We start from the raw sequence: 72089 nt of genomic DNA on the forward strand, positions 1-72089 counted from the left end.
ACCTCCTGCTGGACACCTTAGAGATAAATGTTGTATTCACATTGTCACGTGCATCGCGATTACATCAAGCTCTCTATCTGTTGCAGGATAATCGGATTTGCATGATGTCATGTGTGAAAAGATAATGTCAAGTTTATAAGGATGATGTCACGTGAGTGATTCCAACCCTGCATTGTGTCTTTGTGAAGACAATCGTATTAGCATGATGTCACGTACACAACGATAATGTCACGTGCAACCCGATCAACCTGTTTGTCAAGATTAACAATTTATCAAGTGTAGATAACGTGATGTGAATAAACAGGAAATGTTTACATCGATCACGTCACGTGTTTGATGCTTTTTCCACACGTAAACCGTCTCATTATATCTGTCAGAGTCAATATCAGAGATATCTGTCAATATCAGAGAATACAATTAAAACACCTGATTTTATCTGTCACAGAGAATACATGTGACCATGTATTCACACCGGTTTCAGCAGATACATGGCTTTTATATGTATGTATGTATGTATGTATGTATGTGTGTGTGTGTGTGTGTGTGTGTGTGTGTGTGTGTGTGTAGGTAGGTAGGTAGGTAGGTAGGTAGGTAGGTAGGTAGGCAGGTAGGTATGTGTGTGTGTGTTTGTGTGTGCGTTCGTGTGTGTGAGCGATAGAATGAGACAGAGATGTTCCTAGACAGACAGACAGACAGACAGATACTAGCAGAGAGATAGAGCGAGCTATATGTAGATTTACAAAATCAACCAAGCAACTGCCTTCGGTTATAGAGGGTTCATTGCATAAAAGCCTCACCTTTTGTAAATTCATGCATTGGGATGTACCTCGACGCCACCTGTCTCTCAGGCACAAAACTTCAAAATAAACTGCATCCAAATCCAAGAATACGGAATGTCAACACTTCTTTACATCCAAAAACAGTGTTTTGTTCATGAACATTTCTACTGTACCATATCAACACCTACTCAGTACCCGCTCTGCAGAAGGTGTGTCGCTTGACGCAGGACACGGCCAAGGTGTAGAACACGTGTGGTTGGCACTGATGTGAACTGGTCTGTCGCTTCCTCTTCCAATAGCACCCAGGTGCTGCCGCCTGCAACACGACGCTCAGGACCTTCTGGACGCTGGCTGATTGAACGCCATTGGTTAAGCATTGAGGAGTGTCGGGTTGCATTTTGTAAAGGTCTACGATTTTCTGTAGCTATTCCATCTGCTGAAAAGGATGTTCTGAAAAGCTGGAATTGCACTTAATGACTTTCGTGTTCCTTTGTAAATAGGGTAAATACTAAACGATATGCTTTCGTTGGTACTATAATTTCATTTGTTTGTCATACAGTATTAATATTTAGACGTGAGAGATGCAGTTGTAACAGTGTTGAAATTTGTAACATTACTACTAAAGTTTTGCTAAGGACAGAAGAATGTGGATACATTTCTGGATAAATGACTTTAGCCTTCAGCACGTTTGATGCACCATAGGAATATCCTTACCAAAGGTATGCATAAATAGTATATTAGTAAAGAAGACAGTGTCATCTCAAAAGCGGTGTTTTCTCATACGTGGATCTTGAACCCGCATGGTAATGAATATACGGCATATTACTAAATATGAAACTAAGTGAGTTTACGCCTCTATCAGCAATTTTAGCTTTGGTACGTTTTGTTTAAAAATATCCTACCTTGGCATAAAAGTCTTCGCAGACGGATGAAACACTTACATATGCATGTTCAAAATAATGTTCACGTTTCATTGAAATAAAAGAAAAGGAAATTGTAAAACTGTGATAGTTTTCTCGCTTTCTTTATAATAAAATTGACTGTTTTAATGAAGTTTACTGTCTCAATGTAATTTCACTAAATACAGTAATTCAATATTTCAATATTCACTAGGAATATTTGATAAAAGCAGAATTAATTGCGTGATTCTGACCATATCATATGCATGTAATTGTGAACGATTATCAAATAGTGGTACAGACACATGCAAAGACTCTTTACCTGGGACAGGGCATTTGAACAAAAACAAAGAACTGCGCCGCACATCATTTTTGTCAGTGAGGCGTCGAATTTGAAAATGTCCTGCACGTCTACCATACAGGTATTATATTTTAAACAGAAGTCTTGGAATATATCGAAACAAAAAGACCATAAAGAATCATATAAAACCATTGTCGGTTGTCTTTCAAAGTGCAGTATCTACTACTGTGATGCGAAATACAAATGATCAAATCAGGTAAGGTTGCCCCACAACGTTATCATGTGTTATGCACGATGTCTTGGTGAGATCACGTTTCCCGTTACACAGTCCTCATCTTCCCATGACACAACCAGATTCCCTGTTGCAGCGAGGTAGTGAGATGATCGACAGTTACTGTCCTTGTTAATCCGAGAATGCTATGGTGTTGTGATGCAGGGATGTAGGTTGTGCAACAATGTTTCACTTCAACATGTGTTATTACTTGGGGTTAATCCGAATGCCATTAAAACTGGATTATTTACTCAGAGTTAATCCTGATCATGTTTCACCGCAACTGCATCTATTAATACATTTATTCAGTAAGATCAAATGTTACAAAATCGGCGCCATTAATAAATACGAATGGGTAATGGTTTGACCATTTACAGATCACGTTGACAAAGATGGTCACTTCTTTCAACCAGATGTTAAAGAATGTTCCGATAGGTGTGGTCGAACAGTATTTACGTAGTATATCGGGTCGCGGTCGATTCCTCATCAGAGTCTATCACGGCTGTGTATTGGAGACTATAACATTTACACTGGGGCGGTGTGGTAGCCTAGTGGTTAAAGCGTTCGCTCTTCACAGCTAAGACCTGGGTTCGATTTCCCACAGGGGTACAATGTGTGAAGCCAATTTCTCCCCCGCCATGACACTGCTGGAATATTGTTAAAAGCGGTGTAAAACTAAATCCACTTTCTTACTCATTTACACCGGTGGTACCAAAACCCTGACAATGCATTTATTGAATATGATACAAATTTGTTCTTTGCCCCGTGGTTGTTTTAAAAATTCCATTTTAAGTCCACCAAATATTGTAATTAACATATATTACCTACCTTGCCCGTGACGAAAATTATCACAACACACATCTATTTCAAAATATCGACATGTTACCATTAACCATACCAGACGAACTTTGACCTAACCTTTCCAGGAATAATAACATAGCAAAGCTAAAAGGAAAATGTACGAAAAACCTAGTTACATGTACTTTATTCAGAGAGGACGACATGGAATCAGTGCTAGTAACTGTGTTCATATGACAAAGTGTGATCATTTTCAAGATTCATGCTCCAGAAATCACATATGAATCAGTATCAGCTCATATTCAGGAACCGTAAACGTCCTGAACATTCTCTATGGGATCGGCGGAGTCGACTTAGTTTCTCTCGGTGGATTTATCCCTTTTGTGAATACTAACTTAAGTTTGTTTTTCTCGACTAAGTCAGTTTTAGGAAACTTAATTGATAAAGAATGCTCTCTCGTCAGGCCAAAGAGGAGTTCCTACCAACCTTCCAGCCCCTTCATATCGTCCCATCATCCGTCTTTATCCTGACGACACACAGCTATACCTGTATTTCAAGCCCAAGACAATAACTCAACCAATGGTGCATTTTCTAGAATATCTGCCTGTATCGTAGAAATGAATTCTTGGATGACATGAAACCTTCTAAAACTGAACGAGGAAAAAACCGAATTTGCTGGTAATACCATCAAACTTCAACTGTCACTTCCTGGGCTAAAGGACCAGTGTCATCGACCCAAGCCAGAAAGCCAGGAATCTCGGTGTCACATTTGACTCTAACTCTGCGCGGAGTCTCATGTCGGCTAAGTCTGCCAGCGAGCCTTTAAGAACACCAGAAACATCAGTCGCATCCGTCAATTGATCAACTTTCAGACTACTTCTATGTTCGTGCAAGCTTGTGTTATGTCCCACCTTGACTATTGCAACTTACTTCTTTATGGTCTCCCAAATCGTCTCATCAACAAACTCCAAAACGATTAATCAAGAGAACTAGAAAATCAGACCACATCACCCCTGAACTGAAGAATCTACATTGGTTTAAGATCGAAGGCAGAATCAAGTTCAAAATACTCACTCTAACTTTCCGCGGATACCACTCTCAAGCACCTCCCTATCTCAACGAACTTACACATAGATACCAACCTGCAAAATCTTTGCGATCGGACAGCCAACTCCTTTCTGACAGTTCCCCCCTCCCGAACATCGTTTTGAAATAGAAGCTTCCAAACTGTTGCTCCACGGCTCTGGAAATGGCTCCCTTTCGAAATACGATCTTCTCAGAACACAGAAACATTCAAATCACACTTGAAAACCCACCTCTTCACCTCATGTTACGTCTAACTGCAAACTCTACGTGCACATAGGCTCTTTGTTACATGTATTCCCAGGACAATTCACTGGCCAAAAGAGCTTTATAACCTAACTGGAAATAAGCGCTATATAAATACATATTTATTTATATAATATTTATTTATTGTCGTTCAGGGAGAATCGAAATAATTTTACAAGTAAACATATGAATATAAACTGTCTATATGAGGTTTAAAATCATAGAGATTAAAACCTTCGGTACCACGTCTATATATAGAAAGATGCGAACACGCATGAACAAATGATGAGTACATTTCTAACAGAAATTCAAATGCTTTCAACATCATTACGTAATTTATACTGCTTCACTATCGACCATGTTTAAAGAAGTGATATCATATTTAAAGCGGCGAATTATTACGACAGGATCAGCCTGAGAACATCGAATAAGCTGAACAAATACACCGCGTCACGTGGCCCCGACCACGATGTAAACACGACCTGGTTCCGTGTATTATGATAAAGTCCCCTTTGTCATAAACCTGTGCAATTAGGGCGGTAAACGTAACAGCAATATGGAGCGGAGTGCCGCCATAACGGTATCAATGTAATCAAACCTGGCAGCACTTGACTTCAAGTAGCCAACCCGAGATAGGCCGGACCAAGTCAACCAGCCAAGTCTGGGCCTTATCTTATAAACTAACATCTATTGCAATACTGTGGGGCAGTGTTAATTAATTGGTCGGGATAGTGGGGCACTGAGATATAGCCTTGAGAAAGAGCACTGCAAACACTGAAAAGCTTTTAAGAGCACTTGTCATGCATCATAGTGAATATTTCAAGTGTCTTTAATTCTGGTCTTCCGACGGTGATTTAGATGAAGGAGACTTTGCAAGCTGGCAATCTTGCCATATTCATTTCATTGTGACTGTGCGGAAATGATGAGTACCCTTGCGTTTGTGTTAAGAGATGATATGGAATCAGCACTCATGTGCATATTTCTGAGTCTCTGATGGGTGAGTGAGTCAGGGTTAATTTCATTAACTGCGGGATACCCTCAGAATTGGAGGTCTACACATTAGTGGGAAAAGGATAACAACAGCATTTGTAATAAACATTGAAGTTCTTAGAATACTGACAGTAGTTCGACCAGTAGTGCTAGTAGTGGCGGTGGTGGTGGTGGTGGTGGTGGTAGTAGTAGCGGCGGCGGCAGCAGCAGTGGTAGTAGCAGTAGTAGTAGCGGTGAAGTATTAGTAGTACAAGCTACAGTTGTTATGGCAGCAGCAGCAAGAACAGATGTAAAAGCTGTATTTTAGAACAGTAGTAGAGCTGAAGACAGTAGTAGCGCTAAACATGTACATGACCAGTAACCACAGGTCGTCAACGGCCTCTGTAAGCAAATCATGTCCCAAACTGGAACTTGAGTTGGTGAGGGAAGTTTCTGAGCAAAGTACAACTAGAGTTTACGTATTGGTTTGGGATAGAATTCATGAATTTATTAGAATAAATTCTGCTCTGGATCATCCAGTTTGTGGCGTGCTAAAACACGTTGACGAAAGTATGAGTAAATAATTCAGGTCCACAAAGACACGCATATTCTAACATTGAGATAGACATGCCTTGTGCCATCAAATCATTCCACTGACCGGTTCCAGTGTACCCACAAGAACCTACAGGGTAGTCCAGTTCATTAAATCTGCCAACAGCAGACAACGGTGTCACCAGCAAGGACGCCAAACACAGATGCTGCTCTGTGGTATGAGCTTCCATTTGCAGTGCTTAACATGTCGCGGATGTCAGAAGCTTCCGGGCAATCCTCAAGACCATCCTCTTCAAACGCTCACTGATGGCTCTTGAGCTGGATAAGAGGCGTGATGCAGATTTTAACTGACGACCATAAGAGACTTTACTTTAAATGAAATTGTAACAGTTACTGTTTAATAACACAAACTGTAAATAAAATACACAACATATCTTCTAAGCACAGCGATGTTAGCTGAGACTGATAGACGTCGATGTCAATGAAGCAATGGAAACAAGACTTGCAATCAGTGTATTTATGAATGATCCGATATGTGAGACATTTTAAAAAGATTACTAAAATACCAAGACTTTCACACGAACAACACGATCGCGACTTGGGCATGATACCGATTGGAGCCACTCATGTCCCCACTGCATGCCCCCGTGTTGTTGGAACAGATCACCCGGAAGACACCAGAGAGTCCACGTTTGACTGACTGATTGATTGTTGTTTACGCCGATCTCAGCATGTTCCAGCTATACGGCGACAGTCTGTAAATCATCGAGTCTGGACCAGACAATCCAGTCACAAACTGCATCGATCTAAGCAGTTAGGATACGATGACACGAGTTACCATGTCAGTGAGTCTGACCACCCGATCCCGTTAGTCGCCTGTTACGACAAGCATGCGTTGAAGTAGATCAGTTCCAACCCGGATCTTCACGGATTCGAAACACTGTAGCGTAATCACGTCTCTGAAGACTGGTCCAAGCCACTTTGGGAATCGATACCTGACAGTGACGTCATAGACGACGATGATATACTTTATGGCATATGTCAAGCTGACTCAGGAATTAGAGCTTAAACTCCTCCCCGAGGATCTTTACTGACAGCGAAATTTTGTTGCCTGAGACTGGCCGTGACTGTATGTCACTGGTGGCCACGTGACTGACATAGGGTCGTCTGACCGATGACATCTGATGGAAGACAGCCTGTTTAATACAGAACGGGAAAACAAACGCCGGCACGTTATACACGGTCCATGCCGTGTGGTGGAATGGTGTGGGGAGACATTTGTGTACAGGAGAGAACACCATTGGTCATTGTCAACGGAAATGTGACAGCTTACCCTTGCTTGGGTGGCATTATTCGCCATACTGCCTTTCCATTCTGCACGTGTGGTTGTACACGCTATTATTGTGTCGTTCAATTTCATCGCAACGATATATATCCCTGTTTTCTACCGATTCATACCGCTTGACACCGTTATTAGAATACGTATCGAAACGTCTCTGCACCTTAATAAAGAAGTTGTTCATCCATTACACTGTAAACATACTCCTCTCAGATTCCTCAGTGCACACATGTTGTACCCCGACATAACAATGTCGCACGTTATACGCTGATAGAACATCCTTCAGACGAGCTTTTTGTTGACATAAGTCGAATAAAGTAGAACTTCGAAGGTGGTCTCGATGTTGATGTCTTCTTCTTTTGAAGAGACTCTACAACCACGTAATATATCGACAGGAGGCGGCATTTTGTTTATTTACGAATGTCATCTTAAAGTATTAATTAGAAAATAATGTTAATGATTCAGATCGGCTCAACCCCAGCAGGGAGCATAATAAAGTAAGTCGGTACCTTTGATCGTTTAGCGAAGTATCTTGGAATAATAAACATATTTATTGCACCGGAGAGGCGACCATCTGTTATGTCACAACTGACTTGTCAATTTGTGACGTTGTCGTGCATGACGTTGCTGAGATGGAATAGTTGGTAGCTTCAGATTTGAACTCATATTCTATTACTTTCTATAGATTCGATGTCGTGACGTTTATTTAGTTGTATTGTGTGAATATACTTTTTAAAAACTTAAGATCAGAGTTGGACCTCTTCAGCCCCGTGAAGATCAAAGTTAGACCATTTCAACAACCCATGGCTAAGCTTATCGTAAGAGACGAATAAAGGGATCGGGTGGTCAGGCTTGCTGACTTGCTTGACCAGGTCATTGTTGATCAATGCTAATTGTATTGAGAAATGGACTGTCTGGTCCAGACTTAACTATTTACAGGCAATAGTCATATAGCTTGAATATTGCTGAATGTGGCGTTTAACAACAAACAAACAAATCACCTTATTTACAACATCCTTATGCAAAATTATTCATAATATTCCAAACAATTTGTGAAATGTCTGCGATGAAAAGCACTTGTTGATAACTAAGCCATGAAGATCCGGGTTAGAACTGATCTTCAGCAACCCAAACTTGTCATAAGAGGCGACATACGGAATCGGGTGGTTTGGGTGTTGAGTTGATCGGCACATGTCATCGGTTCCCAAATGCGCAATTATCAAAAGACTACTGTCATCACAAACTGACCTGACAACTAATGATTATTTAGGAAAAAAAATATGTAACCATGCCAACTAGGAACATGTATAAGCATGACAGTACTTGATGATGAATAGTTTTAGGCATATCGAACTTCTCGGCGGCATCACATTCATTATACAAGACAGCAGCGGTTCCCAAGTGGTCCTGAAGTAAGGCGGCGTGGCACTCCAGGCCAGCTGTGTCAATGTCGTGCTGGATGAAGACGTCAAATCTGGTTGATAACTTTCCCCAGCTGGTGGCGCTATCATCACACGCGACCGCCATGCTGCCGTACCGTGACTATCAGCGTCGATAAACAACAAAATTGCCTTTTCGAGAAAAAAATAAATGTTCATGTTTGGTCACAACGGTGCCGCAATGCCAACATGTCTCTGGATATCCTCGAGGATGATGTCTGAAAAAGTACTTGAGCTCATGCCTGGTGTTGTTTTTGTGATAATATTTCTTGCATTGGAACGACATAAGCCATATAAAATATTTTTATGTGATATGATTTTTCAATTTATTGTAAGGTGATACCAGCAAACAGTATTAGTGATCCCTTGGGTGCAAATATTTTGATAATCATATAGGCTAGTGATGCATGGATCAAGGTAAAACCTGCTGGGCAGAGGAAAGAATGCAAGATAGTTTGATATGGAGACAAACGGTTAGTCTCTTAGTAGGAATTATTTTGATTGAGCCAAATAGACCCATATAAACTGAAACGGATATCACAGGTTCTTACCCACAAACGTAGGTTAGCATCTTGCAGATGTCGATAGGCGATGAACCTGGTGAAATCTAAACTTGATTCATTAAGGCTTTAGCATTGTACGGGGGGCTTGACTGTTGGGAAAATAAACTGAGAGGAGCAAACAAAGGATAACAGGAAAATTCAAACGTTCTTTTAATATTGTTCAGTTTTCATCACCGGATTTGATTTGCACTGTAGTGGTGAAAACTGGAATGATGAAGTGAGGCTTGAATTTTCCTGTGATCCTTAGTGTTGAATGGTGTCTGAAACAGAAAAAACGGAAGAGTTTTCGCAACATTGATGAATGTTTTGATACGGTTATTGCAGTCGTGTCTTGCACCTTTTGTTTGCAGTGAATAGGGGAGCTTTCCAGCACAGCAACGTGTTATAACGTTTCAACTTGTTTGGTCATATCCATCTTTCACTTTAATTTCTTCTACCAAGCGATTACTATATAACGTTTTTAAAGATTAACCATCAGTATTTACTTGCATGTGTCTGTATGTTTAACGGTTAGAATTGAATGGAATGTCCCCCAGAATGAGAGGCATGCTACCCATAAGGGTTTAGCAGATTGACTGTATATTAAACTATGTATGTTTGTGTGTGCATGAGTGTGTATGAGTATGCATACGTGACTGTGTGTGTGCATGTGCATGAGTGTGTGTGCGAACGACAAAGGGAACTTTCACATGTAGGTTGATCATAAATACGCAACTCGCAACAAGACCAGAAACTCTCCGTTGTGGCACCGAGAGCGCACCTGTCATGCTCAGGTGGAAGAAGAAGACGGTCTATACTCATAAATCAAACGATGACACAGGGAAAGGCACACATGATTAATATGCTAATGCTCATTCATGACATTCAACACCGTTTTCCAGTTTACGTAATGCAGCATACGCTTCAAATAACGTGACATTAAATATGATATGTGATATTTAATAACGATGGGTTAATCACATTACATTAGTAAACCGGTAGCAACTGATTTCCGTCACATCCCAACACACATGCCAATCCAAACGCACATATTCTCATCCCATCCCCTGGCTATATCAGTACAAAGATTAAAAGACATGGTTTGGAAACACAACTGGACTGAAGCGTGCTTTTTCAGACTGCGGTGGAGATTTTGTCTATCAAAAATATATAATAATGATGGGGTGGACGGGGGAAAATTGCACTGGGATAATTCTGACGAGGAGCATTTCATATCAGACGAATGCTACACAGGCTTCTCTGCATTGGTAGTTGTAATTGCGGATGATCATGAGAGCGTATGTTTAAGTGTATGTGTGGAAGAAGAGGGGGTGCGGGGTGAGGGGGGCTGATTGTACATATCTGGAAATCTAATACATGACACTAGCTGTACAACCCCCTGTCCTCATTGGAGAATTTACGATATCTCAGCCTCATAAACAAAACACAAATGTGTCTTGATATAACATTTGCGGTTCTCTTGTAACAGCGAGGTTTCTGTTGGAGGTTGATATGAAAAAAGCCAAATGTAGACAACTCCTTTGAACTTTTTGTTTAATCTTGGCTAAAAAACACCTCTGTCAAGTAGAGAGAATCTACGCATGAATTGAGTATTCTTCGAAGTAAATGAAAATACTACATGGCTTGGTATTATAAGAGTCGTTTTACTCACATAAAATGTTACAAACATTTTGATGAATATGATGAATTGAGATTATCAAAATATTAGGTTTTAAAATAAATATTGAATGCCTCTAGCATATAACACATATTTTGATAATCCTAGTACTCTTCATCATATTATGTAACGCTAAAAAGGATTGTTTAAGAGGGTGCAGATATATTGATAATATTGAAATAATGGTGATAGTGCATTTTAAAGATTGCAAATGATGAGGTCAGGAAGAAAAGAGATGATGAAGAGTAAAGGGGAAATGTGACATTTTATTCATTCAACTGTATGGATATATACTAGTATTACCTTTTTTGCTAGAGGCATGCACGCAAAATGGAATATCCCCGACCCTTTAATGGTATATAAGGTATCTTTTAAAACATTGTATGAATACCATGTTTGAGTCAATTGCTCGTTTATCATACAGTACCGATAACTTGCATTAGAAAATGAAACCTTCACATTTCCTTGCTTTCAACAATGGCCTTCAGGAATGAAAACTCTAAAACATTTCCTTGTGATAGATTAACACTGGTACCTGAACTGATACCATTTATCTCAAACCTGACGAAATAGTTCGTTGACAATGGGTGCCTTCAATTTGAATACATGACATGACGAAATTGTGTGAAAATGAGTGCCTTCAATGTGAATACGTTACATGACGAAATTGTGTGAAAATGAGTGTCTTCAACGTGAATATATCACGTTTTCTTAGTTCAAAGCTTTCTTCAGCGACATGTGTGACAATTCATTTCACCTGGGGTAATATGTTTTGGCGGACAGATGTTTTTATTCTTATATGATCTTTAAACATTAGATGAACTTCATTTTCAATTTACCATTGAAACAATTGGCCATAGCTGTTTGTACAATAATCGCTTTTGAAAGATGGTTGGTGTGTGACGTGAACTGTGCACGTGTACAATTTTCATTTTCAAACAAAAAAACAGGTTAGGAACAAACGCTAACAACTGTGTGATAGAGAATGACTGTTAAAATTAATGATCTACAGCGATATATCAACCTTCTTGAAAACCGTCAAAATCAAGAATGGCATCCCCATGCACGAGTACCCCATGCGGTGGTGACGGACAAAGTGGTAGAGAAATGGTGCTGCGTTTATAAGATGTCTGTCTTTCAAAGGTTTCTTAACGCTGATACTTCCTATCCAAACTGAACGTTTAGGTCCCCCTAAATATCAACTTATTTGCAGATAAATAAGTTGTTTTAACGTATTTCAGCTGAATGTATTGTGCAAATATGAGACGTTGTTACTACTAATAAAAAAAGCCCCGGCTCGGACATGATTGTTGCTGAAACGGTTGGCCAAGTCCTCAATACTGACAAATAAAAAAGCTTTACAACCTATTGGGCTTTCACGAAACATCTGGCTTGCTACGTACAAGCCAGCAAATGAATGAAACAAGAATAACGCGTTTCGTTGTTTATTTAGCTAAGTATTCTCTTACAATGCATACATACACAAATCAGCATTTAATGCCAGTTTGCAGTAAAGTTTATCAGTGGATGATTAACACAAACATTCTGTACACGTCAATAACTAAATTCTTCAATGATTAGGTAACAAAATCAGTTACAATTAAAGTTGCATTTATACACCAACGCGAAATAATACTCGTGAAACCATTACGATGGATTTAATCAGTAAACAACTTCTACCTGAACTGGTAATACCTAAAGTAATTCGTCTACAAACGCTGTCGCCGGAAGAATCACAGTGCGCATGAGCGGAAGTGACGTTCTCAGTCTGAGAGTAAACTTTCGAACTCGCAGTTGAATATTCGGGCGTTGTAGCCGGAGTACCACAGTTCGCAGGAGGCAACGTTGTTGTCGAAGTCGGATTCAGCCACGAGGAGGGTTGGGTTTACTTCCATCTGTGAAGATGAAGTTGACTTAAAATATAACAAGAGGACAATGTCATGGTCATCAATATCCTCACCACAGTGTTCTGTTCGTATCTGAATCCTGTTTTTTAACTCCACCACAACATTCATGTACTGAAAATACATATAACATTTCGTTGCTTGTCCTATCTATAACGGTTACTGAGAAAATCTGTTCCCACAGGAATAACGTGCACAAATCAACAAAACGCATGGCAAGGGCAATAACTCTAACATTTTTTAACACGATTTCCGTTTTCAAACTCCACTGCGGCAACCATGTCCTGAAAGCACATACCAAATTTGGTTTCCTTATGTATACCGGTTTTTAGGAAACTCTGTCCACATCATCTAGGACGGAGCTCAAATCTATATCCCTAACATGTGGCGGGGATACTAATTCCGAAAGAGTGGAATATACAGGCAGTTACATCTGGCTTATGTTGGCTCTGGATTAGAACAGGTTTCTTGCAGCCTATGATGACTGGCTTCAAACGATCCTCAACACCCTATACTTGGTGGCTGAAAAAGGTTTTCAGTATTCTTGGCTTTGCGGTTGGGATAGGTCCCTTATTAATTATATCTCATGGTTAGAATATGTTTTATGTACCCTGTGCTTTCAGGGATAAATAGATATCCAACAGCTCTAAGTCACGTTTGACGGATTAAGCAGACCATCAGTAATTTATGCGTGGAGCTTCAAATAGATCCTTAGTGAAATATGCTTTGTGCTTAAAATCATCTATGCATGGTGATTACGATATGTTCTCGGAAACCTATGCTTGGTGGTTGCTATGCTCGTTGATTATAGATGTCGTCGGTAACCATATCTCCTGACCAATATACTCAGAACATCTGCCAAAGGCTATCTGCACGGGATAACACGTTTAGTACATCTGAACTGCAATACCATGGAAAAACAGGTTTCAGTTCAGAACACGAGCACCGAGTCAGTGAATGGTCCCGATTTCTTAAAGCGTTTAACAATTTCATATATAGAATGGTGTTCTTCGAACGTGCCAAGTAACGTATTTGAGAGGTATTTAAAAGAATGAGTGCTTAGGAGGGATAAGATATATCGTAACATATCTAGGATAAGATACATCTAAACGACACTCCTTTTATTAGGTTCCAGTGTATGTTCTTGCACCGTTATCAAGCAAGTCGTATACTGAACAGCTAAAGAAAGGCAAGTTTGTAAAGAATGAAGAAATCTCATGCCGTCTATCCATGTATCTTATCTCCGAATATGACAAGACCTTCATTTTAAGTATTAAACAAAAGAAATCTTGTTGCACAATAACCTTTAAGCTGACATCGCGGCAACATGTGTTTTATGTTACTGTCTAATAATAAATAAAGTTTAAACAGCGTGTAGGCCTCGTTATCAGGCGCCCATCGCCGAGCAACTCGACAATAGAATTCTCAAACTAAAGCTAGTGCTGTAGTGCTGCAAAAAAACCTGTTTCTTATCTCAAAGTTCCATAAACAAAGACAGTGAAATAGCTTATTTTGGGTTTTTTCCCTTACATTTTAACAGAAATTGAGGTCAATGGGTTAAGTAATCACAATAATCGGTTATTTTATTAGATCTTTTTTTCCCTGTTGTCTGGAAGTAATTTTACGGTCGCTTAACATAGTCAGCAAAGGAAAAACTGAAGAGGGGTTGAGGAGAAGGACAATCTTAGTATTCTCCTTCTTTCACCAATTGCGAATATGTGTGGGTTCGAATATGACTTGAAAACGTACTGGAAGCAGTACTAAGCAGCGTAATTTCACATTGAAGTTTGAAACAGAAAATGCTGAATGCGTTACAAAATATGTTTTTAGTTGATGGTAACATTAGTTTGTTTGGGCGTGTGTGAATAAAGCTGGATTCGGTGAGTGTTTTTAAAAGTCCCACAACGAGGTGAAGTAAGCATAAAATATCGTCGGAAGACGATGAAAAATGATATTGTAGGTGCGCTTCGTTCACTATTGTTGCCAATGGTTCAAATTCGCCAATTTGATCGTGTTTGCGCTCTTGGAACTTACAGTGAACAAGCATAGGGTATCTTTACCATGACTGTAATGAATTATGACACTACAATACATAGAGCTAGATATCTTGCGTGGGTTATATACAGTAACTTTCTTCACCTAACCTTTGGTTGGGTTGTTGTTTAACGCCACGCTTAGCAATATCACAGCTATAGGGCGGTTGATCTGTAACTAATAGAGCCAGACAATCCATCACGAGCATCAATCTGCGCAACTGAGATAAGATGACATGTGTCAACCAAGTCAGCAAGCGTGACCACCCGATCCCGTTAGTCGCCTCGGATAAGCTGGGTTACTGAAGATCAGTTCTGACCTGGATCTTCGCGGGTAACCTACATAATGGGATACGTTGATGTGAAAGGTCTACTCTTCGAAAGGTGAGGGCTTATGTGTGATTGACTTTTGGGTTCGAAATTTATTCGTAAAGTACACATATAAACATAGTGTACCATTCACCTTATCAATTAATTTGTGTTTTCAAATGTCCTTGTGGTTACAGGATGGATTAAGTCCGCCAACAAAGCATGCTTAATTTATGCAGCTAACTTGGGCGAGATGTGAATGCCAGACTAGGTGACTTGTTTCATTGCGCAGCATAGTACCTAATGGTTGTGGGGCAATGTTCATAATATTAGCCACTGGTTGAAAAAGGTCGATTATGTGAGTGCGTTGAAAATGAACAATAACATATTCTTGACGTTAAAATATCACATTGTGGAATAAGTGAAGGACAATGTTCCTGCAACGGTGTGGCAGAGATTCCGGTGTATACCCAACCCAAATTGGAAATCAAACCCGGACCACTGACGTGACCAGCTAACACCCAAGCAGTCTGGCTACCGCTACGGTCCAAACAACATGGCATACAACTGCGGTAATGTGCACGAATGAAACACTACTGGCTATTCGTATAACTCGCTCTGGTGGTATTGTGAATGACCTCTCACCTTAAAGATGTACTGTCCGGGTTTGATGTCAGTGATGTCAATCCACTGACAGTCGATGTCATACATGTAGTTGTCAGAACAGTTGACGGACAGTCCTGAAGACAAATGATGTAATCATGTGAACATATCAACAGATAGACATGGGATTTCTGTCGTTGTATCTATACTTATCTGTACAGCGCTGCAATATGCGTCACGTTGCATTATAAATTTCTGCTTGTCTTGAAATTCTACCACTCCCATATCAGGCTCCAGGTCTCTCAGAACAATTTTGGAGGGTAGTTTATCAGACTCCGTCCCAAGTGACGCTGATAAGTGCAACGTGTTTATGTAGATATTTCTATAACGTATTCTTCTGGTCTTTAGTGATTTTGAGCTGTAGTCTGTACTATCGCAGCATACATATTTGGTTAAACAGAGCAGAAGCGCCGTAAAATAATCACTGATATGAACAATACAAGTACAAGACCGCGATATCTGACCTCTGTACCCTCTGTACCCTCTGCCTTGGTCTCCGAAGACTTCGCTGGCGACTTTCCGCACTCACCACACCCCGGCCCTGTCTACTCACCTTGGTCTCGGAAACCCACACAATCGAATTTGGGCACCACTCCATCCTGACAGGCCGAGTCCTCCAGACAGAAGCTGGCCTTCATCCCCTCAGCCAACCTGTTGCCGTTCTCGTCGATGATGTCGTAGTGGGCAAACACTTCCATACTGTGATAGTGCCTATACAATAATAATCATGATAAATTAAACAACAGCAACAACAACAACAAAATGTTTTCGTCTGGACTATTGTCGGTTTCATAGTTCCAGTCTACAATTTATGTATGAATAGGCTTCACAAAACGGTAGGCCGACGAGGCCCTCTGGCTCTTTAAATTGGAGCGGCAGGCAAAATAAAAACCTATGTTGTTTTGACGATTCCAAGGGATAGAACCCCTTCCCTTGGGAACGCTCTCAACTTATACTACTCAAGTTTGTTAAGGATAAGTATAAATACAAATATATTGTGCGTCTGTTGAAATAGTCAAAAATGTGTGAAGAGTCTTTGACGGACATTTAGCAATGAAATACAAAAGAATGAAGATTTTTATGGATATCAACTACAAGAGGCCATCGAGATCCGGAGACAGAAACCAGCAATCAACCGTGACCAAGGAGTGTACCTACCAAGTGCCTGGGACTTATTGATAAATTAATCTCATCTTTTTGAGTACATTCTATCCATGTAACTCATGTATAGCTAATCTACCCGTGTACATCCCTATCAACTTGTGTTTGTACGTCATCAACATTCATGTAATCACCTTCATGTAAATCACGTTCTTCATCCTTAATCCCCAATCATGTGTTATGTAAACATCATCCAATCATGCGTAATGTATCACCATTGGCTTCCATCCTTATCCCCAATCATGTACATCGTCCTTATCCCCTACCTGTGTTATGTAAACATGTCCTATCATCTGTAATGTATTACCATTGTCTTCCATCATTGTTATCATAACTGTCGGCTTCCTATCAGTACTGGCTTCCAGCTTTCGTTAATTAATTCCACTTGGTACCTTGTTATTGTTTACCTGTACATATAAATATAGCTCTGTACCCCATTCTGAATCACCTGGTGAAGGAGTAAGCATTAACTCCGAAACGTTGTGTTCTCATACAAAGAAGTTGATATCCATACAAAATCTTCATTCTTATGTGTGAAGACATGTTTAATGATCAAAAGTAATGCCACAAAGAACCAGCATAAACATGACCAGTGAGTGGGTGAGTTTAGTTTTACACCGCACTCGGCAATATCTCAGCTATATGGCGGCGGTCTGGACCAGACAACCCAATGATCAACAACATGAGCATCGATCTGCGTAATTGGGAACCGATGACATGTGTCAGCCAAGTCAGCGAGTCTGACCATCCGACCCCGTTAGTCGCCTCTTACGACCAGCATAGTCAACGTGACCAGTAATCAGTTGGGTACCCAGTAAAAAAGAGAGTATCTAACCAATACTGAAACGTTAAAATATCACGAAGACATATCCACTGTCCACCCATAGCAAAACATAAGTCTCATTAACCCATTCAGACACTGACCTACTTTTCAGCCGATCCGAATTTTCTCGTGTGAAAGTGTAAATCGACACTTCAAACAATTCTAGCTAAACTGAATTTCAATTCCTTGTTTCATAAGAAAATGATATTTATAAATAAAATGTAATTACAAACTTTAAAAACACCGTCTTTCTATACTTTATATCGAGGTTCAGGCAGCATATCTTAACTATGGAATTGCAGACTGCCCCTGTTTGATGAGGTTGTAAAATAAGTCACAATGCATCTGGCTCACTGGTTAAACCTGTTATGTATTTTTTGCGCTTATTCGCCGTAGTCCTGTGACGCACAAAGAGGTTGATGTAATATCAGTTCCGTCAGAGACCGCCAAACTTTTCTAGCGGCAGAGCCTCGTTTTGAGATTTCCTCGATTTCTAGGTTTCCGTTTGTCAGAGCTCGCTTTACGACAGAGCACGCCGTACGACGTGTTTGCTAGGATTAGAAGGAGCTTAGTGCTGCAATATTCACGTGCATAGACTTATCAAATCATACTGATAAATATTTATGCATCCCGTTAACTGTTTAAAAATTCTGGACTGGTTATCGCACTAAGTTGTGCAATAGGACGAAACCAAGTAAACAAGAAACGAGACTCTTCTCTAGTCAATGTTTTGACATGCATGTCAGCAGCCAATGTGTGATACAAGATGTCCGATTACAATGCAGCCTGTCAGTCTATAGAGTTCCGAAGGTAGAAAATGCTCCATTTTTCATTACCGAGTTCCAGTACACTTTCTGGATAGATACAGTATGTGAGAGTTTGATCTCCAGTTCATTCAGTGGGGTAGCCTGGGGGCTAAAGGGTTCGTTCGTCATGCCGATGACCGGGGTTCGATTCCCCACATAGGTACAGTGTGTGGAACCCGTTACTGATGTTCCCCGCCCTAAAATGCCTGGAATATTGTTAAAGCTTCGTAAAACCTCTCACTAACTCGCTCACTCACTCACTGCACGTGTTCACGCGACTAAGGCCTGGTGACCGGGCAATTTATTGTCTCCTGCTCAACATACAAATCAAAGGCCCTGAAACGTCGTAGTTGTGAAGTCCAAACGCATGATTTAGACAAGTGATTTTCATTCTGGCTTACACAAAGGAGATAGTCGGAGTGACTATAATTCAATCATCCCTTTGGGTATGCCATTTTGTTTCTGCCGTCAGTCGACGTCCAGTCTAAGTAAACTTAGCCTCAGTGTATTACACTCCTCCACTGAGTCTAACAAAACCTAGTAGAAGGTCGCCTCAGGTAACCATTGAGCGACCAATGGCCGTCCAATCATACGCGAGACGGTTAAATAGATTTAACCAATCAGACAAAGGCTACTATTTAGGGGTCGGAGGGACTTTCAAAATAATCATATCACAGATCGCTCCACAAACAAAAATCCGCATATAACACAGTTATGTAACCTGCAGTATATACGCTTTGTTGTTTCTGTTGACTTGGTTACCATTAGCTAATATTTCCGCAAGATAACATCCTTGAATATTGTCAAAAACACTATTTTCAGCGACTGTTTACTTACTGTTGTCATGGTTGTATGTACGTCGTGTGCATCACCTGGTAGCGAACGTACGCTAAATAGCATTCGGAATCGTTCGGGTACGAACCTTTTCGAGATGAAAAGTTCAAAAGGAATGTGCGAATGAGCACTTTCGCGATTTGGTAAGCTGTGTTCTGATTGGTCAATCTCAAAGGTTACCCGACGCGACCCCCCATAAGGTTTTGTTAGACTCAGTAGTGGAGTGTAACGAAAAGTACTGAGGATAAGTTTACTTAGACTGGTCGACGTCTTAATTGTAACCCTCCACTGCAAATGTTGTGCTCTCTTTATAATGTTCACTTTCCTTGTACGTTACATCCAAATACAGGTTTTAAGCACTTTGTTGATATAATGTCTGTAACTCCATCGAAAACCTGAAGCGGTTATATTTCAAAATTGATCTGTCGGCTGATTTTATAAATCATCAAACCTTTAACCTTTAGTTAGCAAACACTGAGTGGCCTATGACCGCTGCGATTAAAATTTAAAAAGCGAGTGAGTTTAGTTTGAAGCCGCTTTATGAAATATTCCAGCACAATCACGGCAGGTGACACCAGAAAGGGGCTCACACATTGTGTCCATGTAGGGAATCGAACTTGGGTCTTCAGCGCGACGACCAAGCTAACCCATCACCGCAACAATAACAATGATAATAGTGAGTGGGTTTAATTTTACGCCGCACTCAACAATATTCCAGCTATATGGCGGTGGTCTGTAAATAATCGAATCTGGACCAGGCAATCCAGTGATCAACAACATGAGCATCTATCTGCGCAATAGGGAACCGATGACATGTGTCAACCAAGTCAGCGAGCCTGGCCACACGATGCCGTTAGTCGCCACTTACAAGCTCAGTCGCCTTTTATGGCAAGCATGGGTTGCTGAAGGCCTATTCTACCCCGGGACCTTTACGGAACAGAAATTATAATAGCAACAATAATAACTCAGTGAGTGAATTAAAGGTTTACATGGCGTCGTTGACACTGAAGCCACATATCGATAATAATACCAGCTGCAGTTACTTATTAATAAATTAAAACAATAAGTAGATATTGTCTCTCAAAAATAATGCTAATGGTAAAAAATATCAAAATCACATTCCCCGTGCAAGAAATATCATCAACTGGTAAATGCAAGTAATTGCAACAGATCTATCCGTGCGTCGGCCTTGTGGCCTAATGGATAAGGCGTCGGCCTCCGGAGCCGAAGATTGTGGGTTCGAGTCCCATCAAGGTCGCATGAAAGTGTACATTTTTATTTTTGCACATTTCTAACTGCAATTCTGAATTGCTGCAAAGACAAAATTCACGGTGTGGATATATTTGAATGCAAAATATTTAAACCTCAGACAAGGAATGAAATACACAGCTATTCGGAAAAAGTAGTTACATCGAAATATTTGACCACTAAAGATGAAAAACGTCAGACAATAACAAACAGACATGGTTAAGTGAATAAACAGGCTCATCAGTACGTTTTCCACAACCTTTAACAAGTACATTAACTCCTCGCCTTGTATACTGAACGGGCTGGACGTGGTTTTAAATATCGGTGCCCCAAATGTGCTAACAAAACTATGAGGCCAAGGTGGGAGCACTCTGACCGGCTGGAAGCTTCTTGTAATCCCATGTGTTCAATCTGGCGCTGAGGAAGAGGGACGTTTCCTTTCACATCGTGTATAACACTTAGATACTTCTTTGTGCAATAATAACCCTTAACTACCGGAGTACGATTCTGACCATGTGTCGGAAAAGGTCGGCGGAAGCTGCTAGGTCACGGCGCATGTGCAGAGGTAGTGTTAGCTACGGAATTCGACCTCAAGCGGACGTTATGGTGGGTCAAAACTACTCGTGGCGACACAATACGAACTGTAACATTTTATTCGGTACATCTGGAACACGAACTGATAGATCTGGTGGCAATTCTGGCCCGTGAGTACACGCACACCTGTTTCTCAACACAGCTGGCCATTGACAGCCGTGAGACTACCGAAAGCGATCGGTGGATCTCATGACAATCGGGGCATTAATACAAAATAATGATTTATGACGTTATTTCTATTAAAACATATATTATACACAAGTGCCAGCAGTTGTTTGGTTGTATAACTCCACACTATACTCCGGCTATCTGACGGTCTGTAAATAATCGTGTCTGGATCAGATAATCCAGTGATCCGCACCACGACCATCGTTCTAAGCAATTACGCATAAGCGTACGGGAGCACAAGTGACCAAACCGTCAAGGAGTTGCGACAATTGAGCATGAACTATAATATTGTCCTCTCGAATCAGGAATGGCTTTCGGTTTTTTCAGGACCACTTTCGTGTTCGTGTTTTCCACCGAAACTGTAAACATCCTATGCCGGCATCATTTCGTTTTTTCCCCTATAATATGCGGTCATAACTACACATACATGTCTGCATTTTACCTTAAACACATCAAAGAAACTTCTCCACACCTCAGGCAGAGTTGTCATTAGTGGTCAAACGCTGATGGCAATTAACGACATTAGTTTGAATTGCCAATCGGCTGATAGCCCGTGGATGGCGACCAACAGCGTACGTATTTCGATAACCTTTTCCATGAATATAGCATGCTGTCAAAAGCGGCACTAAAACCTAGCTCACCCATGTAACGACATTTAAAGACTTCAAGTAAAACCTTTGTAAAACACTATTCTGGTCCTGCGATATGTGGCTGACGTGTTAGTAAATATTTAAATAGCACACATTTTCAATTCGCGACAGACTGGCTGTTTTCCGATAAATATTTGACAACACTTACATGTGACATACACGCCACTCAACATGGCACCTCTCTCAACGATATTTAAGCCATGGCTTACATGTGACACTGGAACCACTCAACGATATTTAAGCCATGACTTACACGTGACACTGGAGCCACTCAACGATATTTACGCCATGACTTACATGTGACACTGGAACCACTCAACGATATTTAAGCCACGACTTACACGCGACACTGGAACCACTCAACGATAATTATGCCATGACTTACATGTGACACTGGAACCACTCAACGATATTTAAGCCACGACTTACACGCGACACTGGAACCACTCAACGATATTTAAGCCATGACTTACATGTGACACTGGAACCACTCAACGATATTTAAGCCATGACTTACATGCGACACTGGAACCACTTAACGATAATTATGCCATGACTTACATGTGACACTGGAACCACTCAACGATATTTAAGCCATGACTTACATGTGACACTGGAACCACTCAACGATATTTAAGCCATGACTTACATGCGACACTGGAACCACTCAACGATAATTATGCCATGACTTACATGTGACACTGGAACCACTCAACGATATTTAAGCCACGACTTACATGCGACACTGGAACCACTCAACGATATTTAAGCCATGACTTACATGTGACACTGGAACCACTCAACGATAATTATGCCATGACTTACACGTGACACTGGAACCACTCAACGATATTTAAGCCTTTACTTACACGTGGCACTGGAACCACTCAAGGATATTTAAGCCATGGCTTACATGCGACACTTGAACCACTCAACGATATTTAAGCCATGCCTTACATGTGACACTGGAACCACTCAACGATATTTAAGCCACGACTTACATGTGACACTGGAACCACTCAACGATATTTAAGCCGTGACTTACACGTGGCACTGGAACCACTGAACTATATTTAAGCCACGACTTACATGTGACACTGGAACCACTCAACGATATTTACACCATGACTTACATGCGACACTGGAACCCACTCAACGATATTTAAGCCATGACTTACATGCAACACTGGAACCACTCAACGATGTTTATGCCATGACTTTCATGTGACACTGGAACCACTCAACGATATTTAAGCCATGACTTACATGTGACACTGGAACCACTCAACGATATTTAAGCCATGACTTACATGTGACATTCATGCCACTCCCAAGCTGACTTGGCTCTGTATGGGCGGAAGTCCTCGAGACCTTCGTTGTGAACGACTGTGGAGAAGCGCAGCAGACGTCTGTTGTGAGCGTGCCAGTCTGCAGATGCAAGATATCCATAGTTAACGCTTGACATGCAACAGGGCAATTCGTGCACTGTTCAAACGTCGCTACAGCTGAGACATTCCACAACATCAAAGCGACAACATCCCTACTGCAGTGCTTCAGGCGAGTTCTGTGCAAGTGCATCTGAGTTTATTTACATTCGCGTGTTGGATCTCAGCCTGACTGAACATTGCTCTTTGTGCCAGTCACAGAGAAATAGATCTAGGCTTCGGAAACCACTCAAACTGATGTCATGCGTCTCTAACGCTGATATGTACATTCATCCTCGATATCGAGATCAAACAGTATGCCTAGGGTATATTTACACTGAAGCACAATGCTTTTCATATTGAAGTCGGCTGTCATCGTCAACTATCAACATCACTAGTCACTAGGGTTCTTTTAACCCGCGTGAGACTACTTATTACAGATTTCAAACCGAATCCGCTGGAACAATGTTTTTTTCTGTATAGAACCTCACATGGTGTCCTTCGGCATAGGACATATCACCGTTAGTTGACAAACAATTCAAACTCCTTACCAAGCCTTAAGCTTGGAGTTTTTTGAAAGCGCTGTGTTCATATATATCATATGGACGGATGATGGTACACATGTTGATAGGGCAATAATTACTAGTACAGTGAAAGCTGTCAAAACCGGCATCTGGCCAATCCGGCAAGTTGTCAGCACCGGCAAATAATCTCAGTCGAATCCGTGGCGGGTACATGTATCATCAGCTCCACAACCCGGCTCATTGTCTAAAATGGATTATTTCTTCAGTCCAAGTGGATGTCGGTTTAGACAGCTTCCACAGTACTATTTCTTCTTGTTTTAAATAACGCCAGTCAGGTTTCTTACTTTTGCTTGTGTTTCTGACTACAGTGGCTGACTCTGCCAAACAGTTCTCCTCCATGGCACACTGCAGGTAGTATAGGGGTCGGTCTGCCAGTCTCACAGACTCCTCCAGGACCTCAAGGTCAGGGATAAGGTCTGGAAGACCTACAAGAAAACAAGGTAAACTAATGAAAGGTGGTTATTGTTTCTGCCTTTCGCGCTTCGTCTGGCTCGCTTTATGTCGGAAATACGATTTGATCATGTGGTAAACTCAGAGAAATTACAAAATAGGAAGGTATTGTTCCTATACAAGGCTGTCATCCTTGTACTGTTTACGTATGTAGACGTGCATTTTATTGGGGTAGAAATTTTATATTTCGACCCGTGAAGATCCGGGTTTCAATTTGTCTTGACAACCTATGCTTGTCGTAAAAGACGACTAACATGATCGGGGTTTCAGACTAGCTGACTTGGTTGGCACATGCCATCGTAACCGAATTAAGTCGATCGATGATCATGATGTTGATCACTGAATTGTCTGGTCTAGGCACAATTATGTACAGATCGCCGCTACATAACTGGGATTTTCCTGCGAGTGGCGTAAAACTGAGCTCACTCACTCACATTTACCTACGCCTGCAGAGACCATTCATTTATTTAGTCTGGAAAATGACGCTTCTATTCTTTTACTGAAGAGTATAGTGACTATACGGTTACTTACATAATTATGGAGAGTGTTGTGGCCATTCTTTAACTTACATAGAGAATATTGCGTATGAAGATTTGTGTATTCTTTCAGTTCGTGAGAAGGGTTTAGCGTCCATTCTCCTAGTTACTTCTAAGGAGCGATGTGTCTATTCTTTGCACTTACGGTATGTACACACGATGCCAGCTACAAGAATGGACTTGGAGCAGGTGACCCCGACGTCCGTCCGAATCTTTTCACACTGATCCAGGCGACTTTCCCGTCCTTTACACTTGATCTGATAGTAGTGCTTGTGTAAATGCTCTCCGCCGAAATAGTTTACCTGAATAATGCACGCGTAAACAGTGGTTACACAACATAAACGAATCACTGATGACTGACCTTCACTGACCGTTAACAATTGCCCAGCGTGTTAGCGTAAGATAGAGGAACTTTAACTAAAATTGGTAACACCATTTTTCGTTCGTGTGAATGAATTCAAGGATGGTGGCATACATGATTCGAATTTTATATACAAATGTCAAACTGACCAGTGGCCTACATTGGCACCATGACGTCAAAGCTGGTGTGCATGGCATCATCTACTTGCCACGACTGGCTTGAATCAATATATTTGGGTTACCAAACCATAGCGCGAGGCGGATATGATGTCATAAAATAGAATCGTCAAAAAGTTTAATAAACATAATTCTTTGAAAAGCCTAATGACTGATTTATAGGCCTTTTTAATTACCCCTGACTGAAGACCATTTACGGTGCTAGTGTTGCGATGCAGTTCAGTTATTGCTAAATGTGACGTAACTATAGTTCCTCAATAACTCGAACCTACAAGTATCTAAATTTCAATAGAACCCAAAGGGTGATGAAATATGCTGCTACATCTGAGAAGAGGGCGATGGTGAAATGGGGTGGTACTCTATACACTATATGTTCTGAAATCATAATAGAGACCGCTAAATATTCGTTAAACTTCGAGCTCCAGGGAACCTTCCAATTTCATACAGCTATGATGCTGATGGAAGATGGTACCAGATCTGAGAAGAGGGTCTTGTTGAAAAAGGGTATGGCCCATAAAATACATGTTCATGGTTCCAGAAAGGACCACTTAAGAATTATCTTCAAAGAAGGAATCTTCAGACCTCACTCGTTAGAGCTGAAAGGGTAATGGAATGCGACTAGATTGGATTAGAGGGTGAAAGTGAGCATGTACAAAATACAGTGGAAGCTGTCAAAACCGGTATCTGTCCAATCCGTCAACACTGGCATACAATCCGTGAATTGTGTACTAATCATCGGCTCTACAATCCGACACATTGTCTAAACTGGATTATTTCTTCAGACCCGATGAAGACCGATGCAGACAGCTTCCACTCTATATGTTCCTCTATCCTATGAAACAGTCCACATTCGTCATTACCTGGAGGGCTTGCTTGGCGTACGGCTGTCCTATTTCCCTGCAAGCGACCATGGCCTCCCTGATTGACCATTTCTCCCCACAGACGGAGCCCCATTCTCTGTGTTCCTCTTTGACCTCTATGCGACCTTCCCAATCGTATCTACCACCGACCATGCGCATGAGCAGCCTGGGTTCTGAGGAGTTGGTCTGAATGTAGAGATAACAATAATACATAGTAATAATAGTCATAATATATCAACAATGACAAATTTAACACACGTTAATGTTCTAACATCATCACAGGCAAACGATACAGTCATTTTCACTGTACAATGTATAATAATACAAATGTCAGGTGTAAACAATTGAAGTCATCAGAACCAATTCATCAGAAGTAACCATTAGAAATAATCATGAAAAAAACAGCATTTGATCGTGGGTAATCCAATCGCCAACAGTGCCGCAATCACTTTGCAGACACCTTTGCTCTCAGACTCGACTTCCGGTTCGCTCTAATTATGTTTATGGGTTTGGCAGCACCATACCCAAGTATTAAATGAGGACATTTTTACTTTTACTTGTATAAAAGACAAACATTACACATCCATTGCTATTTTTGAGGGCCCAGGGTGGTTATTCAGGACTACAGTTTTCCTACACTTATATCCTGTACAAGAAAGTCAATCCTCTTGAGACTGGGTGGGAGGTGGCCTTACTCGCTCGTGATACCGAAGATCCGGGTTCGATTCCCGACATGGGTTGAACGTATGAAGCCGATTTCTGACCTCCCAACTGTGATAATACTGGAATATTGCTAAAAGCGGTGTGAAAACTATACTCACTTACTACCAGAAGTGAGTGGCGTCTACAGGGCACACAACAAGGATGACAAAAGAACTAAAAGACGCCACTTGAGCGGTGATGTGAAATGTCTTCAAAATTATTTCAATCATGTAGTGAAGTGTATGTAAGTGCATGCTGCTTGCTTAAGTCAGGAGTAAGCCCCTTTGTGCCAGCCCACTGTGGCACTATGCCGCTGTTGAACGTGGATACACCGCTCACACACAGTATGCCCGGGTTCGATTCCCACTCAGACATAATATGCTGACTGCGTGGTGGAGTAGCCTAGAGGTGAAAGCGTCCCCTTGTCTCGTCGAAAACCCGGGTTCGACTCCCAGCATAGGTATGATGTGTGATGCCCATTTCTGGTGTCCCCCGAAATATTGCAAGAATATTGCTAGGAGAATAGTACACTAAACACATTCACTCCATTCTCCAAAAGACTGTGTTTGCAAACGTACGGTCACAGATAAATCATAAGCTGCCATATCTGAAACATTATCCATATACTGGGTCTGAGACTCACCAACACTGCGGGGTCATCGCCCTGCAACTGGGCCTGTTGCTGTAAGCGGTAGTCTCTGTCCAGTAAATACAGTTGATGCTTTTTAAGATCTTTCCTATTTATGGGCGTGGTAGATTTTGTTGTTGTTGTTGTCGTGGCCCTAGTAGTGGTTGTGGTTGACGCTGGGGTCGTTGGATGTGGTCGACAAACGACACCAGCTGAACGACTGCTTCCATAGCAACCGCGGCGCATGCGCCCCCAGCCCGGAAACATACAATATTTCAGTTTGTCCTCGTATCCGCTGCATCTTACATTTGTCATCCATTTTCGGCCTGAAAAAGGAACGTATTTGAAATCAGTAAGTACATAAATATACAAGCAAAAGTAAAGACATTAAACAAAACTAAATCGGCATTTCAAGAAATGGCCATGGTTCCCTGGAGTATAGTTACATTGTTTTAGTACAAGATGAAAAATGATTAATATATAGGGTTGTTCATATTGGTCATCAAACGGGTTTTTCTCTCTGAACAAAAACATGAAGTGGAAATGTCAGTTAAACAACATCAGGAGTAGAAAGTACAGCAAGAATCAACAAGATAATATTTCCTACAAGCATATTGGAGATAAATAGTTTCAAAGATTTTAGATATTTAAATGCTTTACAAAAATATGAGAAGCATACACATTTTGAAAGGATAAAGAACATTGTACCCATCCACAAATGGTTAATCAACCAGCTGCAAACATTTGATAGCAAGTACGTCGTAAAGATACTCAATGGATCGCCTTAGTTTGGAACTTTCTGCATACAAACAAATAACAGGCAATAGACTCTTATTGCGTACCAAGTATCCTAATCAACGCCAAAGGGTGTCTTCAAACCGATATGATACTACGCAAAAGGTTTCACTAGTCTCCCTAACAGTCACACATTTTCATAGTCATCAATCGCCCTTAATCCAAACATAAACAAGTGTTGATTTTGCTCGAATTCTTAATCTCCAGCGTCAGTGATGGTTCTTTCCAGTTTAAAATTCAATTTTCTGTTTCTGACAATATATATGATGTGTGGGACAAAGCATCAGTTTTGTGTTTCACGTTCACTGAGGGAACTGTTAATCGTTCAAGGCAACAAGATATGGCCATTCCAACCCAGTGATATGAATGAGTGTGATTGTATTCCGTTTCAGCAAAACCACTGTTCCAGGTGCCAAACACTCACGCCCACACTGAAAACTGTATTAAGGCCATGTGTGCAAATCTGAAGAAGCTTAATCAGTGAGTCTGGCTTTACGACGTTTTCAGCAATACCACGGCTGGGGACACCAGAAATGGGTTTCCCACATTGTACCCATGTGGGGAATCGAACCTGGATCTTCAGCTGAGGAGCTAACGCTTTAACCAATAAGATGTGTCACCGTCCCATCGAGTTATGGAGCCTATAACTCACAGAAAGCAACAGATATTACATCATTTCCCTAAAACCTTAAAATACTGGTTAAAATGACTCGTCCCGTGTGGGTGTCGGCAGGAAAAATAGTAATCGAAAAAAAATGTTACAAAACGAGAGTCTACATTTCAAACTAAATTGGGTCACAAGGTCAACAAACTAAAACATAAACTTTCTAGAAAGAGTTTGACAACAAACTATTTACGTGACAACAGTTCCAAGACGCAGCGTTTGTAATTCTAGTAATGAGAAAACAGCTGTTCAACTTCTGCATCACGATGTGTGTTTTGAGGCAGAAACTTAGCTGCAGTATGATGTGACTGAGCGCTACAAGTAAAAACACCATAATTGGATACCGTCGCAGGAATGTTTCCTTTAAAAAAGTAATCTTGTGGGTGTAGAGGGTAAGGCGTCAGCCATATCTCAAATGGCGGAGATCACGTTGTGGGAACTCTCTACGGCGCGTTGTGTAATGATCCTGTACCGGAGCTCGATGACATTATAATGCAGGAATGTATCCTAAACTCATTGCACTTCCTGTTCTCAGGGGCGGGTCCGTGAATGCTTCATTCATGGCAAGGGCTCATTCCATTAGAGTTTATTCTAAATAATTCCTTTTTCAAGTTTTGTTGGATATCATCATAAAGGCTTTCTGTGCACGTCGCTATGAAGCAATGAATTAAAGGTTCTTATATATATGGTCTTCTCATAGTCTGCCATACAGGCCCTGAAGCAAATATATCCAAGAAAGCCCACGCAAGTCTAGAAAATGTGGCAGGTGAAAATATCCAGGGCGCCTCTTCATTATATATATTTTTTTTTCATTTAATTATGCTCATTCCAGAGATTAATCGTTAGTCTAGTCTTATAGGTGTGATCTTAACTTTACAACCGCTACTTAATAGCTCTTTACCTCATATTTGTCTTTAGTGCATCAGGTCTTCCGTCCCATGAAGCTATGATGTGTATATACCAATAATCTATCGATACTGATATTCATTTTAGTGGTACACAGGTGTCGACATATCATGACTTCCCTCCCTTTCGTAAACAGTACTTTGATTTCATTGATGAAACAAAAGTAGTATTGTAAAAGATCGTATACATCGTATATTTACAAAACATATACAAAACGGGATGGTTTGTCTGATCCAGGTCATACCTCAAAGATAACTATATATAACTATATATAACTATATATAACTATATATGTGATGAAGCTGTTCTAGATGACTACACACACTATGGGTTCGCTCCCCTAGTTATAGCTACACACGTCATGAATGAGAGCGGCAGTGATGTACTGGGAAACCTTTCCCCTGGATGTATAAAACGGGGCAGAGAACCGTAGTGATGTAAAACCAGCTTCCGTATATAGAATACATTTTACAAGATTAAAAAACATTGCAGCTTAAGTAAAACATACTGCTACTCCGGTCAAACGCCAAGTGTTCTTTTTGATGTTTGAAATGTCAGAATTGTCGGCGACCTGTGACGTAACGCGTGTTATTCTTGTATTTTGATACCCTAAAAGCATGTTTTGATTGCTTTAAAGTTTAGTTTAATCTTCTTATTCTGCCACTTAACATTTATACTTTCTACCCCAGGAAGCTTGTAAGTGCTACTTCTGCCCTATTCTTTGATTCCGTCTGAAATTCCATCTGCTTCCCCTCCAAATGTTTTCACATGGACCGCATTCCATTCCCATTTCCGGTTTACATATTTACGTGTCACCTGCTCACGTAGAGAGTTTCGTCTACGAGAATACGAACTGCTTATGTAACCAGCATACACCTTACCGGAAGTGACTCCATGTAGAGGCGTGTTGCCACAGCTGGGGACTATTTGCGCATGCATAAGAAGTCCGATGTGTGATATTTGTCTCTCATATCACTACGCCGCGTGGGGCAAGTCACACAATGGCACGTTGGTGGAATGTCTCTGCAAAATGCCTTTACTGAAAAAAGGCTCAGTTGACAAGCAATCATTACCTTGAAATTTTCAATTATACTGGAGCCATGGCATGGGTGGCTATATCTGTATATAGCTTGGGTGGCTGTCCGTTCTAAAAGTAGGTCATTTCCGCTAGAGGGCGTTGATCTAATTGAACCAGTTCATGTCTGGTCATACACCTTTAAAATATGTTGCTTTATTTCATGGAAATGGCAAATATTGCAATTGCTATACATTTTTTGGGTGGGGACATGAAAAGGTTGGAATTTCTGACTGACTGAACTGAAACGAAAAAAAAACAAACAGTGGGGAAGACGTAATTATAATCTCGTGAATTAGTCTACTACTGTCCACCTCTGAAAACATATGAGTATTGTTGGTCACATAAACAACAATTTACTTATGTTAGCTTTCAGATAAATACTGAGGTCAATACTGGCCAATGAAAAGGTCAACAATAACTACTAAGTATATTTCATGAGAAAAGCAAGGCACTATTTTATACCGCTTTCGGGGGAAAGGAGTATTATCTTGAAAATGAAACACAACTTTATGAATGACATAAAGTGACGTTTCCATGAAGTGTTTTACATACTTATCAGGCTAAAAGTGTTACCCATTTTGAGTCGCCAACTTCTAGAATACCGATCAAACAAAGGACATTATCTTTTATCAAAGTTAGGGCAAAGAAAAGGGGAACGCCCTATTGCGTTGATAAGGAAAAGAGAGGGGAAAAAAGAAACATGCGTTGCTCTTGTTCGGGACTTTAGACGAAAACAGTGTTACACCATTGTTCGGAATCTGAAACAGTGATGTATGCCAATTCTATACATAACTCGTCGCAACCAGGGAATATAGGTACAAGTTGAAACAACACTAACACCAACACTTCACGCCTACCACACAGTGAGTGTAAAATATCTGGTAGAAAACATGACAGGTCATTAACCGTGAATAAAATGTGTCTAAAGTACAAACCAGCTGGATTACTTTTCCTGCTGAGATCTGTGTCACGGACTAAGGAACCGTGACACAGAGATGCGACACGGTATGTTGTCGGGCGTAACCAAGCAGAACCATCGGTGTATAGAGAGTCGATACGCTGGGAGTGGGAGACAGCCAAGGCACTCAATTTAATCTCCACCACGGTAATCAAGTTAGGGTAAAACAAATGGTTCGGCGATTGGGCAACGATCTAGCATATATGTTGATAGGTCGCCATTAATTAATTCAGTAATGTCGACGAGCACATTAGTTTCTTTAGACATGCCCTGTTCAGAATGAGATACATCTCCATGAGGACACACTATAGCTAGCCGTGGGTGAAACATATGATGCATGCAAGTAAGGTATCACAACTTGTAGCTGTATTTCAATGGGTCTTCCAAGGGAGATCTCGAGTGTCAAATTGTATAACAGTTGTGCAATATTTCAGTTATCGTATGGCATTTCACATATAGTTTGGCATATAATTATTAAATCAGTTATAATAAATATTAAAGAATATGAATACGCTTACCACAAAAGAGAAAGACTCGAGCACAGCAAGGATTGGTCACACACGTTATATTTGGGATTGTGCTTTGTCAGCAAAATACAGATTGCAGTACTTTGTTGGGTACATTCCCATGAGGGATTCGAACCCACGCCCCCCAAACAGGCACCTAATCGCCAGCATACAAAGTCAGTCTCCTAACCCGCTTCCACAAAAATGAAAGTCGGAAAACTGGTAGTCATGACTGCAGACTTCGTGTAACCCTGTGATAGGGATAAATTGGCCCGGCTCTCATCGTCCATTTGACCACTTTATAAATGGCATTGTGTAATGAAGGATTTGTCAGTCAGAGACTCTGTTGACAATCCAAAGACGAATCCAGATCAAACCAAGAGTAATTTGACAAGTCTATATTGTCTTTAGCCTATGAAACCAAGTTGTCCTGGGCTCCTGTGGGTTCCTTTTGTAGATATTTGAAGAAGATGACCATTTTTGTTAGGACTAAATGTCAATCAAAATGAGGATCGGACAATCGGGTGATTAATGTTGGGAAGTTCATGGGGCATCAACAGAGGTAGTATTGTATGAAGCGAGGTATGTAGACTACTTCTAAAGAGCGTCTGTATTAAAATACCATCATACAATCGCCTCTTCTCAACATGACAGTGACCACAAACAATTGTTCTCTTTAGTCAGTGAACCATTCGCACAAAGGTAAGTCGACCTCGTCTCTCGACTCAATGGACTTTGAGTGGCATTTAATCAAGGCTGGAACTTCAGACATCTGAATACAGATATGTCATCAAAGCTTTACCGCACGCGGTACTAAATGGCATAGGGGTAGAGTAATCTCCCTTATATGTTATTTAGAGATACACAACATTAAAACGTGGATACCGGATATCTGTTATTCGAAGGAAGTGGTGGCCAATCGATTTTGTCTCGCTTTGGCTTCAAAACCAGACAGTATTTTAAATTAAAACCTGTAAGCCTAAATGAACAAATAAAAACATCTTGTGAAACTGTGTAAGGAAGGCAATTACTTGCATTGTTTCAGCTGAGGGAAGCATAATTATTTTTTAAGCATTTTCTGAGACCATCAGTGGTCCCGTCATTAATCACCTGCAGCAAAAGCAGCCCTAACCTGTCTCACAGTCCCTGAACCATATTATTTTCCATACAGCCCTAGCCTGTCTCACAGTCCCTGAACCATATTATTTTCCATACAGCCCTAGCCTGTCTCACAGTCCCTGAACCATATTATTTTCCATACAGCCCTAGCCTGTCTCACAGTCCCTGAACCATATTATTTTCCATAACAGCCCTAGCCATCCTTGCAGTGCTAGGGCCCTAAATGAGTCTAGAGGTCCCCGTGTGCAGGATCTCTGGTCACCCTTGGGTTTTTTCAATTTAAATGAGTTTATTTGTTACAAATGAATTATTTATATTCAGAAACTAGACGTTAGACTATAGCAGCCCATACTCATCCTCCTTCAAGTTTGGGTATTTCTGGACTAACAACTTGTCTCTGAAATGAACTTATTTTACAGAAACAAAAGCTCCGAGAAAAACAATATAATATAATGATAAGGAGAAATGGGAATTTAGACTTGCCATTTTGCTTGACTTGTGTTTACTTTCTTGGATAGATTTGCTTCAGGGTCTGTGTGACAGACAGTTTGTTTTCAAATACTAAAGTTACACTATTCATGACTTCATATGGGACATGCTGGTGGTATAATCGTAAAGGGGCTTCATGATCAGTTAGCCGTCCAGGGTTCGATTCGATTCGATTATGTATCTAATATCTAGATTTATCAGCACAGTACTCGTTTGGGTTTCGCCAAGGTAAAACACTACGCCACTTTACCCCCACATGTAGATGACATGCCATGGTCATTACTGGAGTACCGATAATCACGGCGCTAAACTCACTCACTCGTGGTAATATTCCGGGTAGTGTCTAAATTGAACCTTTCTACAGCCACAAGAAATTTTGTTTAGGAACAAGTCGAAACACAAGGTACTGGTTTTTCTGCCATGATGAGGTTGATACAGTACCCAATACACCCCATTCAAGTCTGGGCTATGTGGCAAGTCTACACAAGCTCAGATTCAGGTAATGAAGACGTCTCCTCTTGATTTTGTGTCATGAATATATATTTTTAAAATCTTAATGATATCAAATATGTTAATTTTAGTCTAATACTGTAAAATCATTCTTATTCGCGGGGGTTTAATTTTCGCGCTTTTCGCGCAAAAAAAATATCCGCGAAAATACAACCTCCGCGAATAATTATGATAAATTGTCATTTTCAGTGTCTCTGATTGACACGATATGTATTTGAACTCAGTGGGTCGTCATACCACTGTGTAGAAATGTCCTAAAAAGCGTGAGCGTGATAGATTTCACTAGATCATTACAAAAAAAAATTTAACGACTATGAAACATGAATAAACAGAAAAACAGAGAGAAACAGCAACGCCCTGATCGGAGAGGACTACATGATTGTAATGTAAACATCTGGATTGTAAACGTAAATACAGTATGTCCGGTCATATGGTAATACTACAGTCTCAGCATAATAGAGCTACTGGTAGAAGCGCTGTGTCTCCATCCTTAGATCCTTCCAGACTCCGTTGGGTGCAGTAGACCGTGTCGTGTTTGATAGTTAGTGTCGCCCACATGTTCCTCCCATGGCGAGGTTACGTAAGAGTTCGCGTTATGTATTGAAACTTTAGACGTTGTTTGAGAAAACTTGTAATTGCTCTACGCGCCTGGCAACACGTAGGTCCTGAGTTAGCGGTTTTCGTGTTACCGTGTCAACGATTATGTCTCGCATAGGCTGAGTCGCCCAGATGATGTTTGGGTGAGTGAGTGAGTGAGTGGGAGGGACGGACGACTAGAGAATGTGTATTGCACACATTGCTGATTCTGCTAAAAATAACGCCGTGCGTTCACACAGGTTTTAAAGGAATGAGAACTCAGGTGGTCATGAAAGGACATTTGTTTGAGGACACTTGAACGTGGGTCGTCAGAGTGGCGTATTGCACTAAGGATATCTTTGTCAAAGGTATCCCAAGGCGTCAGAGAGACGTACCACAATGGTAAGTGGTATGTAAGTATAGGATCTCAAGTTTCGAGATGTGAGAGCGACGCACCTGGCCCGGAGACGACATTACAAATAGGATCTCGGGACTTCAGAGTGACGTACCACACCATGAGATGACCATGAGATGACATTACATACAGAATCCCGAGACGTCATTGACGTACCACACCATGAGATGACATTAGAAGCAGAATCCCGAGACGTCAGTGACGTACCACACCATGAGATGACATTAGAAGCAGAATCCCGAGACGTCAGTGACGTACCACACCATGAGATGACATTAGAAGCAGAATCCCGAGACGTCAGTGACGTACCACACCATGAGATGACATTAGAAGCAGAATCCCGAGACGTCAGTGACGTACCACACCATGAGATGACATTAGAAGCAGAATCCTGAGATGTCAGTGACGTACCCACCATGAGATGACATTAGAAGCAGAATCCCGAGGCGTCCGTACATACGAGTGATGAACCGTAATACGAGGCGTTGGTTGAGGAGGAACCATTTAATAGATCTGTTATATGGTCTCCGGTGTAAGGTGAATCTCGAGTTTTATTGGAGACGGGGGGTTTTCATCGGGTATGAGGTGAAGGAATATGATCATGAAAATACGATTTCACACCAATGCACTAGGGCAGAGAGAAAAGTTACAGTTGGCGCAAATGTTTTTATGGTGTTTTCACTGTGTAAAAAAATACGGTGGAGCATTAACGGTATGATATAACCCATCAAGTATAGACAGTCTACAAAACCGTTATAGCAATGATTGATGATCACAAGGAAAACAGGAGTCAAGAAACGCACACCAAGTGGGTCATTCGATCATTCAACACCTGCCCACGTTCGCATCATTGCCACAGTTTGTGAGAAATATAACACTTGTTGAAATAAAACAGTAGTTCTTGAAGTGCTCAGTTGGTTGTCTGTTTTCCTAGGCAAGGGTGTTGACGCTTTCGCAATATTTCCGTACGCGTGTTTTGTAAAGTTTCCAAACAAACACCCAAGGGTGCAAAACCGTGTCACGAGGCTGTCGTGCTAACAAGCATGCCTCAACTTAATAGAAAACATTTGAAAGAGTGCTGTGTCTACTGATACTGATAAGTATCACTGTCTGCTGTTCTCATATCGTTCGTCAGTTATCCATGAATCCGTCCAGTCATACACAGAACATCAGTTCATTTATCGGTTCATCGATCATACAATGGAAGCTGTCAAACCGGCATCTGTCCAATCCGGCATATTGTCGACACTGGCATAAAATCTCAGTCCATTCCGTGGCATGTACATTATCACCAGCTCAACAATCCGGCACGTTGTCTAAACCGGATTAATTCTTCAGTCCCAATGAGTGCCGTTATAGACAGCTTCCACTTGTACATCATGCTTCCTCCAACACATATCTATTCTTACATCGAAACACCCACCACAGACTAGGGCTTAGTCTCTGAATGTATCTAATTTGGATAGTAACAAACAAACCCATTTTAACTGAAAAGGAGCCCCTAGGAGAACTGAACCTGAGGAACTCTTGACTTCCTTTACTTAAGGCCTTAGCATTGCATAGAATGCAAAATAATGTGGTTCGGGGACTGTGAGACAAACTTCATCCGCCACTAACTGGTCATCTGTCGTTGGGGTGCCCATGACTCATCTGCCCATTAAAGTCCGTTTCGGGGTCAGGGAACATAAAATTATCGTGGGTACATTATAAGTTGTTTACTGGGCTTCGTGAGTTATCTCACCTCACACATGAATGTCGTTTTCTGATTGGCTAAGCGCTCTTCCATTAATTTCAATGAATCCCTGTTACAAGTGAGATACATTGCAATGTACCCCGCTGCCAATGGCAACTCATTCGGTATTTCGTGGTAGTACTTTTTTATCTCGAATAACAATGAATCACGCATGATGCACGGAAATTACCGAAGTTTTGCTAATGCAATCGATAGGCGGGAGATAACTCTAAATTTGTTGGTGTTGTGTCGTCTGCAAAATCTAGCGAAAGCTACGAAAAGATTTTCTTCGCATCCCAATGAACAAATTTTGACAAAATGTTCAAATGTAGTCCTGTGAATATAAAGAAGATTCGAATCGTATGATGCACCCACTGGTGTACGATCCGATATCCTGAAGTGAAGGATCGGATACCCATGCTTCAAACAGTTCAAAATTAACATTGAGGTGTTGGGTAAGCTAAATACGTTGTTCCCTTGGCGCCCATGGGTTGATGTACTCTCGATGTTGATGTACCCTCGATGTTGATGTACCCTCGATGTTGATGTACCTTCGATGTTGATGTACCCTCGATGTTGATGTACCCTCGATGTACATCAACCGATGCTCCCCTCGTGACCAGTGAACAACTTATATTTCCCATTGAAATCACCTGTTTAAGTAAAAAGGATTTTAATTTATTTAGGGATAGGTCCTAGTAGATTTTGTGTTCGATTTGGTCTTCTGGGTCGATTGGGTTTAGCAACATGTCTTTAGTTTCATGTTGTAGCCGTTCGTATGTTTCCGCCATTGCATCTGATGTGCTGGGTTGTTTATGACGCAAATTGTGGTTTTGCACACCCGACTGATATATGATGACCTTGAAATTATGACGGTGTCATCTTGAAATTATATCCATGTACGTGTTAGTCCAGATTCGTTCTCGCGTCCGTGCGTCTAGTATTTGATCCACGTGTCGTGTGCAACAGAACAGGCCTGAGGGATGGGTGGGAAAATCCCCTTGGTTCAATGACTGTACTTTTGGACGACATTCTTTCGATTTTTTTTCAGTCTTTTCAACATCTTGGCTCATGGGAAACCCGTCCCCTGGTAGTATTACTGCAAAGTTTCCATAAGAACACAACCACCGTGTGTTATCGTTATCAATGGGTGGTTCCGCTAACTGCTGTAAAACACTCTTTTTGTGCATAAAGACAATATTATGTTTCGTGTGCTCCTTTCACAACAGCTGAGTGTAATTTAGACAGATCAAGATTTGTTTTGGATTTTATTTAATCATATTTTTCCCAATTATTTTTGTCGGTGTGTTAGTAAGCAATGACCAAAATAAGCATGTAATTAAAGATTTAGATTAGATGTAGAAGAGCGCTAAAGATATGTATGCTGTAACTGACCGCCTGAGGATTACCCTGTATGACGCCTTGTTGTAGCTGATGACGTCTTGTTGTAGCTGATTTCCGGCAACGCTCATATCCAGCCTTAGATATAGGCTTTAATAAATGGACGATGTGTTTACTGATTTATACATATGCAAAATAAAAGTTATATTTAGTTTAATATAGTCCGTACAGTAGTATTTGGCCTTGACAATAAATGATTTCTGTAGCTGGACATTGTAAAGGAAACTTTAAGCGTCAGTGCAAGGGGTGATATGCAAGACTGCCCTCTTAAATTGTCACTCTGACTCTCCTGCGTTGGGAACCAAACTCTCAAAGACGCCTTGTTATAGAGTTTCAATTGATGATGACAGTGCTGATCACACAACGTTTGATCACACAACGTTTGCAACGTGCTTGACGTATACGAGAGATCGTTTGGTTGACACAAGTTTCTTAATCTCTCATCAGCAGATTGTGGGTCGATACCAACAAACACGTAATGCTGATGATTGCAGTATTGCAGACTGCTCCTTCCATATTGTATAAGGCAGTCACGGGTAGATACTGCATAATCAAGATCATTGTACAACTCATGGTACCATTTGCACAACGACAAAAGGTGGAAGCTCATAGTGACAGGTGTTTTCCAAATTCCACCAACAGCAAAACAACCAGGTCTGACCATGGCATAACCAGGTCCTGGCCGTCTCGCTTAGAACATCCCAGGAACTACATTGGTAGATGTGTACGTCAACGTAACCATATTCAGCTAACTCTGTGCTACTGTCTCTGATGAGGGGAACTACATCAGTCACGATGATATTGTGCAACACATCAGAGGCATGCCTTGACGAATTCGTACATCTCACAAAATCACTTCTACCTAATATCCATGACATTTGCCATCATATGCAAATCTGACCCCGAACTTAGTGCGCAATAGCGCGACACCAACCCCTAATCCCTAAACTAGACCCTGAAACAAATATATCCAAGAGAGTCTGTGCAAGTCTTGAAATTGTGGTGTGTCTAGATTTCGTCTGAAAATGAAAGTCTCAAAGCTCCTTTTCGGTATATTTTATTATATTTTTTCTTACGAAAATTCTTTATTTTTTTCTTATTTTTTCTTTCTTTTCTTTTCCTGACAAATGTTCATTTCAGAGACTAGTTGTTAGACTAGACGATAACCATTAGAACCCACTACATATCTTGTTTTTATTTTTACAATGATGTAATTACTGTTTAAACAAGAATTAATGCTTTAGAGATTTATGAAAGTCTAGGTACGTTCATCCTCTGTAAACATAATCATCTGTAAAAATGGTGAAAAACGCAAAGAAGACCACTGGTTGGTTGTGAAAGCGTTGTATGAAATAAACTGGCATTTGATTCCCCGTGACCATTAAAGCATATGCATAATAATAGTACTATGATATAATATGATATAACATACTATGAATAATAGTACGAATGACATAGTCCCAGATGCAATAGAACCAAACATTACATAATAGTGAGTGATTTACTTTAACACCGTAATTAGCAATATTCCAGCAATATCACGGAATATGGGCTTCACACACTGTACCCATGTGGGGAAACGAATCCGGATCGGCGTGACGAGCGAACACTTTAACCACTAGACTACCCCACTAGCCCCATCCTGAGTCTTGGGTAATTCTGGACATACTTCATTAGGAGCAAGGGGCGGGTCTTGGAACAGAAGCTATATGCTTCAAGGAATGAAATTATTCATGAATTTCACCACAAGGGTAAACGTACATTCCCGGTGTCTTGTCGGGCGATGCCTCCAGGCATTAACACTCACTCACTCACTCACTCACTCACTCACTCACTCACTCACTCACTCACTCACTCACTCACTCACTCACTCACTCACTCACTCACTCACTCACTCACTCACTCACTCACTCACTCACTCACTCACTCACTCACTCACTCACTCACTCACTCACTCATGCCTGTTGGTAATAATGTCCCGTTCATGGACCACTGATGAAATATGATATTATCTTGTTTGTATTCAAACTCAATGAAGCCGGCAAATATGCATAGTTTGCATAAAATAAAAATGCAGACTTTGCTAATCATTCGAGTAGGTCTCCTGTGATTTCAACGTCTTTGGATTTGTGTATTTTTTCGCTATAAAAAATAATGGCAAACAGAAACGTTTATAGCCGATTAATTTTTCCTGTTGACATTAATGCAATTTTTAAGTGACGTACCCACACGGGTCAAATCTGTCATATAACAGATCCCTCCTGTGAAATCTACAACATGTTCTTTGATAGATGTCAAGACGCACGTGGCCTCCAACATTCCGTGCATTGCCGAGGGGGAGTGGGCCTGGGTAGTAATGTGACCCACGTGGACTTACAACGTCGCCATAGACGGCCACCTGTGAAGTGACGTCATTACGTTCACTGACGGTGTTTACATAGTCAGAGACAAACGACTGACCACGTGACCCAAGGAAGAGTGGATAGTTTCGATTGCACACCCATGGGGATTTTTTTATTTGAAATGGGGATTGATTTGTTTACAGATTTATTAAATACATCACGATGTGTTGAGAATGACTGTGTGTTGATATCAAGCACGTATACATAATCTTGCAGCGCCCATAAACTAGAACAGGCAGTTTTAATTTTAGGCCTGATTGTTCACAGACTGGTCCATTCTCTTAAAGCCGTTCTATCCTCTTACCGATGTAATTCCATTATGAAATGGGGAGTAGCCTAGTGGTTAAAGCGTTCGCTCATCACGCCGAAGGCCCGGGTTTGATCCCCCAAATGGATACGTTGGTTTTCTGGTGTCACCCGCCGTGCTGGAATATTGCTAAAAGCGGCGTAAAAATCAACTCACTTACTACTATGGAATGTTTGGTTCTATTGCATCTAGGAGTGTATAATGCGTCTATACAGTAATATCATTCTGCATAACCATTATATGGTCACGGGCAATCAAAGGCCACTTTTAGACAAAAATGCACTCACAATTAAGCAGTGATCTTTTAAGCGTTTTTGTCATTTTTACAGACGATTATATTAGAGGACAAGTCTTCAAGGTATTAATTGTATTTTAATCCCCATTTCATGTACAATATAAACAAGATATCCTTAGAAAAGACTGATATTTCCACTCCACACGGTGTGCTAACCTATATTTGCCCAATACATGGCTAGATAAACTTCACAGACATGGGTTTACCAATCAGTAAAGACTTGCACAAGTCCTCGTCACCCAGAGCTTGAAGGCAAGCTTACCGAGTGTCGTCAGACTTATGTGTCTGCACCGGTGTTACACAACGATAAGCCGATCGAGCCTTTTGTTTTTGGATATGTCTGATTAAGATACAAGTAACATCATGCTTGTGGCGTTTTCGTTTGAAATGTTGATAATGTTGTTGTAGAGTTTGTGATGTTGCAGTTTGGCGGTGTGTGCGACGTGTTTGGAACATCAACAATCATGACCAAATCTCAAAAATACCCCTCTAAACTACCCCAAGAATATTAAGTCGATTGTTTCGTTCAAAGGCCGCCAAAACCAACATGCATACATGCATGCATAGGGATAAGTATGAACTACCGACACCTTCGAGAGATGTTCCTGGTTTTCACTCGTTTTAACCATGCAAAAATCTATCGGAAAACTACATACGGTCACAGAAAAATATACATTTGGTTCTTCATCATCTAGTCCCATATGATATTAATGATGACATGTTCTAGTCAATAATCAACAGCAACAACAAAATAATTCGTTTTCCATAATGATAGGAAATCTGTCTTGAAAGGAGTCCATCGAAAAGGCCTATTGCTGGCAATGCTAATGATGTCAACTTCAGATATTTGCGATGACCTGGCGAGTATTTCCGTGAATCGGCCCTTGGAGTTTCATAATTCTTTACAAGAAAGCACAATGATATTTTCTACTAATCTTGTTGCAAGTAATGTTGATGATTCTGAATATGTAATGATCGGGAACTAAAAGTTCACTTTAGAGATATGAGGGTTGATATCAGTGAGTGAGTGAGTTTCGTTTTACGCCGCACTCAGCAATATTCCAGTTATATGGCAGCGGCCTGCAAATAATCAAATATGGACCAGACAATCATGTGATCAACATGGGCGTCGATCTGCACAGTTGGGAACCGATGACATGTGGCAACCAAGTTAGCGAGTCTGATCCTCCTATCCCTTTAGTCGCCTCTTACAAGCTTAGTCACCTTTTACGGCAAGCTTGGGTTGCTGATCTTCACGGGTTGCTGATAACAGTGGAAACACGAACTGATACTGATGCCGTCCGCCGTAACAATGTTTCTGATCGGGAGAGTATTTTCTCAAAGCATGTGTCTATTAATGTCCTCAAACTATAGCTGTGATTATTTGATGATATATATGAAGGTAACCATGAGCAATATCATGAATACGTTTTGTGACTTCTACTTCTACTACTACCAAGACCACGACTACGACCAGTGTCGCTGCTACTGCTAGTACTACTTTCACTGCTACTACTAATGATAATGGTCTATGATGACAACAATGATAACAACAATCAGAAATGACCTACTTGCGCCTCTTCCGAACTGACTGCCATATGCAGCCTTGTATGCTTCCAAAAACCCAAGCTGTTTGCAGACTACATCAGCATCCTTGAAGTCCCACTCTTTGTCACAGATTGCGCCCCAAGCATGTCTGTGATAAATGAGCACTGTCCCTTCGTGATTTTCTTGGCCTCCGACAAGCCGAAGGTCTCCACTCCTGAATCGTGGTCCCCGTCGTCGCCCCAAGGTAACACATACTGCCACCAGAAAACACATGCAGGAAAATAAACAGTTGTGTATATTCATTTTCCCGCTGATTCAGTCAAATCTCGGGTATTTCCAGTAATAGCTAACAGACGACAGTACAGAAAGCAGACGACAGCAGAGTAGCAGACGATACGTTGACGCGCGTTCTTCAACTGAATCGAGCAGACGTTTGGCTGGGGCTGGGTAGGTTTCAATGAAAAAAATCTTTTCAATGAAAGTAATTACGATCTGGACACAACTCCGTTACGTAAACAGCTCCGTCGCGTGTTTTCATGATACGATGGTCCCGCTATTATCTCGGTGTACTCTCCATGACATTCCTACGACCACTTTCCTCCCCTCGCCGCTCAGCACCACACTAAATTTAGATGCCTTGCATTTGTGGTAGGCCCGCATACTCCCTCCCGTATCATGGGTTATACGAGAACGGATTTGCTAAGACATTCTTATACAAGAAAGTATCCAACAGTGCTCAACTGTAAGGATGATAAACAGATTTGTGGACCGAGACACACAGCCACGCCCTATCCTATATAATACATTGTTTTGAATGATGAATTCAATATTCAGAAAGGTCGGATGTGGCTCTGTTTAGGACAGAATGTCGTAAAAACATAACGAGCCCCATTCATAGATGTTTGACGGAATAGCTATGCACCCAACTCACCAACGTGTACTTATAGTAGACTTTTTAAACGATTTGGTTTATTTCCTATCGTACATTTTATCGTTATTCGTTTAGCCTTCATAAGTGTGTACTGCCATGTGATATAACGCGAAACCTCCTTACTCGGGACAGCGGTGTCCGGATTGATATATGCCTTGACACACTTAAAATTCCCAAACTGCCTAGACTAACAACTAGTCTCTGCAAGTGACATACTTTACACAAAAAAGCTCATAGTTAATAACAAAATATAATGAAAAGGAGCCCTGAGACTTTCTTCATTTCCTGAAGTTTTGGAAATCAAGACCTGCCACCTTTACTAGACTTGAATAGGTTTTCTTGGATACATTTGCTCCAGGGTCTGCATGCCAGACTAAAAATTCCCATACAAAATCCGAAACACACTCATAATTAGCTACAACAGATCTAGAAAACCCCGATTCAGTTTCTTATGCATTTGACAATAATAATTAAAAAATGGTAAACATCATTTTTCAGTAACACTTCACTTTGAGGTAGTAACCTCTTTTTGCGTCAATAGCCTTTAGTAATACTATAATGTTCTTTCACGGCCATTCTTGAAGGAATTTTACTTTTTTTTCGATAAAATCCCACCACAAACACTATTATCGTCCCCTCTATACCCTTTTAAAATTCAAATGGTTCAAATGCCTAAGTGTATAGTGCCATTCTGCATAGTTTTACATATTCATGTAAGATCTCTTAACAGTAGTAATCAGGGTGATGCTGTTTACGGATTAACGGCCATAGATTCTCAAGGTTTCAAAGTTCTGACTACCAGTATTGTTCTCTAGCCATGGTTTACTTGAGGTGCGACTCAGGTCACTGAATCTGTTATACAAGACGTTATGTGTTTATTAGGGGAAGTGCGGCTTGTAATTTGAAATAGGGAATAAGGAGACAGGCCGCAGTTTGGCAGTGTACTGACGGTATTCCTTAACCTTTGCCTCACTGTATACAAACAAAAACCTTCGATGTGCATATGTCTGTTCTGAAATATGAATCATCGATTTAAAGGCATGTCATCACATCAGATTCTACAATTACTAATATACATGAGAATACAGAAGATGATGTGTTCGGATTCCTTCTGTGATGAAAACATTCGCTCGTCACACTGAAGACACGGGTTCGAATCCCCACATGGGTACACTGTGTGACGAACATTTCTGGTGTCTCCACCCCCCCCCCCCCCCCCGTGATATTGCCGGAATATTGCTAAAATCACACTCATTTAGTCCTTCTGTTTACGTGTTGTTTAAATACTTTATTTGCATACTCATCTCGACAAACTGTGACGATGCAAAACATCAAAGTTGAACCCAGAAATAAACCGCTTTTCACCCAAATCAAAACCCCAGGTGAGGCATATGTCAGATAGTATTTTCCCTTAACAAATATGGTGAAAGAAAAAAACGGTTAGAAAGGCAGGTGCGAGTAATTCCATGAGATCATTACGGTTGTGACTGGTGTGGGCAGGACTAATGTTTATTTGTATGTATAAGAAAACGCGCACACAAAACCCAGGGGGCTACAAGCGCGCCCTGCCTGACTCCGTCCACAGCTGTTTTTCATAACATCACAGAATGCCACAAAAATACTTTATTTTCGTTTCTTATTAAAGACGCAGTTCTCTGATTCAAATATGCTGGGATGGTAAAAAATAAAATGGCGTGACTGCAACCACCGTGTCATTGTCTTCATGAACGTCAACAATGTTAAATATTTCCGTTACCGGGCACGGTGCTCTGAACCACCGAGTAGGCTTCGTTGTCCCAGCTGTGTGAAGTCTCACTGTACAAACTAGTTTTCAAAGTATGGATGTCAGTGTTTTCACACCAGATCATGTAACGGTTCTCCAATCGTATCTGACGCACCATTACACTGGTGGGCGGTTCCTCCAATCAGAACCGAATACAATTCTATTGATGCTATAATTATTTAGATTTGTGTTGACTTTCACGTATTACTAAAGCAAACCACATCTGCGACCCACTTATCATCCCTGGTCTGTGAATTTCGTTCGCACTCTCATTTAACCAAACCGATTATCATGTACGACATCGTGCTTTGTTTATCTCGGATATTAAGTGAAAGAGTTTCGTTTAACTCAAGCTCTAGTTACATCAGGGCGTGTCAGCATAACGTGAGAGTAAACCCCGAAGTGATGCAGGCCTGAGGCCTTTCCAACACAGAGGTTTGATGCTGAAAACCTAGAAACAACAAAGTGAATGTACGATCTGAAAAGACGGTCATCGGTTTCTGCCACACCCAAGGGAAGCGACTCTGCACACCCCTCCCTTTTTAAAGGCACATTGTCACACCACATGATTGTCTCCAAAAAATATCAAAGCATTTCTCTCAGTAATGCTGACCATAAGGGAAGCTACCATATAATTTATGCCAATACCATTACGTAAATTAAACGTGGTATTAATCGACTAATTGTTGTATTAATCGACAGATACAATGTGTGAAGTCCATTTCTGGTGTCTCCCACCATGATATTGCTGGGATATTGCTGAAAGCGACGTAAAACCATACTCACACAATCATTTCATGTTTATCGTCACCACAGCGTGTAAGCTGCACCGAAGTCTAAATCCCTGCATTATTGTACGGATAGGATTTCCTCCGAAAAAAGGGTGATACGCTATGACATAACTAAAATACAATCCAAGTCAGAAAAATCCACAAATGACTCACTCAGTCACCACAAGATCGACATAACGAGCGCGATTTGCGTTCATAAGTTGTCATGTTCCACATGCTTGTAAGGGGCGACGAACGGGATCGGGTGGTCAGACTAGCTGACTTGGTTAGCACATGTCATCGGTTCCCAATTGCGCAGATCGATGCTCATGTTGTTGATCACGGGGTTGTCTGGTCCAGACTTGATTATTTACAGACCGCTGCCATATAGCTGGAACATTGCTGAGTGCGGCGTAAAACTGCCATGTTCCACTATCCGTTGCCTCACTAAAACCGTACATTACACCGCTTATTTCATGATTTAAGCGTTGGTCTATAAAGTATACTACTCAACCTGCGACTTCCGCGTTTGAGGTTAACTGTCACGAGTGAGTGTAGTTTTAGGATAGGAACTCACGCTGGGCTTTGAAATTAACGCCCAGTACAGTCAGTAAAATATAATGTTGTGTTGACTGTTGGTTGCATAACACGCGGTCACTGTCTGTAATTCATCGTCCCTGGACCAGACAATCGACTGATTGATATTTTCTGATGTTGGTGTAAGATGTTGTGCTGACTGTTGGTTGCATAACGCGCGGTTACTGTCTGTATTTCATCGTCCCTGGACCAGACAATCCACTGATTGGTATTTTCTGTACTACAATCATGGCAGGTTTGGATGAACCACAATCAGGTCACAGAACCTGTACGCCTTTCTATTCAGTCGCCCATAAGGAAAGACTGCATGGGACCTATGCTGACATAGCATCTTGACAGCGATCAATGGCATGTACATTTACGAAAGTGTGAGAAAGCTTGTTTTTCAGTTTGACCCCACAGTGACCTCTCGTTCAACTCATCTCAGTGGGACATTTTATACGAATGAATTCTTTTAACCCGTGAGTGTCCTGTTTCTGGACACAGGAGTGTAATCGCTCCACTGACCACAGGAGAGAGTTGCTGCCTTGCTGCAAAGCTGTACTGAATGATTAAGACTGTGGTCTTTCGTTAAGAAACAGATATGGTCGTAAATCGTAATAAATGTATAGGACGTCAGTGTTTCACATGAACAACGTGTCCTTGTTATGTATGTCATGTAGAAAAAGTGATTTAATTATTTTTCTAGAGGCTTGTGCAAGTCTAGAATGAGACCTACAGCTCGGTTCTGTGACGAACTACATTGATCACGGTCCTGAAAGTATGGGATACAGACATATATGAGGGCCAAATTAGCTGCGTGAGCGAGGGGTCTGAGTGAGCGAGTTTGGGTTTACGCCGATTTTTGCAATATTCCAGTAATATCGCGGCAGGGGACACCAGAAATGGGCTTCATACATTATACCCATAACTAGAATCAAACCCGGGTCTTCAGCGTGACGAGCGAAGGTTTAACCACTAGGCTTACGTCACCAGAAATAAGGAATGTCTGTCTGTCTGTCTGTCTGTCTGTCTGTCTGCCTGTCTTGTATTTGTTGGGACATCATGATGCTGTATACTACGACACCATATTTCAAATTCACTTAAACACTGGTTCTAAACATACCAGTTCTGGTTTTATCCCAGTAAAGCCAGACAGGGTAACATCAAGTACCTGAAAGTCTTTTGGCAATTCATATCCACTAATCTACGAAGACTGATGTAAAAAACAACGTACAGGCAGATTTGCAAAATGATTGATGCCCTACATGCATACCTTTGATGGAAAGTAAGATTGGGTGATTGAGTGAGTATGGTCCTACGACGCTTTTTAGAATTAGTCCAGCAGTTCCACTTCGAAGGACCATAGGAAGTAAAAGAGAAAAACAGACATTCGTACATCACACATTAAGCAACCTTAGCGATTTATGGGATACGAGTATGTGTAGAGTACGTGAGTCATGTGGACTTCATATTCATTGAATTAGTCACGCAGTGGGAAGAAACACAGCCTTGCCTTTGAAGCCGTCCCAGAGATTCTTCTTAGAGAATCATGCAAGGAGGAGCCATGGTGTTGGCAACTTCAGGTGATACCGATGTTCAAGAGAGTCCGGATTTTACCTCTGCATATGTGTTTGTTTCCAGCAGGTGGAATTCATTATTCAATAGTATTTGCATCGTCATAATCGATCACTGCTCACTTGTTTTGTTTTGTTTGGTTTGGTTGTTGTTGTTGTTGTTGTTGTTGTTGTTGTTGTTGTTGTTGTTGTTGTTGTTGTTGTTGACCAACCGATCCAGTTAGTCGGCTCTTATACAAACATGGATTACTGAAGATAAGTCATAACCCGGATCGTCACAGCTTTGTTGGCGGCTGTTCTGTTGCCTTGTAGCGGGAAGCGTTCGCTCGTCACGCCAAAGACTTGGGTTCTATTCTTTACATGGGAACTAAGTCTGAATCCAAATATCTGGTGTTCCCCTTCATGATATTCCCAAAATCCGTACTCAGCCAGTCATAAAACCATGTTTCCTTCATGTTTTACACCTAGACCTCTCGAGTTTACATTCTATCCATTTATGTTGAACAAAATAGTTCTCTGTATTCATATCTTCGAAATGGTCTTGCCCATACGAGTTCAGATTCTGTTTCTATGCCTGTGTGGGGCCATCTGGTAACATTGTGAATAAATGGTCCGTCCATCACGCTGCAGATCCGAGTTCGATTCCACACATGGGTCAATGTGTGAAGCCCATTTCTGGTGTCCCTCGCTGTGATGTTGCTAGAATATAGCCGAAAGTGATGTGAACCCACATTCACACAATCATTTCATGTTTTTTGTTTAACATAACAAAAAACCAGCATCATTCTACTTTTCGGCTTTCTTCCGATAAAGGTGACACGCTATGATATAAGTACAATACTATTCAAACCAGAAATATCCTCAAATGACTCACTCAGTCACTACAAGATCGACATAGCAAGCGTGATTTACGTCAAGTTGCCATGTTCCTCTGTTCGTGTCCCTATAAAGCGAACCACGATGCGCCTTCAATCGCAGACTTTCCGGATACACGTGCTGCACGCACACATAAGTGCATTTTCTGCGCAGCTGCTGAGAAAATGTCAACTTGATAGATAAGTCAAGATAATGTTGCAGATGTTGTGCTTGATATTTAGCTAGCGGCTGTGGGATGGCGCTAGTGGGTGTACAAAGAAACGTGGAAGCCCAGGACATTTTATGCGCGTATTATGAAAAATATCTCAAGGTTGTGTATGTTTACAATCAAGATTATTAAAATCATGTTTGTTGACAGCCACAATGCAACGGTACACTAGAAGCTGGTTACGGTTCGCTCCTGACATGCATGCAAACACGTACTTGCTTGTATTTTTATTTTAAATCAAATTTTCTGACGTAAATAACACGATGGAAGATAAAATAGAAGAATAATGTATTTCCGAGTTTTGGTCGTTTCCTTCAAGGAAAAGTGTCGAGTCTGCTCTCTCTCTCTCTCTCTCTCTCTCTCTCTCTCTCTCTCTCTCTCTCTCTCTCTCTCTCTCTCTCTCTCTCTCTCTCTCTCTCTCTCTCTCTCTCTCTCTCTCTCTCTCTCTCTCTCTCTCTCTCTCTTGTCAACATTCAAACAATGTTTGTGTAAGTAACAATCAAACTTTTTTCAAAGCAATTACTTTGGCCCCAAAATAATAGGTGTGGCGTACTTGTGTATGTGAGCTATGAATCGCAGGTGCCACCGAGACATTTTCTTATACCTCGATACCACGCTTAACACAATCAATACCCAGGTATCGAGAGAGAAAAAAGCCGTCCCGTCGGAACGAAAAACAACACATTCACTACCCATGTATCAAGAGACAAAATATCCGGTGCCCCTTTACTATCTGCAGTACTGCGCTACCCAAACAGAACGCATTGAATATCAAGGCACCCGCAGGCAGTATATTCAATACAAAGGTACCAAGGTACCCCTTCACAACACACATACCCAAATACAATACTGTCAATACCCAGGTACTCAGGGGGGACACAGTTATTACACACACGTGGCCAGATACGCAAACAATGCAGTCGTCAATAAGTTCTAGGAAACATTAAGACATGAAGACGTAAGACGCAGCTAACGGGATCAGTTGGTCAGGTTCGCTCATATGGTTGACACATGTCATTGTAGCACAGTTACGTAATTTGATGCTCATGTTGTCAATCAATAGACTCTTTTATCCAGTCTAGAACTGTGGCAGGACGCAATCATATCTCCGAACATTTCCTGAGTGTGGCTTTAAACAGCAAACAAACAATATTCATTAAGACGTGTAATATGTACATATTGGCCAAGGACACAAGCAGCCAGCCTCATCTATTCTGTAAGCATGTGTTTATGCAATTCAATTTCAATCACAGATTCGTGCCTGTTGTGATGCATACACAGTGGAAAAGCCAAGGCCTGGTAAAATATTCGACAATCCCGCACAGAGTGGCGGAAAGTTAGGACGACATGCCCTGTGTTATGTGTTGATGCCATCATGACCCTAGATGGTCAAGTGAGTTAACGAACGATACAGCCCCCACCAAAGATCCGGGTGTAGGCAGTGGAGTGTTGTTATGGGGATGGTGTGTATCAAATAGCGTGACAGTAGATACTAGGTGTGACTAGAAAGGGGGAAACAACTGTTGCGATAGCCATTGTTTATTGTGACCAACTATTGGGATGGCGATTGTCTATTGTGACCAAATATTGCGATAGCCATTGTCTATTGTGACCAACTATTGGGATGGCGATACTCTATTGTCACCAACTATTGGGATGACGATTGTCTACTGTGACCAACTATTGCGATAGCCATTGTCTATTGTGACCAGCTATTGCGATAGCCATTGTCTATTGTGACCAACTATTGGGATGGCGATACTCTATTGTGACCAACTATTGCGATAGCCATTGTCTATTGTGGCCAACTATTGCGATAGCCATTGTCTATTGTGACCAACTATTGGGATGGCGATACTCTATTGTGACCAGCTATTGCGATAGCCATTGTTTATTGTCACCAACTATTGGGATGACGATTGTCTACTGTGACCAACTATTGCGATAGCCATTGTCTATTGTGGCCAGCTATTGCGATAGCCATTGTCTATTGTGACCAACTATTGGGATGGCGATACTCTATTGTGACCAACTATTGCGATAGCCATTGTCTATTGTGACCAACTATTGCGATAGCGATTGTCTATTGAGGTCAACTATTGGGATGGCGATTGTTTATTGTGACCAACTATTGCGATAGCCATTGTCTATTGTGACCAACTATTGCGATAGTGATTGTCTATTGAGGTCAACTATTGCGATAGCGACATTGTGACCAACTATTGGGATGGCGATTGTTTATTGTGACCAACTATTGCCATAGTGATTGTCTACTGTGACCAACTATTGCGATAGCGATTGTCTATTGAGGTCAACTATTGCGATAGCGACATTGTGACCAACTATTGGGATGGCGATTGTTTATTGTGACCAACTATTGCCATAGTGATTGTCTACTGTGACCAACTATTGCGATAGCGATTGTCTATTGAGGTCAACTATTGCGATAGCGACATTGTGACCAACTATTGGGATGGCGATTGTTTATTGTGACCAACTATTGCCATAGTGATTGTCTACTGTGACCAACTATTGCGATAGCGATTGTCTATTGAGGTCAACTATTGCGATAGCGACATTGTGACCAACTATTGGGATGGCGATTGTTTATTGTGACCAACTATTGCCATAGTGATTGTCTACTGTGACCAACTATTGGGATGGCGATTGTCTATTGAGGTCAACTATTGCGATAGCGACATTGTGACCAACTATTGGGATGGCGATTGTTTATTGTGACCAACTATTGCCATAGTGATTGTCTACTGTGACCAACTATTGCGATAGCGATTGTCTATTGAGGTCAACTATTGCGATAGCGACATTGTGACCAACTATTGGGATGGCGATTGTTTATTGTGACCAACTATTGCCATAGTGATTGTCTACTGTGACCAACTATTGCGATAGCGATTGTCTATTGAGGTCAACTATTGCGATAGCGACATTGTGACCAACTATTGGGATGGCGATTGTTTATTGTGACCAACTATTGCCATAGTGATTGTCTACTGTGACCAACTATTGGGATGGCGATTGTCTATTGAGGTCAACTATCGAAATACTGTTGCGACATAACTATCGTTATTCTATTGCGATAGGTTTTCTCTCCTAGAATTGTCTCATTTGAATGTATAGTTTAAATGAAAGAGAAGTTGAAAACAAGTTGAAGTATGCTCAACTGACAAGAAACTTGAAACCCAGATGAAGTAAACGATTAACTCATGAACTCAATGAAGCTGCAAGTCTGCACCCACACATCCCGTAGTTTGCGCTGCGCATTTATCAACGGAAGTCAGTTACTAAACTATAGACAGTCACTGATACTATCGACGCATTGACAGCTCTCATGTCTACCGTCCATTAACTGCTATAGGAGACTCGACATTTGCAATCCATCGATACGTTGATGCGTCGTTACAACCGTAGTAGATACACGGCTCCGGTACTTTCAGAAAGAAATCCAGAAATGTCATTTAAGCATACATTCGCTTCACTTATGGAGAATCATTGTATTTAATCATGACTGACGAACGTGTTACAGTTAGACATGTCCACCGCCTTACTGATCGGATTTTTATATTTGTCACACTTTAAGACTGGCCATGGCTACAACGTGATACGAGTGCCAGATCGGACTGACCTTAGCTACCTCTCTCATGACGCTGGTTTTCGAAAAAAAATCGTTGGTCATTCTTTGAATCTGGTATCCATTGCCAGGGTTTAAACTGTTCTTATATTTTGACCGTCTAATGCCATGCTTTCATTGCATACAGTGCGAAAACAACTTGAACTGCAACAAACATGCATACTAGTAAAAGACTCTTTAATGGGAATACGAGCATGAGTTTGGTACACAATCGATACCTAGGTACCTAAGGATAAAACAAGCTGTCCTAAAGTAAACAAAACAAACACATTCAGTACCTATGTACCGGGTGGTCAGTTTCGCTGACATGAATGTCGTATCCCATTTGTGTAGATCGATCCTCACATTGTCGATCACTGGATTGTATGGTCCAGATTAGACTATATGCAGACTGCAGCAATATACATTTGTCGCTGATATATTGATGAATGTGGCGGTAAACAACAACTACGAATGTAAACAAAAACTGTGCCAGGCGTCTTAAAGGCATAATGTCACGCTTTGTGGACAATATCTTGGTCTAATATATACATCGGGCATGTGTGCTTACTCTAGGTTCATATTGATACAATGACTTATTGTCCATTACGACTTGACTGAAATCGATAACTAAAACTTCAAGGCGAACGGCTTCCATAACCCATATTCCATATAACCCTTGTCATATATGGAATGTAAACGATCGAATGTGTACATCGAAAACTGTCGAAGGCGGCGTTGTCGGTGTTTTGCCGAACTGGCTCCAATCACCACGCCCCGGCGCAGCGATGACTTAGTTTAACATCACTGCCACAGGTGATTTTGGATATCATGTGACCGGATCTTTCCCTTGCTTGTAAACAAACACGCAGATTCATAAATATGCATAGCGATTCGGCGCGGTTTTGATAGTGTTTTCAACTGCGCCAGAAAAATGTATAACAATTAATACATATTCATAATTGAAACCGACTGCATCGTTAATTCGCTCTCCATGAGGCTTCGATGACAGCATGTGGAGCCGTACAATCCATGTACAACAAAGAATCGCTGCGCAAATCGAAGAGTGTTACACGTATTAGCGTCTTCTCAGTGAAACTAAACCATGTTTAACAAGATGTATGGACTCATAAAAAAGAGTTTTGAAATGTGTACATCATATCAAATGGACTGTGTAAGATGTGACGAATGTTGACGAATCGTCACATCTTTATGGACTGTTTCAGAGATACTGTGCTGGCCGCATGGAACCCATTATAGGAGAGTGCTCAATCGTATGTTGCGTTGTGAGGTATGCTTAATTTAAAGGTCACATGCAACGTACAACACAACTTTGCAGATTCTGGTACCTTTCGGTATGCAATTACCGAAACAAATCATAAAAAATGCCAATTCAACCTATAAAGTTGAAAAAAACGCGATGAAAAAAAAGCCCGCGAAATCGGAGTTCAAACGTTTCACTAAATTCCCCCCAGAGCTGGGGGGAAAACTGGTTTCAACAGCTGTGCTGCGCTGCGTCCATAACGCATGCGCAGTGAATAGGTTCGCGGAGCTTGAAACAGTATGCATGCCCAGCGTCTGAGGGCGTGAGCAGTAGTCTAATCTTGGTTGTGTACACAAACAAGTAAATGATCTACTCGTTACGTAAAAAAAACTTGTTGATTGTGGTGAGCAGTCTCTGTCACAGAGCTCAGTGTCTGGTTTATTCACACCTATATGTCTGTTTGCCTGTCTGCTAAAGACAACATGCAATACACAGCTTCAATCATTGACCACATGTAATTCGAAGTTAACACCTATCAGAGTATACGACATAAAGAAAATAAGTTGATTTATGACTCGTGCACCAGAGTCCCGTCTCTGCCACATTATGTAATTAGGCACGTGTGATACACATGACATGTTTTTATGTCTGTGGGTTGCAAACAAACTACATTCACTTATTTCGGATGACTGGATCTGACGGAAACTGGTGCAAACTCTTATCAGTTTAAAGTCCTGCCTTGTACTTGGACGAATGACAGATTCCAGCCACGCAGTAGTTTACCATCTCTACTGATGTCATTTTTGATTGGATCGAGCGCAAATTCGGAGAACATGTATTTTCAACACCCAACATCTCTATATACATTCTGCATGGATAACGACTTGTATTAGTGTGTATGATTTTGTTTGACAACAGTATATGAATCCATAGTGAAAGGACGCATCAAGTACACAAAAAGAAGTTGTTATCCATAAAGAATCTTACTTTCTTGTGACTCGCTATACTTCTAAAATGCCCAACAAACAGATCATCTGTCTGTACACACAATGAACCCTCAGCATATCAGCAAATGAAACAGCCAATCAGAATCCGTCGTTACACTTGAGTGCACATTCAGATGCTAAGACTGGGTTCGGTCTCCCGAGGGCTTCGTTTCGGGGGAAGTAAGCCCAAGTACAAAATATTGCACTTTTGAATCGCGATTGTATGCTTATAATTTTGTTTATTTGTTTTTTTAAAAGCAGCCATGTATATTATATGTCATGAATAAGTGATGAATGTGTTTTAATTATGTTTGATTTTTTGGTTGCATGTGACCTTTAAGGAGCGTTCCAAGGGACATAACTCTATGGGGTTCGCTTGAAATTAGGTTAGGTCCATTAGAGTCCATTTAATGCAATCAGAGACCATATATTATATAGTCTCTGATGCATTGTTGCATTGATTCATTCGAACTTTGTAATTAGGTCTGAAGACGAACGTCTGGAAGACTTACTGTTATTATCCGAATATCAATATTTGTACGAATTTTGTACCCACGCAGGGAAGCTTTCAGGAATGATAGTCTGTATGCTGAAATTGACACAGGGCTGAAACTCTGACTTCCGGCTTCCGGTGGGGGCAGATAATCGAAAATATCCAAATTTTCAGCCTCAACATCTATAAGAAATAGATTGACCAAATTTTCACTCAGTATTGACAACAGCACATAATGTTGTTATGCAAAAATCAATCATTTCGTCACAATTATAACACAAACACAAACATGACGAGTTTTCACATTTCCTTACGTTTCGACATTGCCAGTGTTTACAATTCTTCTCCTCCTAAACGTCAAATAGTACTATCGTGTTTGATATATCGTTGTACAGCCCACACTCCTGACGACATAGATTGTTCAAGGCACGTCAATATCGTGCATACGTTTAGAATTATCTCCCTTCAGATTTGGTCAATAACGTCAAAACGCATTTTCACAGGGTTTATAAATATGTCACAGCTCTGCGTAAAACAAATTTTATTTTTCAAGACACCAACCTGTATATAATTGAATGGGAAACGTAATTGCTTCACATAAATGCCATGTAAGGGACCGTTCATTATTTATGGCTTGGTGGGGTGATGATGATTTTATGGAGTTGCTAGTACAACGTGGATTGCACTTATCATGTACAAAGTCAATGGCACCCCCCTCCCCCCCACCCAGAACATGTGTATAAAACTGATGCCAATCCCAGGTTCAATGCACACATTTTTGGGGGGAATAAAATATATGGCAGTTTCGCGGGGGGCTGATAGTATTAATGAGACAAATACGAGTTGTATCTGTTTGGGCTTGTATATCAGAATGTTGTTGAGATTTTGTACATTGCGAAAACTGTGATTTGTACTGTTGTGTTTAAAGGCTAAATGTGTGTTGGGTCTAAATAAGATGAGAGAACCTTCAACCCATTGCCTTGACAGCTGGTATATTCCTGGCCATGATCAACTGAAGCGCTTTAAAATCACACAACATCTCTTACCATTTCTGTAAAGACTGTATAGAGAAAACAATTTGTAACGAATTATGAAAGCCCATCATGTGCTCTGTGTAACCACTGCCAGGATATTCTCATTCTGCAGATGATCTAAATATAGTATACAGCGGCCACCGATCACTTCCTCAAAATGAAAATATTGCGTTATAACAAAAAAAATTTTCCCTCTCTTTGTCTCTCTCTTAAAAAGCGTAGATCGAACTATTTACCATATATTTATAAACAGTATTATTTACACATTTGATCTTTGGCCTTGTCATGTTAGGAATTAAAACACAAGATAATTCATCCTGGGAGTCGACACCTGCCAGATATAACCAGTCCCTGATAAACACCAGGGCCCACTTGCACAAAGCCATCTTAGCGATACAATGATTGTAATTCCCATTCTCCAACATAGGCTTAAGACAGTCGAAGCGCTAAGATCGCTTTGTGTAAGTGGGCCCTGGACCGACATTTTCGAAGCCAGGGCCTAGATTTTCGAAGCTGTCTTAGCACTAAGATAGTCGTAAGTTAATGTTAATGTATGGCACTTACGACTATCTTAGCGCTAAGAGAGCTTCGGAAATCTAGGCCCAGGCGCGTAATAAGATATTTTTTACGTGTAAACTAGACAGTTGCAAAGCTATATATTTAGCTAGTATTGAGGACTTGTCCAATGTTTTAGCAAGAACCTTGTGTAAGCCCGCCCTTGCTTGTTTTTTCCCCGTAATGGTAGCTACGCCCCTGGGGGAAGCCCTCTTAGGGCGAAGATAGTCGTAAGTTAATGTTAATGTATGGCACTAACGACTTTCATACCGCTAAGAGAGCTTCGATAATCTAAGCCCTGGTCTCAGATCTTGCGTAATGATAGGTCATGTAGTAACGATATGTAGGCCGTAGGACTGCATAGTCTGCTTGTGTCATCGTGATCGATGGTCTCGCTCGCTGATTTGGTCATGCATCCATCGCAGATCGATGCTCAAGATGTCAGCCATTAGACTGTTTGCTGGAGACTCCATACAATTATAGACTGGTGATGAGATCAAAGCCTGTTTTTTCAAACACGAAAAGGACTTCGTCCGCGGTCAGTATTGCTTTCGCGGTTCAGTAAAAGCAGGGATTGACCGAATTTACCAGTCTATAATTGTTTCAGTATGCAATTACCGAAAAAAATGAAATGGAAAGAACTCGTGTTAAAATATGATTATGTCTAAACTGGTAACTGGATTAAAACGTGACCTACAGAAATGTAACATGTTAAATGCTGTAAATTTGTCTCTAAAAATAAGTTATATTGATTTTTACAAAGATAACATGTTTAAGATACCGACAAGCATTTATGTGCCGTTTGATATATTTTTTTCCATTTTAAATCAAAATGTGGTTTGAAAAAACGTTCTTGACTTGCTGCACTAGATATTGTCGCAACCCTGTCATTCACTTCATTACTGATGCAAATTGTGTACCTAACATGCCCGAGGCCATGCACAGACTGTATGCAACAAAGTAAGACTCTGCGGTTCCCCTTTCTTAGTTGGGCGCGTTGCTAGAAGCGAGAAATTTCAAAATGGCCGCCGATCGCACATCTTTGTTTATTTCTTGCTTGCAAGTTTTTATACTCATATTGATAGGTTCTATATTGTTCTACGCGTATGCGTATTATATTGAACAGACGTGAGACGTAAAAAAATAATTCTCTGTCTGTCTGCTACTCATCAAGCATATTATTCAATATGCAGTACATAGTTTCATATTTGACAACTCAAAACATCAAAATAGATATATGTGCTTGAATGGTAAACGTTCATTAGAAATACACAAAATGCTCATTTGTGTAGTTATCCTTTGTTGACATGGGTTGTACAGGTCCAATGGTCCACTTTTGCAGTAACGTCTCGAACAGAACTGAAATCGTCACGTAGCGAAATGGTATTGAGACAGTTCGGTCCAAATTTAGTCGGAGTTACGTACATATAAACGTTATTGATAACATCAGATAATGCGAAGTCATCAGCTGCACCGACGGCACCCACGTACATAATATGAAAAAGGTAGATCACTGTTGACTGCTTCAGTGACGTCAGCACGCGACGATTGCGACTAATTGACTTGCCTTTGCAAACTTCCTGACAGGTGCAGGATTCAGGCCAAATTTGGCAGTGATTCATTAACACATGGTCATAATATGGCACACCTTTTGCTGCATCTGTGTCAGCTCATTCTTTCCTGGAAGTTGGTGCATCAGTGCGTGCATTATGAGTGAGAGGGTGAGTTAAGTTTTACGCCGCACTCAGCAGTACTCAGACTACATGGCGAGGGCCTGAAAAAATCGTGTCTGGACAATCAGTTATCAACATCTTGAGCATCGATCTACGCGAGTGAGATACGATGACGTGTCAACTAAGTCAGAGAGCCTGACCACCCAATCCTGTTAGCCCTGTTGTCCACCTGTCTTCACGGTCTTCTACATAACACGAACACGTACAAAAAGGCATATTTAATCATCTTTCGCCAATTTCTACGTACATATTCTTATATGAGTGCGTATCAGAATGGAAGTCCTCATGTCGCTCAACATAGCCTTCTGTGTCAGTTCCGGTTTTCGACATTGTAACACGGAATTGTGGGTGCGTGAGATGTGTGTCTCCGTATGTCATTGTATCCTTCCGCGCATCGAACAAGCTTGCTGCCACGCGCAGAAACTCGGTTTTACGGTGATGGCTGCCCTCTCCGTAGAAGATGTCGTTGGATGTGAGGGCGTGGTCATAGCCTTCGTTTCCACGTAAAGGTGTCTTGGAAGGGGAGAAGGTGATGTTGCGAGTTTTCATGTTGATGGTGTCGCCGTCTGTCAGGTAGGATACAAACACGTTGCGCAAACTGTAGTATCTTTCCGCGGGGTCACTGAAGGATTTGGAGATGTCTACAATTGTAACGCCGAGCTCGCCAAAAACCTATAAATATGAAATAAATAAACATTACTCATTGAACTAAATGAAGTGGGAGAGGGAGAGGGATAAAAGAATGCCAGAACATCAGGATATCTCATCGTGATTCAAGTCTGCAGTCGAATTCGATGACAGTGAAAGGTTACCTTAAGCAGGCAGAACATTCAGTGTGTGAAGTTAGTTTCATATCGCTTTTAGCAACAAAATATTGACGGGACACCAGGAATGGGCTTCGCACATTGTACCCATGTGGGGAATCGAACCCGGGCCTTCGGTGTGATGAGCGAACGTTTTAACCACTAGGCTAACCCGCCACCACCGCAGGCATATCTGAAAAAAATCTTTCTGTTTGTAGTATGCTATTTTGTTGTACAGACCCTGGAGCAAATATATCCAAGAAAGCCCATGCAAGTTTAGAAAATGTGGCAAGTCTGGATTCCTTTATCGTCTGAAAATATAGACAGTCTAAGGCTCCATTTCTTTACATTTTTTTTTTACTATGAACTTTTTTTTTACTTTCAATAAAATATGTTCATGTTAGAGACAAGTTGTTAGTCTCGTAGTATGCAAGCAGCAGAGAACCTCCTGTGCGTGAGTTAGTGAATGTTGTTATGTCACATCAACATTCTTGCAGAAGTTTTAGGGTGGCATGGATTTTAATTCAGCGCAACCTGATTACCTCCCCTAGTTCGTTGTCGGTGCCAACGTGTGTGACGACAAGGGCCGTGTTCTCGCTGACGCCGAGGCCGTAGTCGACGCCGTTGGACATGTGTCGTGTGTCCGATAGCAGGCGCATCATGCGTCCTTCGCGGCCTCGATTACTGAATAACAGAATACGTCATAGTTATTATGAGTAATGAAGTGTCTGTAGGTTTACGCCGCAATATTCCAGCTATTTGGCGACTGTCTGTAAGCAGTCGTGTCAGGGCCTGTCAATCCAGGGATGAACCATATTAATTATTAACTACTCTATTCGCAGTAGTGTGTGGGACGGTGGGATAGCCTAGTGGTTAAAGCGTTCGCTCGTCACGCTGAAGACCCGGGTTCGATTCCCAACATGGACACAATGCGTGACGCCCATTGCTGGTATCCCCCTCCTTGATATTGCCGGAGCGTTAGTAAAAGCGGCGTAAATCTTTAACTCGCTCATTCACTCGTAGTAGTGTACATGGATGGGCCAAATCTCTAAAACTAACAAGCATTATCTTGTGCACACACAAAGTCACGGTTGTCAGCTAGTGCCTTTTGCTTTAAAATTAATATTTTGTCCGTTTCCATGGCAACAGGTTTTACTTTGATTCAACATGGGTGTGTAAATGACACAGAAACACAGCGATCTTAATGTACAATAACTACTAAAGTTCACTCATCAAGTTGGGATTAAAGTATCATTTAGATGATTTGTTCCTTTGCACTTTGTGAAGGCCGCGGGACTTTGACATCTTCAGGTGAAACATGCTTAAATGTGCTTAGAAAATGCATTTAGGCTCACAAAAATGTTACCTGAGATAACCTGTTATCCTGTAACCAGTGTATATATGTTACTCTTGGGTGTACCTGAAATGTGTGTCGAGAAGATAGTCGGGGTAAATGCCGAAGCCCCCTGTCTTCCAGTAGGTGAGGTCATTGGCGTGGGTAGACGACTCATGGGCCCCGTAACGGAGGGCATCCCAGCTTCTCCCACCTGGATGAATGAAACGGTTAGTTCAGATGATGATGACGACGAGGAGGAGGGTGCATCTTTTACGAGTGCTTTCTGAGCAGCCGACTTTTGTCAAGTTCATAGACACATTAATACTCTTTTTCATGTCAGTGTCAAAATAACCTTGACATATATTACAAACGTTGGTCATGTAGGCCTCTTATGACTAGTGTATTTCCCAGCATGCATTCATTTGGGGAAATAGGGCGGTTAGGTAGGCGAGTGGTTACAGCGTCCACTGAAGACCCGGGCACAATGGATACAGAGTGTGAAGCCCGCCGTAATAATTCAGGAATATTTCTAGAGGAGGCGTAAAGCCATACTCACTCAGACTCACTCACTCAGACTCACTCACTCACTGTGGGAAATATTTCCCCTTTAATCATAACATGACCATCAAGGGAACAGTATGACAAGAAATTCGATGGATACCAACTTCATTGACAATGCGACAGTCAGGATTCTTATACCCTTGTCATTTACGATTAAAATATCACAGGTTAATATTTGTGTGTATCTCTACTGATGCGTCGTACAAAATAGAAATAAGAAGTTCGTTCGTCTTGCTTTCATGACAACTTCTTACCAGCTTGAGGGGCCGGTGGGGTAGCGTAAGGGTTAAAGTGCTGTCTTGTCACGCTGAACATCCGGATTCGATTCCCAATATGGGTACAATTTATGAAACACTTGTCTTGTGTGGAATATTGGTAAAAGCAGCGTAAAGCTTAACTCACTCAATACCAGCTTCAGTGAACATACAGTTCATCTTGGTAACTTACCCGTTACCATGGGACCGCTGGTGAGAACTGTAGTTCCGGCACTGGAACCGGATATGACCGCGCCGAGGTCGTACTGATCCTTGATTGCTTGGAGAGCAGGAGAAGGAATGTTGCCAGCTAGCACATACCTGCTCAAAGGACGGGAAGATGATGTATATTTTAATGAATCACCGTTTACTACATCTACTTCATCCCACGTAACCCGCATCCCATTAAAAATGTAGTCACTGAACTACATTTTTACTGACATATGCGACCCGTGAAGGTCCCGGGGTAGAATAGGCCTTCAGCAACCCCATGCTTGCCATAAAAGGCGACTATGCTGTCGTAAGAGGCGACTAACGGGACTGGATGGTCAGGCTCGCTAACTTGATTGACATTTCATCGGTTCCTAATTACGCAGATCGATGCTCATGACGTTGATCACTAGATTGTCTGGTCCAGACTCGATCATTTACAGACCGCCGTCTGGTAATCTTACAGTATCTACAACCTGTCAAGGCTCTCAGAGATCGGAACTTTTGGTTGGTACTACCACATATCTTACGTTTCGATTTTGTCTCCAAACCAAGTGAATTTTTTTTTCAAAATGTGTGAACATCTCAGAATTAGTTGAACGTTTCCAAATTAGGCGCACATCAGCCAACATGACAAACATCTCCCAAATAATCACTTTCTCACAATTAAGTCATTTGAAAGTATCGCCATATTGGACGTTCAGGTGGTCAAAGCAATTTCCTGAAATATTAACTCTGTTGCAATATTCGTAGCAATTCCGTTATTTTTATCACCATTTGAACGATTGGTCCATAATGAACCTATCTAAAGCGGTCAACCGCGATTACATGACCGCGGCCTGGTAACTAGATAGTTTGATTGGTGTTTTGGTACTCCAGTTATATGGCGGTGGTCTGTAAGTAATCGAGTCTGGACAATCCAGTGATCAACATCAAAAGCATTGTTCTTGATGGCGACATTGTCAACGAAGCCTGGCCAGCCCATCTCTTTGGTCCCCCATACCACAAGCATGGGTTACTGAAGATTAACTCAGATCTTCACGGGTCGGTAAATAGTCGGAATATATGTAGATAATCATCACATAGAAATTCACTAGCATCAGCCCGACGTAAATCAACGCATCGCCTTTGGAGAGAACCGCGTCCCAAAAGAAAGGGAGATAACTTACGCCTGCACCAGACGCATCTGGTCTCCGCCAGAAATGAAAAACCCAGTCTGTTGTTTAATTAGTTTGACAACATTCGGATCACTGTTTTTCGCGACATCGTCCACGGTGACTGGAATAAAGGTGGCTTCCAAGGCGGTGTAGTTGTTGACGAGAAGGTCCACGTAGTACTGAGCCGAGGTTGTCGGGGTGGCTGACGCTGCTGAAATTACCCCAATACGTGCCTTTCCTTTGCCTCCCTGTGACGTGAACAAAACGATGAGTGAGTGGGGAGTAACGCAGCATTTAACAGTATTCTGACGTGACAGCGTTTCAACGTAATATTGTGGTTAAGTGAGTCTAGTTTTACGCCGCATTTAACAATATTCTAGCAACATTCACGAAGAGGGACACCGGTAATTGTACGCACATTGTACCCATGTGGGAATGGAACCCGGTTCTACCATTGTATTCATGCTGGAATCGAACCCAGATCTACCATTGTACCTATGGTAGAAGCGAACCCGGGTCTTCGGCATTACGAGCGAACGCTTTAACCACCATGTCATAGCACCATTGTGTGGAAAGAGACACAAAGCCCTTCAGGCCGAGAACGATTACCGTTTTCATGATAATAAACATTTCTATAATTTTATTTAAAAATATAGGAATGTGGAAAGCGACCCGGTATCTTCGAGGTGACGAGCGAACGCTTTAACCACTAGGCTGGCATGTCGTCCTAACATAATGTGGAAAGAACACAAATTAAAGCCTCTCATGTCGAGAACGATTACCGTTTTCATGATAATAAACATTTCCATAATTTTATGAAACATTGATGACAGGAAACGCATAGCCTGGTTCACCCACCAGAAATTAATGCAAGTGCAAATAGAATTTAAAATCGTGAACACGCGGTATGTTGCACAGAGGCATCACTTTTGTCGTTGAAGTCATGAAGTTAGGACAACTCTCTTGAGGCATTGCCCTTGATAGCAAAGACTACCAGTCGAACGTTTTTCGAAGACAATGAATTTACGAACGACTATTCCAAACGACGCATATTCCACCCCTACCACTACGTATGTACTACCGATCCTCTGCCAATAAATGATGCTCCTTTGCTCTCCAGAAACCAAATGCAAATGATGTTCGACGCATTTTGTTTCTAGTCAGAACCGAATCCGTCTTCATGGTAGAATATCTGGTTTAGGTGAATGCATAAAATGGTTGTACTATTAAGACATCTGATAGATTGCCTACGTGAATCATATTTGACATACACGCGCCCAAGTGCGATTTTATTTGTCCATCATCGAAGAGCTTCACGGCTAAATAATAGGTACGACATGCAGACTTGTTCTATGTGTCAAATAGGGCAAAAATGTATGTTAATTGTATGTACCATCCACGCATAAATGAAATCCGAAAATGTCTACACTAATGGGATATTTTATTACAAACAAACTAGAACTACATTTTTTAAATGACGGCATCCCATGGGCATCCGCCGTTCTTATTGTCTCATTGTGTAGGTTGAAGAAATTCTTCCAAGGTAAACAGGTGCCCTGTCCCCGTGTTCGTCACGATCGAAGGACCACCTGGCAGCTGGACGTCGTGATTAGATTGTTGAAACGGGAATAACTCTGTGTCAAGATTACACATAATGCATTTCAAAACCTCAACTGCCTTCAGAGCCACGAGTGACGAGTGAGAGGTTTCCCAAAAGTATTGAAAGTCTTTAAGCTTGAAGGTTGAAAAAAGACTAGAGGAGAATACATATTTTTTTAATAATTCATTGGATGAACTGCTCAACTCCATATGGGCAGTATTTTTCACCGGTAGTGAAATAAGACCGTCGAATTATTCGAAGACCTCCGAATTACAGTTGGTCTTCGGTAACCCACGCTTCTCGTAAAGAACGGTGAATGGGATCGTGTGGTCAGGCTTACTGAATTCGTCGACACATATATCCCATGTACGTAGAACGATGCTTATAATGTTGGTCACTGGGTTGTGTGGTCCAGGCTCGATTGCTTACAGACCGCTGCCATGTAGCTAGAATAGTGCTGAGTGAGGCATTAAAAAGGTACAAAACAAACTAAACTCCGAATGCTTAAAGATGCATGTTCTAGTGTCTGTTCTATGATTCTTACCGCCATTTCAACTATCTTGGACCAGACATCGGCATTGTTGTCCATCAAAGCTCCCCCTCCAAAAACAAGATTCTTGCCATATTTTGTGTACTGAGGCAGTCGACTATTTACGAGCACAAAAAGAGCAGTAAAAGACAACAATAGCTGCATTGTCGTTGACGGCCAAGACGACTGAAGTCGCTGACGGTGACCAGGTGTATGTACACACGAGGTTGTGTTGGAGACGACGGTATTTACTGGGATTGGCAGAAACATGGTAAACACTGTTGACATCGTCAAGGTCAGAGAATAATCATATTTATCGGTTACCGCTATGTGCAGGACAAATTACCTTAGGCGGCAGAAAATGCAAAACAGAGATTGAAATTGAATTAAGGATCAGTGAAACTCACAAGGACACCGTGTGTTCGGACGGAGAGTAAGCAGTCATATGATATATTGCATCGTTTGACGAGCAACGTGCCATACACTAAAAGCCAAAAGAAACGTTACCTTCCTGAATGGTGGAGGTACCTATCTTCAGCCGGCGTTGTGATGAGTGGACGTCCGCTACTTGGTCTGGCTACGGTGTCCGCGGTTTCTCTGTAGTGCTGAATAAGTCTCATAACCGTCATACTGTGGCATCCGAGGACGTTGGCAACAGCATTATATGTCGACACCGACATCACAGCATACGTCTATGTGAACACTGAACACTGTTATTCATTTCAGTAGCAAGCTCGTTGTTAGAATGTCTGTTTGGACACACACACGCACACACGCACACACGCACACACAGTTTGGTTGCAATATACTGGATGGATCCAATCTGAGCTCTTGTCAGTATTGTCAGTGGCAACGATCTGGAGACGCATTCTTTCCGTCCCAGTAGCCACAAGAATCATTCACACACACCACGTTGACTGACCATGTTTAACACTGGCGACACCTACCGACATGACCAGTTTGGCTGTGCTGTTTGTCGCACTTCTTCTGTAGCCTTGTAAGCATTTTCCATGAAAAGTCAATGTGGTTAGTGGGGCCGTAATACGGTTATATCATGTCCAAGTTTAAGACTGAGTGAGTGACTTTAGTTTTACGCCGCGCTCAGCTATATTCCAACTATATGGCGGCGGTCTGTAAATAATCGAGTCTGGACCAGACAATCCAGTGATCAACAATATGAGCATCGATGTGCGCAATTTGGAACCGATGACTTGTGTCAACCAAGTCAGCGAGCCTGACCATCCGATCCCGTTAGTCGCCACGTAAGACAAGCATAGTCCAAGTTTAAGAAGAAATGACAGGAAAAATACGCGTGTGTGATGTCGAAGCCGATTTCACATAATGATCAATTGTTTCACATCCTTCAATGCTTCGAGACTTTGTAAATATATTTTTCATAAAACATTTGTGTGTTCTTTTTAGGTCAAATTGAACCACTCCGTACGCATCAAAAGAACAATAAAATTAAACTATGTTTGTGCGACAGGTCATGACAGATTATAAATCTATTTACCTTGTGGTTACCATTGAGCAAACAAATTGTTCCACTGAAGGGCGCATTTAATATATATGTGGTATATACTGCTGTCAAATGTTCGTTAGGAGTGGGTAGATAAAGGTGAAATAGGTTTGTTTTCAACAGCTTGACATCGACCTTCCATGCTGAACAACAACTCGACCGACATCCAGACTCTGAGTTACCGACATCCTCGCCCAATTTTAAAACTGCTTATTCTTGAAGACATTCAGTACATTCAACGTATTTGCACCATCAAGGTTTATCAATGTGTAAAATAATTTTGATTGTAAACAAGTGTGTGCATACACGTAGAAGACTGCTATTTCGAAGGAAGTAATCGTCAAGCGTTCTACCTGCCGCCATGTTAGTATGCTGGTTACGTCTCCTAAGGAACAGAGAGTATAACCCAGCACAGCACTCGAGTACTATGGCAACACGGCTTATGTGGCATTAAACTCTAAATAGATCAGTTAAATACTTAAACATTAAATGTGCTTCAAACACTAAATGTGCTTGAGCCGATTTGTTCTCTTATAACTTCATGAAATTAGTTGCATTCTAAATGTTTGTTGTTGTTGATATTGTTATTGTTGTTTTCATGTAAGTCTTATATTTCCCAATTCCATGTTACAAAAGCAGGATGACATCATGTTTGATGAACATTTGAAAGACATCATATACAAATGAATTTACTTATCATTGTATAATTATTGCAGATGTCGTGTAGAGCAATACGTACAATGATAAAGTAGAAACATGTAGGTAAATATTTGCTAAGTATACAAGAGGCTGTATTCTTTTACGAACAGTAGTTTTGCTGTTGTCATGGACACAAAAATACGTTAATCGTGAATACGAAAGTAATACTGCTGGAAGAGTGGAAGGTTGTGTTTTAAACGTCTGCAAGGAGAGTTGGTAAAGTTGAATAAAAACTGAAGTTTAGGCAATACTGAAAATATGTTATTCTTGTTGCTTCAAATAATTAACCATCTCTCTCATTCTTTTGACATGTTTAACAATGACACATGGTTTAATCATATTTGTGCTGAATTTTAAAACGCTTTATATAATAGTGATCACATTAAACAGACTGATTTCTTTCAAATCCGAGAATACCTTTCTTATTTGTGAAAATATTTTCACATCTCTTTTTGTATTTTAGCAATGTGGCAAGTGATTCCATGATACCACGGTGTAATCATACCCACAAAATAATTGGTCAGTTGTTTCAGATTTTGAAAAGTACAACATGGAGAGTCATCATAATCTATTCTGCTTAAACTTTATTTGTGAACAGAATGCTAAGTACTTTTTTTAATTGATAAACATTTTAAATTGACACTTTGGGTACATTGTTTTGTCATCTACTTGAACAATTTCCGTTTAAAAGTCAACATGTTTTTTATTATAGTTTACTCTTTTCCCATTTAGAATGTTCAGGGGGTTTGTTTGCATTCAAAAGGGTTTGTTAAAAATGTACTACCTGTTTGTTGTCCAAGGTTTACACAATTAAGGGTAGACAATAACAATGTATGTGAATTGTATTTTACGTTTTTTCATGTACTATTTCAGAATAGTAGGGTATATTGGACTGTATGTAAATAATGAAGCCAAGGAGGCAACAGATGATGAAGAGAAATTAAGGTAAAATGTGGCAATTAATGCCATTCCTTTGGAAATGTTTCATCATATGAAGACATTACTTTCTCTAGCATGGAATATCATAAGTCATTACGGCTATGCACGGCATGAAGACAGAAGGTCTCGAAAGGATTCTGATTCGTCACCAGAGAATATTCGTCCTGAGAGTTATAACAGATTTCATCTTACATTGAAACAGGTAACAAATCAATGACACGGTGCTAGTCACCGAACGGTGCTGTCTGATATTCATCCAACCAAAACACATGCATTCATCCAATCACAACACACGACGTTTCATCCAGGTCCGTGGTAGGGACCTATTCTGTCTGTTGGTGAAGTTGGACTGAGACAGAATAAACCAATATGAGTATAAAACTGTGCTGCGTTTATATGAATGAATGGGCGCCAGTACGTGAATGTGATGTGGTTAGTTAGAAGTCACGGTCGTCCGATCATTCATTCCTTGACTTTGCATCCTGCAAAGAACCAAGTCGGTGGAGCGTCAGAGGTACCAACAGACAGAATAGGTCCCTACCACAACCATAAGTACGAATGTGTAACAGTGGTAGGGTTTGCTGAAACCAAATCGTAAGTTACGATATGGTGGAGTCTGCGGGTTTTCCTATGGTCGCTCCTACCCTTTCTTCCAACTGCGCTGACGTTAAGTGCCCTTTGCAGGCCTGGGATGTGTTATCTGCAGTTTTCCTCGTAGGATATTTGGATTTGTCATGCGTGGAAACGATTCAGATACATCCGCGTCAAATCTACCATCACTCTTGACAACGTGGAATGACCATTAGTAGTCAGTAACAGTAGAATGTTTACTAAAGCACAATCACCAGTTACAAATGTCATATCAAACTTAGTATTTAATAAAATTGCAGACTCTTATTTTGTTGGTCCATGATATTACAATATTACTGCAATATCAACATAACAGAACAGGCAAAACCCGTTCCCGTATTCATAAGAAATCTCTGGCAAAAGTGAATGTGCATAAAAAACGATTATTGTCAACTGTATCGCGATATGAACGAGCAGGTGAAAGAGGCCTGGATGTGTACCGCAGGAAAGCAAAGGGAAATAACTCTTTATTGTCCTCCTACACTAGACATGAACGAGAAGCTTTAGAGTAATCGCCCTTGTTACAATAGCCCCGTGTCTCCCTCGTGTAATCAATATTCGCGCACCTAACACGTTTCGGCACGGTATGCAGAATTATCAAGGCACGTGAAAATAAACAATTATACAAGCCTTTATCAATATGTATAAAAACATAAGTTCCAGCCTTTGACACTTCGCTTTCGTAGATGGAAGAAGCCATTAACCAGACGACAGTGCGCAGGTCAGTTGTGCGCAGCGTCACAAATATTCGTGATAGCTGATGACTGGACAATCAGTATGGCGCACAGTTTACGCCAACAGCTGATACGGATACAATTTTTAGCAAGGAAATGTTCAGAATCTGTCTACTTTTGTCTATTTTCATAGAAAAATGCCGTGAAACGTTCCAGTAATCTCAGAAAAAAACAATGAAAATGGTAAACATTCCATTAATCGGCTGAATGACAAATCACAACATGAAAAATCAATACATGAGAAACTGAAGTGAAAGTTGAATGTTACCAGTATTTACTAGTGGATACTGACAGTTTCATTCCTCAGTCTGCAAGGATGGCAAATCATGGCATGGACAGTAAAAAATATCCTTTCCTGAAAATCGTGTCACTGCACAACAGTATTTGAGGTGAGCCCAGTGGTCACATCTTCTGTACATACATTCTCCCCATGAAGTGAAATAGATGGAATCAGAATGTACTATATCCAAATACAAATCTGTGACAAACACAGCATTTCTCATCCTCTGTGATCAGATGAACTATCAGAAACTGTGGTAGGTTTCATAGGATGAGCAGCTTTTGTCTTTTTGATGTTGGAAGGTCCAGATGAGGAGGCTGTTGGTATTATCTTGGGGTAGTCAAAAATAGGGGAACTGTATCGAACGTCATTCTTCCCACTGATGAACCAACTTTGGACGTTTCCTACACCTGTCTACTATATAAAACTTCTTGAAAGTATTACTGACGCCTTGAATATTTAACCCTAATGAAAAAAGTTTGTGTTCACCAATCCATTTCTTTTGAAAATAACATATCTTTAAAACATCACCACCACAAGTACATGTATATTAAGTCGGGGATAATATGCAAGCTTCTGTTTTCCTTGATTAAATAGTTACGTTCCCCAGGTGAATTCTTTATTAATGAATAGTCCCCAAAACAGAAAAAAATGACTGTCACACCATTGAAGCCATTTAAGAGGAATATGTTGCTTTTAATTTCTTACATATTTTGCAGCAAACGAAATTATTAACTGGTTTCACATATGGTATCCATGTTTGCAAGGTGCACCTCAGTAGTCTCAAACAAATGCAATATCCTGAATATGCAAAAAGTTCAACAAGCAACAAAAATGAATATTTTTTTTCAAATATCGATTTATTCAAAATCTATAATCAAAAACAATAACATATGATAAGAATGGAGGCAAT

At 41.0% G+C, this 72089-nt stretch overlaps 4 protein-coding genes and 1 non-coding gene across 5 annotated transcripts in view; 1 reads left to right on the forward strand and 4 right to left on the reverse strand.

The window, feature by feature from the left end:
* The window catches only part of LOC137266005 (free fatty acid receptor 4-like), a 20853-nt gene extending 19731 nt beyond the window's left edge, over nt 1–1122 (reverse strand). Inside the window, exon 1 of the mRNA XM_067801503.1 lies at nt 798–1122. Within this exon, the coding sequence (XP_067657604.1) occupies nt 798–816 (19 nt within the window). The 5' untranslated portion in view covers nt 817–1122. The remainder of the gene's footprint in view (nt 1–797) is intronic.
* Nucleotides 1123–12325: 11203 nt separating this feature from the next.
* LOC137265262 (lysyl oxidase homolog 3-like) lies at nt 12326–44203 on the reverse strand. The gene is made up of 9 exons (XM_067800617.1): nt 43535–44203; nt 27826–28136; nt 26481–26666; nt 25229–25385; nt 24382–24522; nt 23400–23517; nt 16359–16516; nt 15788–15882; nt 12326–12791 (listed from the first exon to the last, which is right to left on the reverse strand). The coding sequence occupies exons 1-9, from the start codon at nt 43812–43814 to the stop codon at nt 12660–12662; spliced, it is 1578 nt and encodes a 525-aa protein (XP_067656718.1). The 5' UTR covers nt 43815–44203; the 3' UTR covers nt 12326–12659.
* On the forward strand, nt 20615–20687 carry Trnar-ccg (transfer RNA arginine (anticodon CCG)). Its single transcript has one exon. It is a non-coding gene; the product is annotated as a tRNA-Arg (tRNA).
* Nucleotides 44204–60128: 15925 nt separating the features above from the next.
* LOC137265455 (cyanophycinase-like) lies at nt 60129–66680 on the reverse strand. The gene is made up of 6 exons (XM_067800858.1): nt 66391–66680; nt 64259–64494; nt 63073–63200; nt 62149–62275; nt 61271–61412; nt 60129–60597 (listed from the first exon to the last, which is right to left on the reverse strand). The coding sequence occupies exons 1-6, from the start codon at nt 66661–66663 to the stop codon at nt 60148–60150; spliced, it is 1356 nt and encodes a 451-aa protein (XP_067656959.1). The 5' UTR covers nt 66664–66680; the 3' UTR covers nt 60129–60147.
* Nucleotides 66681–72015: 5335 nt separating this feature from the next.
* LOC137265880 (schlafen family member 8-like) overlaps nt 72016–72089 on the reverse strand; it is a 9688-nt gene continuing 9614 nt past the window's right edge. Inside the window, exon 8 of the mRNA XM_067801341.1 lies at nt 72016–72089. This exon is cut by the window's right edge and continues 2715 nt beyond it. The gene's annotated coding sequence lies outside the window, so the exon portion shown is untranslated.

The sequence above is a fragment of the Haliotis asinina genome, chromosome 15 (genome assembly GCF_037392515.1).
Source record: "Haliotis asinina isolate JCU_RB_2024 chromosome 15, JCU_Hal_asi_v2, whole genome shotgun sequence".
Classification (NCBI taxonomy): Eukaryota; Metazoa; Mollusca; class Gastropoda; order Lepetellida; family Haliotidae; genus Haliotis; species Haliotis asinina.

Bases quoted from the DNA above. Each gene is read 5' to 3' on its own strand.
- LOC137265455 (XM_067800858.1), bottom strand. From the start codon at position 66,663: ATGTCAACAGTGTTTACCATGTTTCTGCCAATCCCAGTAAATACCGTC. The intron at 64,495-66,390 runs GTAAGAATCATA...TTCACGTCACAG, and splicing joins CCAAGATAGTTGAAATGGCG to GGAGGCAAAGGAAAGGCACG. The intron at 63,201-64,258 runs GTAAGTTATCTC...TCCTTTGAGCAG, and splicing joins CAGATGCGTCTGGTGCAGGC to GTATGTGCTAGCTGGCAACA.
- LOC137265262 (XM_067800617.1), bottom strand. From the start codon at position 43,814: ATGAATATACACAACTGTTTATTTTCCTGCATGTGTTTTCTGGTGGCA. The intron at 28,137-43,534 runs GTAGGTCATTTC...TTCCTTTTTCAG, and splicing joins TCAGTTCGGAAGAGGCGCAA to GCCGAAAATGGATGACAAAT. The intron at 12,792-15,787 runs GTGAGAGGTCAT...TCATCTTCACAG, and splicing joins CCGGACAGTACATCTTTAAG to ATGGAAGTAAACCCAACCCT.